At 44.5% G+C, this 70,650-nt stretch overlaps 2 protein-coding genes across 4 annotated transcripts in view; both read left to right on the forward strand.

Moving 5' to 3' along the window:
- The first annotated feature begins 20,872 nt into the window (after nt 1–20,872).
- On the forward strand, nt 20,873–55,091 carry PARP1 (poly(ADP-ribose) polymerase 1). Of its 2 annotated transcripts, none has more exons than XM_017812910.1 (23): nt 20,873–21,043; nt 25,016–25,178; nt 26,069–26,187; nt 27,265–27,479; nt 32,856–32,952; nt 34,374–34,490; nt 36,022–36,198; nt 36,646–36,787; nt 38,447–38,587; nt 39,327–39,569; nt 40,707–40,775; nt 41,517–41,649; nt 42,845–43,040; nt 44,290–44,418; nt 47,628–47,711; nt 48,525–48,647; nt 49,118–49,246; nt 49,978–50,076; nt 50,619–50,771; nt 51,059–51,186; nt 51,568–51,629; nt 52,718–52,832; nt 54,244–55,091. In XM_017812910.1, exons 1-23 carry the CDS (start codon nt 20,924–20,926, stop codon nt 54,323–54,325), a joined length of 3,036 nt encoding a protein of 1,011 aa, XP_017668399.1. In that variant the 5' UTR covers nt 20,873–20,923; the 3' UTR covers nt 54,326–55,091. The 2 variants fall into 2 exon arrangements, with proteins under 2 accessions (XP_017668399.1, XP_017668400.1); XM_017812911.1 differs by lacking the exon at nt 20,873–21,043 and adding an exon at nt 21,385–21,448.
- A 5,831-nt stretch (nt 55,092–60,922) lies between these two features.
- Nucleotides 60,923–70,650, forward strand: part of LIN9 (lin-9 DREAM MuvB core complex component) — a 39,159-nt gene continuing 29,431 nt past the window's right edge. The window contains exons 1-2 of one of the 2 annotated variants that reach the window (XM_017812941.1): nt 60,946–61,001; nt 69,213–69,352. Coding sequence is in view for 1 of the 2 variants with exons in the window: in XM_017812939.1 (XP_017668428.1) it covers nt 60,923–61,001 (79 nt within the window). In the remaining variant the exon portion in view is untranslated. Of the gene's footprint in view, nt 61,002–69,212; nt 69,353–70,650 lie in introns of both variants that reach the window. The other variant, XM_017812939.1, reaches the window with a different exon arrangement.

Here is a 70,650-nt window from a genome sequence, read left to right on the forward strand (position 1 = left end):
GCCATGGGCATCTGAGAGTCCCCATGTTAGGCTTCATGTCAGCTTTTAGCCAGTTCTAATCAGGATGTGATTCAAGGTACAAGGTTTTTTTAGGCTTTTCCTAGTATCTCTCAAGTTTTATTCAACCTTTAAGTGTCCTTTTCCAAGCTACATGTTCTCTTGAACATTTTTCCACCAGCCCAAACCCAAAAGGTCTCACAAGCTGGACAGAAGTGTTAGGATATTTTCTAGATGTCTGACTTGCTGCCTCCTCTGTTTTACAGTAAAGGCAACTTTCCCCCTCCTGCTCCCTACAATAGAGGGATAAATTACACTTGCTTTTGCCCATTTGCTGGCAACTGTACTGCAAGATGTCAAGTAGTTGATGTTAACTGAATTATCAAACCAGCTTTCTGTGAAGCGTAAACCGATATGCTAAGGAAGAGTGTGCCTAATAATCAAGAATTTTCTAGATTACTCTTCCATTTACTAAAAGCAAGCAATTGCTAAAGAAAAAAAAAAGGAAAGAAAAAAAAAGCCAGACTTCATCTTACCGTGCAAGATGTGCATTTCAACAGCTGCAGGTTCCTCAGAAGGCTTTTCAGAGTTAATCAGCAAAAGGGCAGGCAAAATATGGGCCAGGAGATTTCTTGGCAGATTTTCGAAGTCCATTAATAACAGTTTGTTCACTTGCAGGGCGGGGGAGCAGATGAGATGCAGGGGGTAAAACCAGAAGCACTGAGCTGCTGGAAGGACTGCTGAGCTTTGCTGCACTGTGGTGGCTGAGAGGAGACAGGAGTCCAGTTTCCAGGCTGGTAAGACCACAGCATCAATATGTTGCACAAAGCACTGATCAGCCACCAGAGAGGGACAGTGTTCTGTTGTATGTGTTTCTGTGCCAGTGGCTGTCTGTGGGTGCCTCAGCATGAGATCATGGGTGGTTGCCCCTTTTGCCCAGGATTGCTGCCTCCCTGTTGCCCTGGCATCTCACTCCATCTTAGTGTGGGCTGTGAGGCTTGTCTGCATTGCTTTTATATTCACTTTTCTGACTCTGAGAGAAATGGGGCACTTGGACTTTTGCTTCTCTCACCACCTTCCCTCCAGCTGGGGGGGGGTGTCTGTAGGTACCTGTGCCAGGAGCCAGCAGTGTGTAGCTGCTGGGGAGAGTTGCTGAGTGGTCCCTGGGAGAGGTTTCCTACTCATGAACAACAGATATGTCTCGGAATAGCATGGAGAGAAGCTCCTCTGCATCCCTGTGTCCCAGCACAACAGGGATGTGCTGGGCCCAGCCCAGTGGCTTGCAGCACCCACTCCCTTCAGTTGGCTCCTCTGGCTCACCAGCTGCTCTCATGCCAGGAGCCCTGTCACACAGAGTCCTGAAGTCTGTGCTTCACTCTTGCACTGCTGTTTGTCTTGTCGGAGGAATCTGGGAAGACTTTTTGATGACAGAGAGCATGTGTGCAACTCTGGATGACACTCCAGACCCTCCTGAGCTGACTCCTGTTCTCTTCCAATGGATCAGGAAGACTTCCCTCTGCTGTTCCTGTGTTCATTCCCTTGTTATCTCCCCTTTGCTATGTGCTGTTGTCAGGGGCTGGGAGGATGTTTTCCTAATTTTGCAGCAGCAAAGTTCTAGTAGCAGATGGTCTAAGCCTGTTGCCGAGTCTGCTTCCTCCCCTTGCAGCATTTTTGGCACAGGGGATGGAGTATTGGAAGCTTGGTCTCTTGATGGACTTATGTTGGGGCCAGCACCTGGCATAAGGTTGGTGCTTGCTGCAGTTCCACAGCCAAGTTGCAGGGTGGGCTCAGCCCCATGGCTCACACTGAGGGGCAGTGTGAGAGCAGGCAAAGTTACACAAATCAGGTTCTGGCTCCTGGGGACATGTTTGGTAAAGTGAGATCCCTCCTCTCTCACCCACACCACTCTCCACAGAGGATAGAGGCCTAAAGCAGTCATGCTACAGCAGCTCAGGTGAGCAAGCAGAATTTGGAGGCACCCTGAGGTGGTACCACTATGACAAAATTGCTCTCAAGGGTAAGCTGAGCCTTTCAACTGACAAGATGAGGATCCTATTAGTTATATTAGTTATATTAGTCTTCACTATTAATACTTCAGTTGGATGTCTTGGATGGGATGAATCCACACAGAGAACCTCACACCAAGCATGTGTTCTCCAAAGCATCTTTCCCCAGCAGTCTTTTCCTTGCGGGTCCTCGACCACCCTGCAGGCCCTTAGTTTGCCCTGCCCACAGCATCCCTGTTCACAACATTTAGCTGCCCCTTCACTTCAGAGTGTTCACTCTGGCTATCGTTTAGGGAGTGTGTCCTCCAGTTTGTACAAGCCTTCCCTGGGCACCATACCGGCATTCCTGGTGGGCCAGCATGGAGATGGGGTAAAACAAGCACCAAATTGCACAGTACTATAGCTAAGGTGCACTTCGCAAGGCCTGTAGGGGATGCATTTCCTAGATAAATAATGTGTACTATTCTAGTCAGTGAGGAGTGAGCTTCTGCAGATTTACAACCCATAGCATCCCTAAACAACAGCTGTGCATCCTGATGGACTAAGCAGGCAGTAGAGCAGGCTGCAGAAACTGGCCAGGCTGAGGTGATCTGAGACAGGATGGAGGATCTGGATACCCATTAAAGTATTTCTTTTATTCTCATTGTTGCCCAGTGAACAAGAGAAATAAACCACTTTTTTTTTTGTTTCCACAGCTGGTCTAGATGATAATATATTTCATGACTGTTAGATTCAGGCACTTTGTTAAAATTAGAGATGATAGATTTATGGCCCAGAAGGGATTGCTATAGCATGCAGCAAATCAGACTTCCCTCTCTCATTTCAGTGTTTCCTAGTCCTCTTCTACTTGTTGGTATTTTCTCCTCTAGGGACGAGGCTTTCAGGCACAACTCTAACATAAACACAGATGAACAGTAGCCCAAAGGCTACTGTTTTGTTCCAGACTTGGCCATAGTCATTGCGACAACAGTAGTCCCCAGCTGCTGTTCCCTTCTGGCCCAGAGAGCTGCCTCAGCACCTTCCCTTCTCTTCTCTCCATGTCTGTGGCCCACGACAGGAAAACAAATATTTGAAGGTTTGAGAGGAAAATGAAGACGGGGACAGAGATCTTCACTGTTTCTTTCAAGGAAGATAATGGCTCACAACTTTGACCTCTAGGACCAAGGATTTTTCTAGAGTGTCAAACTAGGATCAGAGCATCATTCCTCTAGTCTACTTGTAGCACACTTTCTTCCTTCTTGAGCATAATTTGGCTTTCCTCACTTCCCCTGGCAAAATGTGTGTCTCAATATCTCATCTCCCATTGCCACAGTCCTGTTCCAAGCACTTCGGCTTTACTTTGCATTTAAATTACTGTCTCTTTTTAATTGCAGTCCTAGTACTTGACACAGTTATTGTCTGGTGGCATGAAATGAGGTATCAGACAGTAGCTATGGTGTCTGAAGTGGACATGCTGTCACACACATGTAGCTCCTTTGCAGGTTACACAGCCCCTAATTGCTGTGCATCTACTTTTTTTAAAGCACTGTTTCTACCATAATTCCATGGGCTAAGAAACTGATTAAAATGTACCAAACCGTATCATCTTTAGTTCTTTGAAAAATCCCTGCAGTTGGTGGGTGGCTGTGGGGGAGGGAGTGATTGATGCAAAATGTCCCCTCTCCCCAGGAGATCTTTCTCCCCCACACCCATAATCCTACTACTTCGTACTTATATAACATTGTCATCTCCTATAGCACATATGCAACTGATTTGTCACCAGAAGGAAGCTCAGCCAGAAGGGGAGTGACCAAGGGACAGAGGTTTAGGGGGTCCTGACTTCTGGCCCTGGCATGCAGTGGGCTCTTGGTTTTGGTTTTCCTCTCTGCAAAGGAGATCCTACTGATTTTTGCCTTGCCCACTCAGCTGATGTGAGACGAAGTGTATGCTGACAGAAATGTTTTGAGAATGATGGAACATACTAATTTATTAATGGAATCTTCTGTGATCATCACATTTCTCTCAATTAACCAAAAAAATCCCTCGTGAAGGTGTAGTGTGTTGTTCAGCAAGCAAAACAAACACCCTGACCCTCAGACAGCTCTCCTAGGCATGCAGAGAGAGGCAGTGCTGGAGTCTTAAGGGGTGTCAGGACCAGAGCTCTGCTGGTGCCGCACACTGCCAGGCTGTGCTGGGGCTCAGTAGCCTCCAGCACGTGGGATGGGCTTGTAAAGGACGGGTATTTTTAGGGAGAAGGAATTAGGCAATACGGACAAAATGCGTCCCAGCTGAGGGGAAACACTGGGTGATGCTTAACGTGTATGTGCACGATGCATGCGTGTTATTTTAGGAGAAAGCTGATCCGCCTGTCCCCTAAAACACATGGCAGCACTGGGACACTGCTCTTGATATCTGTCAGCCCCAAACGGAATTGGGGAGAGTTTTATTCAGTCCCAAACAACATAGATGTGCCTGTACTCTTGGCTCAAGGGGGCTAGGAGAGCTGGTCAGCTCAAAAATGTTTATAAAAGGTTTTGCGTCTATGTAGCAGCAATGGGAGTGTTAAATTCCTGGCACCACTGCCATGTGTCTGGGATATGACCAGATAAGGAGAGGCTGCTACCCTGCCAGAGCCTGCAAGAGGCAGTAGGGGAGGGACAGTGTGTGCAGTCACTGTGCAACAAGTTAGGAATGGGGAGGCAGAGCTAATTTTTGTCTGCTGTGCAGTTTCAGTGTAACACCACTGAATTAATCCGCTGAGCTTTAATATCAAGCTCTCGTATTTCTGTCTATTAAATCTGGAAAGCAGTCCTTGAGGCAGGGGTTGTTTCTGCTCCTGCAGTGCCCAGGTTGGGCAGCTGTTGTATTCAGCTAACAGCCACAAGCATAGTTGGGTTTAACTGGTGATCATTATGTCATTTCAACTAATGTGAGAAAGTTTACCAGGTAAGAGTGTATTGGGTTTGCTGGGACCAACACAAGGAATGGAAATATTTTAAGAATCCTTAAAATAAGCAGACGCTGCTGCTAGGCCAGGCTTAACTTCATGGCATGAAAGAGGGTTGTGCCTATGACACAAGAGCTCAGCCTCAGCACAGGGTCAGAGGGAAGCCTTCGGTTCATGACTCCCAAGCCCCTTCTGCTACTGCTCAGCAAAATCACTTCTTAGCTTGCTGACTTCCCTCTTGAATTGTTACGGTTTCTGACTTTTAAATACATGCTGTTTGTCTGCCCTAGTAAGGTTAGCCTACCACTGTTGGAAACACAACATCTCTGCAGCTTTACCCAGCTTTTTAGCAGAAAGTTCTCTCCAGCAAGGCTCCCTGCTTCATTGGAGCCATTCCTCCTCCCAGTCCTGCACACAAGGCATGCAGTGTACATGGGCCTCGTGGTGGGACCTTTGGGAGGGCAGCAGGAGCTGCCAGTTGGCCACAGTCACGGCACTGCAAGCGCATCCTTTTCTCCAAAAGTTCTGACAGGCAATTTCAGTGAGTGGCTGTCTAACAGTGTGTCACATCATCACATCCACTATGAGCTCTAGTGAGTCTGGTTTATTTCTGGCTTTAGGTTCACCAGCAGCAGCCTCTTTTCTTCCTTTCCCTCCATCTCTAACGGAACCTTGGATCTGATATTTTTTTATAAGACAGTATCTTCTCAAATGGCTTTTTTTTGGTCACATAAAACATGTGTGCTCAGCTGGAACTTGCATTGGGTAGAAGATAAGCCATTTCTTTCTTGGTTAATGTAGCATAGATGTTTTGTAAATAGTTTCTTTCTTTTCCCTAAAGCTTTATCTCTAGTTAGATGTTGGATTGCCAGGATACCAAATTTACAGATACACCTGACAGAAACAGTGAAGACAACAAAACATCATATTGGGAGATAAAAATGAAAATGTAGAATGAGGAAAAAAAAGGGATTAAAAAAAGAAAGACATATAGTTTAATTTTGAAGGCCACACTGTTCCTTTGGGCCACTGAATTATATTGGTCTGTCTGGGGCTTTTGCTCTTTGCTAGGTCCCACTAAGCACTTTCCATGTACCTTTGGGAACTAGCACAAGCTGGGGGAAGCAACTCCCAGCCCTTGCTTCACACAGAGAATCCGAAGTTGGTTACACCTTGCTGCTTTTACTATCCTGTACTTCTGAGAGACAGCAAAACAAAATCAGATCATATAAACAGGACAGAGGATAGCCTCTGGGCCTGGTACATTTTGATTAGTGTGTCTCTTTGGCCAGCAAATTGGAGCAGCCAAGGTTAACAGATGTGCTTCCACGTACAGCTCCTTGGGCCAAGGGGTTTGCAGGACTCACTCTCCAGGGACATGCTGGCATCTGGGTCACTTGTGGTGCTGGGCCCAATCTGCTGCTCTTCAGAGCACAGCAAGAGCTCGTATTCCATCCCAGCATTAATTGATTCAAAGAGAAATAAAAGAATATTGAGATATAGTTGTAGGTTTGCAAGAGGGCTGTCAGTATATCTACCCTCTTGTGCAGTGGGTGTATTTTGTGGACACATTCACACCTCTTATATCTCCAGTGCTGTTCCAGCTGAACTATCTTAAATACTCTGTGAGCTATGCTTCCTCCACTTTCCAGATCCATACATTCAAAGTACAGCTGGGCTAACATGAGATGTTTGACTTAGGAGTAACTTCAGAAGCAGGATTCAGTACTGAAACACAGCTACTTAATGGGTTTGGATTTTAAAACACAGCACTTGCGCTTTTTGCATGAGTTCAATCATCCTGAGTAACAGAAACCAGCTTTTTTCAAAGGGTTCCTGCTAATGTTGATTGAAACCTGCATCCTCCTAACACTTCAAACATTTCTACCCAAAAATACACCAATATTTTGATTTTAGTATAGAAATGGGGTTATTGTTTAGAAAATTGCACTTATAACAGCCTGCCCTCTAAAATCCAAAGACCTCCCACATACTCATTAAACTTTATTATAACCAAAACATCCCAAAATGTCATACACAAAAATGTCAGCTACTGGTTTGTCACAGTCATTTTCCCTTACCAGTGGAGAACACCCAGCCCAGAGACATCACTGGCTGGCTGGACTTCTCCAGCATATGTGACTTCCTGCTCTTCTTCACTAGCAGATGTCAACAAGCCATTAGCCTGTTATTTTTGTGGCTTCAGATCACCAGGCTTGCACACCAAAGGAACCAGAAAGTTCACTTCAACCTGGTATTAGAATAATAGAATTGTTTGGGTTGGAAGGGACCTTAAAGACCATCTAGTTACAACACCCCTGCCATGAGCAGGGACACCTTTCAGTACACCAGGTTGCTCAATACCCTGTCCAACGTGGCCTCACAGTCAGAGATATGTCCTGAAATGGGCCTCAAAATATGCAGAGCTGCAAAGAAGAAACAGGGGCGCAGTTGCTACTGCAGTCACGTTTTTAGACCTTGTAGCTTACCTACTTCTGAATTGTGGGACCCACGAGTCGTGTCACATGCTGGAGGAAATCCTGAGCAGGGACGAGGCAGTCCCACTCACTCTCGCAGCACGCACAGGCAGCAGCATCTCTGCTAAAGTCATACTAAAGCAATATTTTTAACATGATTTGAAAGAACTGCCAGCTCCTCTGCTGCTGAAAATGGGGCTATTTTAGGCAAATAGCTGTAGTCAAACGTTCCTTTCACAATTTGCACAGGCAGTAAATGGTTTAGTAGATTACCAGAAGGGATCAGATATTCCCCTAGATAAAAGCAGTGTTTACTGTGTTAAAAACGTTAATGCAGATGGAAATCTTCACACTTCACAGTACCAACTGACCCTGAGGCAGAGTTGGGAAGGATTATAACCTTGGGGTTTCCTGTTAACATTTGTTTGCCCTCATTCTGACAAAAACTTGACTATTCTTCTACCTTGCCTGGTTCCTGATAGTGCTTTGCATTACTATACCTTCTTTCAGCTCTCAGTCTCAGACCTTTCCCTGAAATAACATGAAGGTGGACAAGATAATCAATAGGTGTGTGATCTGTTCCCATCCCAAACTCTTACTGTTACTTGTAATCCTCGATAAAATTCATTTGACCTTCCTGGCATGTGGCAATCTATGCCTTCCTATAAGCTATATTGTGTTGCTAATAATAACCAATTAATATTCCCAGGATTCACAAAAATACACTTCAGGGGAGTTTCCAGGGCTGCAGTGGTAGCTCTAGTACTTTGACTTAAGCTTGGTGCTGCAGAGCAAGGGTTGCAGTGGCAGCCAGAGCCAGCTTACTACTTGCTGTAATCAAAGTTTTCTCTTGTTCCTGTTGGCAAAGGACAGAGAAAGGGGCTGGCATTTTTCAGGACAAGTTATTATTTCGTTGGTTTTTCTAGAAGGCACAAGTGTCTGTCCATCTGCAAGAGCAGCAGCAGAGCTGCCACAGCCTGGGGTTTGGGAGAGCATGACTGCTGTGAGTGTGGTGGCAGAGAGCAGGGCCAGGGTGGCTAGCAGGCAGCTTCTGATCACATGGGCATCCCTCAGTGCTCAGTGCATCATATAATACATGGCACTTCACCAAAATGAACACTGGTTTCTTAAACAGGTCTGGCATCAGCCATCAGGCTGCCATGGGGTGGCAGGAGATGTCTCCGATCTAGAGATTACATAGACTGTCATATAATAAGAACAGTGCCCCAGATGGCCCTGATTCTGCAAGTATTGGAATTGGTATTGCACAAAGCATATGCTTTCACTTTAAGTCTGCAGTGAAGGAGTTTGAGCAGAGACACAAAATTAAACAAGTGTTCAACAGACTTGTTATAATTTTAAGTCCTCTGTTTGCTTCAGAGGGCCTGGCATTCAGTATTGTAAAGCAATTTTAATGCCTCTTGCTTGATCTGTAAAGCTAGGGAATTATTCAGCTGGGGAACAAGGCAAAACATTGACTGCATGCAATTGGCAGATTTCCCTGACTTCTGGACAGGAGTGAGCCACAGGCCTTCCAGATTCAGTGTTTGTGTGGAGCCTGCAGGTGCCGGAGGTCATGGGTTCTGAAGGCAGCTCTCCCATCACTCAGAGCCCCTCAGGAAGGATTGGGTAGAGAAAGCTCCTTTCAGTCATAAAATCACCTTTGCAATTGGAGAGTGGAGCTACACCAAGACAAATCCTTTCTTCTGCATGGCAAGGACGGGAGGCATAGTCTGCCTTTTATTTCTCTTGAGCATCTCTGTGAGTCAGGTTTTCCTTTGCAAGCCAATATGGAAACTTTAATGCCTGACATTAAATATTCTTTTTAAAGCTGTACTGAACTGAAAAAAAAAAAGTCAATTAGAGCTTCTTGCAAAGGAAATAAAAAAGTATATTTCTTAAAGTAGTGACATTTCCTTTTGATAGAGAGCTGGTGTTTCCAAGAGTCTGAGTTAAAGGCTAATAGGCAAGCTAATCAAAGAACACAGGAACAAGTCCTTATGCAATACCTCTGCCGTCTGTTCAGCACAAATTCATTTGATCTTTACCATTAAGTAGTGAAATTTGGCATTATGACACAAAAAAAGTATCTTGGAGTACATGAGAAGAATTGTTTCCAGGCCATAAGCTTTCTGTCTGGGCTCACAGGCACTTTTCTCCACAGTCAAGCTGCGTTCAGACGTGGAACTTGTTTTGACCTACTGCAGAACTGGTCACTAGCCATAAACGTAGATCTCAGATCTTGAGGAGATCTCAGAACTTAAGGAGGTGCTAGAGTCTGCGTCCCAAACTCAAATTTGTTTCTAAGATGTGGGGAAGGTGCTACCCTGCAGCCCAGCTCTGGATCTTACACTGTCCTTCATAGTTCTCCTTCATTTTTTCTGTGTTTTTATTCTGCTCCTTTTTACCCTGCTCCTAGTCATCCTCTTTCTTATCTGCTGATATGCTTTTCTGTAGCATCTTACTCTTTCACTATTTCATATTGCCAACACTAAACCACTTATTTCTAAAAGTCAGAGGTGATGATTTCTTAGTCCAAAAAAGTACTGCATCTAACATGGGGGGACTGCTGTGTTAGAACTCAGTTTTGTAGAAGACATTCACTACTGGGAGAAGTAGAATCTCTTGTTTCGGTACCAGCAGTGGTGCTTTGATTACACCCAGACACGGCATCCATAGGTAGTGCATCACAGGCAGGGATCACACTCAAAAGGGCAGGAAAATACTTTCTCCAAGTGTGGGGATCTTTTTGTAACTTCTTAAAAGCTTAGAGTTCTGCTACTTGTAAAGCAAGCTGAAAAAGCTGACTTCAGTGGTCTTTCCTCCTCACCCATGAATGAGATGTCCAAACAAGCATTTGGAAACCTTGGAGCAGTATCAGGCAGACCAGTTCCTTCAGGTAACACTGCTCTTTTCCTGAGTACAGGCAATTTCTGTTTCAGATACCCAGTGGATTTTTTTCTAATCTTCTTAGAGGAAACACTAATTAGCCTCAACCAGGAGTAAAGAATCTTCGTCCTCTGGTACTGCATGTTCCTTGATTGAAAAGAGACAAGCTGGTGTTTGTGTCTTTCCCCCATGAAGAAGAAAAGCTTGAGCGGGATTTGAAGCCTGGTATGAAAACAGGTTTTGCTGACAAAGTCACTGGAAGTCAGAAAGCCATCCAGAACAGCTGAAGCCACCAGGGAGGGAACTGAAGGGAAATGGTTGTGATTTCAGCTTCCTTTCAGAGAATGGTTGTGATTTCAGCCTCCTTTCAGAGAGGGTCAGACTCCACCACAATGCATATTCTGAGCTTGAAAACCGAGGCATCCATCACTGCTTGCATTCACTGATCTTGCTGGACGTTTTGCCATGTACAGTAGTGTGAAGAGGATCTCATACTGGCTTTCTTTCATAAAAACTGATATTACAAAACAATGAACAGCCTCAAATTCCATTAAGCTCAATGCCTCTGCTCAGCTACTGGCAGGATTTGGTCTCTAGGCTTATATGAAATTTATGGCTCTTCCTCCTTGGTGGCATATCAAATGCCACATTACCCCAGGAAAACAAGAATTGCTCCATTAAAGAAGATGTGGAAATTATTACTTTTTTCCATGTGTTGCTAACAGGCTTCATAACAGAGTCACAGGCTAGGGTGAATGGAAAGGGACCACTGCTGGCCTCTGCTCAAATCTAGTCCAGCAACAGCAGGATGCTGTTGGGCCTCATTCAGCTGAATTTTGAATTATCTCCAACGATGGAGATCCCACAGCCTCCCTGGACACCTGCTCCATTGCTTCATCACACTGATGATAATTCTTTTTTCCTCTACCAAACTCACAACCTCTCTTATGTTTTAAATTGTCTCTATTGCCTTTCATCCTTCTGCTGTACACTCTCCAAAGGGTCTGGCTCCATCTTCTCTAAACACTCCCAATAAACAGGATTTGTGTCATGCAAGAAAAGAAGATGGGCAGAGTTGCAGAATGCACATCCAGTCTGAGAATTCAGATATTACAACTTCAGGGGAGTTAGTTTGAGCTACTGGTTCAGATGATTGGAACTGAGGAACAAAAATGTACAAAAATCATGTTTTATCTGAGAGTCAAACATCACTCAGAGCCTTGTACAAACCAAAGAATTCAGACCAGATTTGTCACCAGGAAGAGTCAAAGAGAAACTCCTCTCCAAACAGGTTTCCAAATCAATTGTCCAATTTTGTTTTGCAAAACGCTTTAAGTGCCCCAATGCTTTGTGGTGATGGCCTTTTGTCCTTCCAGGTGGATTTGATAAGTGATGTTAAGTGCTGATCCCCTCAGGAATGTAGATCCCCTTTAAAACTGGCTGGTGAGATAAATCAAAGCCAAAGACAGAGTAAGAGGCTGCAATTCTGTCACTGTGCTCAGACTTCAAGGGCAGCTCTGAACTGGGCTCACTACACTGGCCACCTGATGGCAATGGCAGCAATGTGGGAACATGAGAGTAACATCTGTGAAACAGGAAACCTTAAAGCACTGTAAGTAAGAGGTCTCTTGGGAACTGTACTCTCAAGTATCTGAAGAGCTGTAGAAAGTCTCCTCTCCTGCTGAAGCTCAGGCTTCTGGGTGCTAGTGTCACCTTGATAGATGGCTGTGTAATATGAAGTTACAAGGAAAATATGTGTTGGCTGTCAGGCTTAAGAATCCAACAGACGTGTTAAGTGTATGTTTAACTCTAGTCGGGCATACAAGACCCATGCACTTGAGTGAGTTCAGAAACACTGCAGCATCATAGCTAAGGAGGGCAGAAAGCTTGATAACTCCTTTTTTTTTTTTTTTTTTTAAATAGATCAGTGGCATTTGAAAACTAGAGAACGCATCAGTCTAAAGGTTTTAATTTTCCTTATAGCAGCTAAAAAAGTGCATGCCACCAACCACACAGTCACTGAAGAAAAAAATCACTGCCTATTTCAACAGCAGGGCTAGGAAGCTCTGACCTCTGAGGTGTCAGGCAGCCAAAACAGAGATGCAGTTTGAAAGCTACGCCATATGAAAGCTGGTGGAAACAAAAGTGCTGCTATACATTTATTTTAATGTTTTGGTTTGGTTTTTTTTTCACTTTGTCCTGAGAAACATACACTGTCATATACTGGCCTATTTTGATTCCTGGAGATGTGAATAGAAATATGACTCATGATAACTACTAATTAAGACCAGTTGCAGAGCGATTAGGCTAAACAGTATTTTCCTTTGGGAGAACCACGAGTGTTTCATGCCCTAGATAACTGATTTTCAATATGCTGTCCCTTGGCTAGGAAGTGCAAGTTCCTTGCTACACATTCCCTGCTGGTTTTGGTCACTGAATTCTTGATGTTGGAGATAATGAAAGTTATCATATCCCATTTATTGCTACAGACTGTTCAGTGGGGGGCCTGAACATTTCTTCTCATCATCAGTAACGATAATGAGTCTCACAGTGAGCAGCCACTGAGATAGGCATGCACAGGACAACAAATTAGCAACTACACATGCAGCCTTGGAAAAAGGAAGACCATAGGACTCCAGGATCTCTCCCAGAGGTCATTGATTTGTTGGTGCTTTAATGAAATCGATGATTACTGGTCCCTGCAACTTGCTGATTCTGTTAAAGTCAGAATGTAAAGGAGGACCACAGTTTCCAAAACCAGTTTGTGAAATGTAACCGTAGACCATGGGATCAGGCTGACCCAGCAGAGGAGACTGAGAATAGCAATGAGGCTTCTGCCAAAGCTGACCCCGGGGCAGGTGGGAATAACTCTCTTATTCAGACAGAGCAAAAGCAGGGATGAGGCAAAATACCTGTAAACAAGACCTGGTGGGGAAACTTGGAGCCTTCTGCTTTAAGAAATGGCAAAGCCCATTTCTCTGCAGCAACAGCAGCTACTGCCAGCATGTCAAGGCAGGCAGCACAGCGCTGGACCGCAGCCAGCAGTGTTGCGGGAAGGCAGGGACACGTCCTCGTAGGTAATTGAAAGTTGATTGTATCTAAAATCAGCTGCCAGCAGCTGAACTGTCTGCAAGTGGGTACCTTTTCTCAACTCACTCCCAGACAGGATGTGTCCGCTTCTCAGCACTGATAGCACAGCCAGCTCTGGCTGCCTGCAGCCTCAGCAAAGAGGTGCATCCCTGCCTACCTCTACCAAGAGGTCAGTGTGCCCAGAAACAAGATGTATTAGTGGCCTTGTACTGCCCTCGTACAGTTTTTCTCTGGGTGAAGAGAGGACTTCAGTTTCCAGCACTGCTAATCCCCTGTAAAGTTCACTTGGTAGCTGGAGAGATTGTTTCAGCTTTATTGAAAACAAACATCTTCCTCTGAAACCTGTTGCCTTTGGCTGGGCTGATGTGTTTGTCAAGCAGTCACTTTTGTCACTGCTTGCCTTATTTTATGCCATATATTATCAGTGACCTGTATGCTTTAGCTCTGTGGTGTGGTTTATGTATAGTTCATCTACAAACACAGTGCAAACAAAGTCAGTAGCTGGTTTGCTCTAATTAGAGCAATGCTGAAGTGTGGGTCCTCAGTGTTGACATTGTTCTTCAGGACCAGGGGAGCAGACATCAGGACTCCTGGGTTCTGCTGTCAGCTTTTCCCCTCTTTGCAATCACTGCAGAGTAAATTGTGTAAATGGGATCTTTAGAATTAGAAACCTGAATAAATGCAAGGCACCTGAATTAGGGACTGAATATTTTGTAGATTTGTGAATATATCAGATGCCTTTTAATTAGGACAAAGAAATCAATTATCCTTTTATTAGGATATCCTCTAACAGCCACTAGTCACAAAGGAAGACTAAGATTCCCTATCAGAAATATACAATTTAAAAGAAGACTATCAAGATAAAATCCATACTTAAGAGATATTTATTGTCATGAACTTGTGTGATTGTTACAGTCAGAACTGAGAAATCCTTCAGAAAGCAAACTTTATTAGATAAATGGTCAATGCTCCTCATTATTGCATTTACAAGCAGTTCAGTTTTCTGAACCAGTAGATTACAAAGGAATTGAACTGACTTTTTAGCAAGTTATGACCCAGGCAGAAATATTTAGCTCTTCCAAAGAGTGTTGAGCTCTTAGTGAAACCCAGGGCCCTATAGACAAGAAGCATCTTTTGGCAATTGAGGGAAAAGGGCATTCAAAGTTTCTGGGACCAGACACATTTGTGTTTGAAGGCAACTGAGAATGAAAGTGAGCCTGTAAGAAGAGCAATAAGGACAGGTCTGTCCAGTGTAACTGGAAATCTCCTCATCAAAGAAGCATAGGAGATTAATTATGGGGTAGTGTAGCCTCCACTGTCACCACTCATTTGTTGCATTTAATGAATAACTGGAATCAGTCACATAATGGATGCTGAAGGACCAGAAGAAACATCCTGCTGCTCACCTGGGCAGAACTGCAGAGCACCTGAACAAATGCCTTGGGCCTTTGTCTGGCAAAAAGAGACAGTGTGGGTACAAGCAAAGCAAAGTCCATCTTCAGCTGGGCTGGGAAAGCAAGGTCTCAACTTTCTGTGTCCATCAAAATCAGATGGGATTTAGATTTTGGATAAATTATAGGGACTAGCTGGGTCACTTATTTGACGTTTCAATTCCCTGTGCAGTTTCACTGCTTTTAAACGGAACACAGCATGCATTCACCATTTCAAAGATGGATTTGTTTCAGAGGCTGGTGGTATCTGTATCTTACAGGAAAGGGCCTATAGAGCTGTGCAGCCAGAATCTACTGCATGGGATAGTGAAAATGTCATTTTCTTCTATGGCCCATCAGCACAATGCTACTGAAAGTGTCATTGGCTACTCTGACCCTTTTAGCCCTCTGGTCTTTCTTTTTTTTTGCCTTTCTTTATTAATTTTCAAGAACTCAAACAGGGAACCATAATGCAGACTCTTTAGTTGGCATCCCATGCCACCCAATATGTATTTTGGCAGCTGTGCTGGGACAGAGGATACCCAGACTGCTGGCACAGGTAGAGCAGGCATCTGCCACCCCAGGGGTGCAGTGATCTGCCCTGGGGCCAGAGTAGTGTGGTGCTCTAGTCAGGAGTCACAGCTGAGTTTCGAGCCTATGTGATGAATTTGAGACTAGAGCTTCAAATGGGGAAACTTCCATCCTTAATTAAACTCCTCCATAACGCTATAGGTTGGGACTGGCACATACAGATCTTGAAGCATGAACTTTCCAGCTCTCTCTCCTGGTTCCTGCTCTTGAATATTTGTTTTTAGGTTTGCAGCTGGTGCTTCATTCCTTTGGCAACAAAGGTTTTTATGAGTGGAATCCAAATAGGTGGGATTCTTAACAGCCCCACTGCACCACAAGGGGTAAAGATGGTGCTTGGGAACTCAGGTAGGGGAAAAAGCTTATGGGCAGCATCCACACAAAAAAAGTAGTGAGGTAGCCCAAGGAGTTTGCCGTAATTTTTCATGCCCAAGGCTGACCAAATGGCTGTGGGCTTAGCTCAGGATTAGGGAGATGTGGAATCTGCTTTTTCCCTGGGTGTGATTTCTTATTCTTGTTGGCAGGTAACAGAAAACCAGAATGGACCACAGCTGCCCATTCAGCAAGTGCTTGTCCATCTCCAACTCAGTGGGCTGAGCATTTCAAAGGAAGGACCCACAGTGAGACTGAGGTTCATCTCTTCCCCATATTATGTCTCCTCATGGCCATCATAAATTAGGTATGGGCTTAATCTCCCAAGCTCAATATTTTATGTCCCTTTTAACATCTGCAGTTAGGAGAACTCTAAACAATTCCTTTCAGCATTACTTTGCCACAACATCTGCCTGTGGCTGTAGGCTCTGCTTTAATTAACCTGCCAGGAGAACAAATTTCCTTCTACCCTTTTTTAATTTCCCACTCTGTAATTTCATCACATAGTCATTTGTGTCTTGATTGCCTCATGGGGACAGTAAAACAGGGATAATGGCACAGTCCTTCCTATACAGGGATAATGTCAAAATGAATAACCTCAGAGCCTGGCAAGCACCCAGATACTAACTATGGCAAGCACTGTGGCTGCACTCAGCTCTCTGCCACTGGCTTCGGATATGATCTTCCCCAGACTCAGGATGTGTAAGTCATACCACTGTTATTTTACTGCTGGATTTACTGAGAGAAGGCTAATCAGTCAAGCCTCTTGGGCAGTCTGAAATGATGCTTCTCCTCTTTCAATCCCTCCTTACTTGCCTCTTCCAACATCTATTATCCTTGGCATCTGGAAACCTGAAAAAACAGGTTTACTTAAGGAAGCTTTCTAAAGAACGGAGGAACTAACAGAGCTGCTTCCCAGATGCTCTGTGCTGGTCTGTAATGCAAAATTGCTCAAGAGACCAGCTCTGGGCACCAAAACTCACCTTTGTGCTCTAGGAACACTCTAAATTAATCTGATGAGGTTGCATGTGTTAATTATTGTCCAGGAGAGAAGGGGCCATGGGAATTTATTAAGATACTAAAAAAAAATTTTAAAACCCCCAGAGAGGAAGATAAGCCCTCTGATTTATTCCGTGGAAAGAAAAGACAATATGATGCTCAGTTACATGCGGGGTGCATGCTCTCCCATCCCTCTCCCACTGGTGTTGTCTCACCGATGTCATTGGGATGGTCACTCGCATAAGTGAGAGGGCACAGCTGAGCCAGAGCAGTTGTTGCCTGTAGCCTATTTCCTGTATGCAAACAGGGTCATACCAACCACGCTGATTATATGCAGTGGCATGAAAAACATGGATCATCAAATAGACAGTATAACCTAGCAATGAATGGGTTTTTCTTACAAAACTCTCAAGCTGTCTGATATCAAAAGCCAAATAATATAAAGTCTCCCCCAGAAACAAATCCAGACTTGAGCAAGAACAGGTCTGGTTCCACTACAAGAGATCATGTTCCCCATATATGTCCAACATGTTCTCATCCTTTGTGAGATGCACAGCAGGGTGGAAATCTTGTAGGAAGACATCTCAAGCATGTGTCAGAAATGGAGCCCAAAGCAACAAAGTCTGGAAAATTTACTGCTCAGGGTACTGTCAGCACAATCTGAGGGGAAGCATTTGATCCTGTGACGCTGAAGAGATATCTTATGTCTTCCTGGTACCAGGATTTTGACCCACTTCCCTCTGCCTTCCAGAGGAATTAACGCAAAATGGCCCTGAAAAGAAAATATAATTCTTTGTGGTGCCCTGCAGTCACAAGCCAGGCACCTGAATGCAAGGCATTGAGTTTCACATCCTGAGACACTCAAAACTGTCAGAGCTGGCATTTCTTGGGTCATTCTTTTCTTCTTTACTGTTTTTCTGGGGTTTGCCTCTGGAGGTCAGAAATTGCTGGGGGCATCCTTAAAGGTAAATGATCTGCAGAAACAGAGGCTTTAAGAAAAATACCAAATATTCTGACATTTATGCTGAAGCCTGCAAATCAGACCCTTTGATTACATCCCCTTCCTCACCTACACTCCTGTCTGCAGTGCAGCGAGCCATGGGACCCCGTGGTGTCACGTGTATGATATGGTTTGGTTTTTCCTGGCAAGCACCACATTGTAAGCACCAGCAGTCAGTTTGGCATCTCAGCATCAGTACATGGAGATAAACAAAACTTATCTCTAAGGATAACCATGAGTTCTGCTCTGGCAACAGAGAGGAAAAACAAACCATTGGTCTCATACGTCAGTGCAGCACTTGTCATCCAACAGTATCCCAAAAGTCACTAGTCTACTGAGACGGGAATAATGTTAGAAAGGGATGTAGACAGCCCGCATGGGATCATAAAAATCTTTCCCTCTTTAACTGCCCTTGCTCCTGCTGTATGCAGGCTCTGGTAAAACCCAGCAGCCAAATACTGGGGCTCTTGAAGAAACACTGGACTTACTTAAAGGGATAGGCCCCCAGGAAATTGGCCTTGCAAATGCCACTTTCTCTTGGCTGCTGCCAAAGCATTCCCTGTTTTGTAACAAAACTTGGTATCCTTGGTGCTGTTTGTGTTATTGAGGGCCCCATGTGAGCACTAACTCACTGGCTCCCCACTGCCCTGGGAGAGGTGAAGGGATGTGCTGTGATCCATATGTCACACAGAGCGAGGCAGGTCTGTTGACTTAAAATAGATTTTGAAAGGGATTAACATGGTTGGCAACTCTTAGCAACACAAATCAGGATGATACTTTGCCTACAGAGGATGTTACACTGCAATAAGAAGAATCATAACAATGTAATTCCTTCTATGTAGACATTCCTGTTTCAAAGCAAGACACCGTTATAGCCATATGAACTCCTGTGGACATTCTCAAAGTAAGGTTGAAAAGGTAAAGTGCCCAGAGCCTTGTGCCTGATCCTTCCAACCAGTCTTTGAACTCATTCAAACAGAAGAACCACCTACTCTTTTTAAAAAAGAAAACCCACTAAACCCCATTTTGAATAGTATTTAATGTAGTATGCACTCACAACTAAAAAAAAAAAATTAAAAGGTTAAACTTTGAACAGCCATTTGTTACTGGCACTTTCTTTGCTTGTTTTCATGCTCACATGCCTGTGAACTTCTGTGTATGGTTCTGTTGACTACCTCATGATATCTTACAGATCCCCTGCCAGTCTCTAGGCTGCAGGTTGTGGAGCAGCACTTTGGTGTTTGGACAAGGCCGTCTTTCCTTAGAAGTGAAAATGGCCCCAGCTGGAGGAAGCACTAACAAGCAGCCATTTCTCTTTTGCTCAAATCCTATAAATAAATAACATATAAACAAAAGAGTATTTTCAGAGAAACTGGACACTTTCTGGGAAGAAAAATTCCCCCCAGGATGATGGCATGCAGGAAATCCCTGAGCTACAAATCTCAAGAGGGTGGGAAATATTTGGGAGATCAAGTAGTGCTTGTTTGGCCTTTCTTATGTCAGTTCCTGGCAAAGGCAGGATCAGGGTTAACCAGGCCATTGACATAACTCAGGATGACTCTTTCGAGTCAACCCTTATTTGTGTGTAATTGGCTTTCCTCTTGGAAGTCCCTGGATGGAACAGGGTGGCAGTAGGTTTGTTAAAATGGGTGAGTGCCACTACACGCTTCTCTTCTGGTCACCTTCAAAGCGGGCAAAGCCTCTGGCAGCCGTGCTGGACAGTGTGGGGTGTAACCACCCCCGGCTGCCCGTCGGATCATCCAAATGAGTTCTCTTGGGTCTGTCACTTTTTCGCAGTGTGGGACTAAATGTGCTGATGTGCCTCTGAACCACTGGTGTTTGGGTAAAGAACTCCTGTAAGAAGTAACTGGCAACAGCAAAGGCTTCGCTGTATTGAGTACCTGTGTATCTGACTGTGTGTTCGCAGCACCATCTAGTGCTGCACAGAGATTTTTTCTTATTCCTTCCCCAAGTCCGCAGTGATGTATCCAGGGTCCATCCTTCCTCCCTGGCACGCCGCTAGCCCGGAGGCTGCTGGGGGGCTCGCTGTGAGGGCAGCGCTGCGTTGGTTCACAGCAGACGTGTGGCAGCCGGGGAGATGGGCAGCACAAGATCAGAGGTCTGTAAGCATGGCAGGTTTAGCTGAGATGCCGGTGTGCAACTCTGAGTGACACCTGCGAGGTGCCTGAAGCTCAGCTGGAGCTGCACATCCAGCCTTAGTTGAACCTTATTTCCAGAATCTCTATAAAATTCAGGACAAATACTTAGAAAGGGTTTGGAGTAACTTTAGTGCTCTCCTCTTCCTTTCTCCAATGAAGTTGCAGAGCCAATGCCCTCTGCTGATATTAGGGGATAATTACCTCCTGTGAGGGAGAAAAAAAATCCAGGTTTAACTTCTCAAATCGCTCTCTTTTGCTTTTGTCAGAAGTCTCATTATTATCCCCAGAGGCTGGAGAAAACAGAATCACAGGATTGTTAGGGTTGGAAAGGGCCTCTGGAGATCATCCAGTCCAACCCATCTGCTAAGGCAGGGTCACCTCCACCGTGTGACACAGAAGTGCATCCAGGTCGGTTTTGAATACCTCCAGAGAGAGAGACTCCACGACCTCCCTAGGCAGCCTGTCCCAGGGCTCTGCCACCCTCAACATAAAGAAGCTCTTCCTCATGTTGAGGCAGAACTTCTTGTGTTTCAGTGTATAGGCATCGCTCCTCATCCTGTCTCTGGGCACCACTGAGAAGCCCGCCTGGGAGCGGCATCACGCGGTCAGTGTTTGGTTGCGGGAGAGCTGCCGAGCACAGGTTCTCCCAAGAGCCGCGGAGCCTGCTCTGTGCGGCTGCAGACAGAGAGGCGGAGGGAGGCGGAAGGATGTAGAGGGTCCCAGCAGGGGACGGGATGTGGATCGGGAGGGTCTCGAACCCCTGTCCTCCGCGGTCCGCGCGGCCCCGCGCCACGTGACGCGCCGCCGCCCCCGCCCCCCATTGATACACCGGAGGAGCCTGCCAGGCATGCTCAAACGATGCCCGAGCGGCCGATCCGCCCGGCGGCCGAGGCGGGGCCGGGCGCTCGGCGCTCGGCTGTTGCTGCCTCGGGCGGGGGGCGCGGCGGGCGCGCGGCGCGGGGCGGCTCCGCGGCGGCGGGAGCGGCGGCGATGGCGGAGCCGGCGGAGAAGCTGTACCGGGCCGAGTACGCCAAGAGCGGCCGCGCCTCCTGCAAGAAGTGCGGCGAGAGCATCGCCAAGGACTCGCTGCGCCTGGCGCTCATGGTGCAGGTACAGCGTGGCGGGGCCCACACGGACTGGGCTGGGCTGGCCGCTCCGCTCGGTGCCGCCAGCGGCGGGGCCAGTCCGGGGCTCCGCATCCTCCGCCCGCCGCGGCGCTCCGGAGCCGCCCGGCCGCGCCGCTCGCTGGCGCGGGGGCGAGCGCAGGCTATTTTTAGCGGAGGCGCCTTCGCTCGGTGCCGTGCCCGCCGCAGGGGCCGTGCCCGGGGCAGCCCTGCCCGGAGCAGCCTGCCCGCAGCTCCCCGGCGCGGGTGGGATCCGCTCCCCCCGCGCTGCAGGGGCGGCTGGAGGCGAAGCGGTGCAAAGTTCACCGCTCGGTGCTGTGGCAGGGCCGGGGGGGCGGCCCGGGGGCCCGCACAGAGGCGCTTTGTTGCCGCCCAGGGGGCGAGGTGGGAGGTGAGTTCGCTCCGTGGGTCGGTTTTTCCGTGCCCCGGGAAGCGTCATCACTCGGGGCACCCGGTGTCGGGGCCGGGGAATCTCCGCCGGGTGGGCGCTTTGCATACGAGACAGAGGAGCTGCGACCCGAAGGGGTGGGAGGTCTGGGGCAGCCCCGTGCGAACCCCCCTGACAGTCCCAGTACCACCGCAGGGTGGGCGGGCAGGCCGGATGGTCCTGTAGAACAGCTGGCACAGGGCAGGCGTGGAGCAGCCGAACCGCAATCAGCGAACTGGCTGCGAAGGCACGTCCTGCTGTCAGCCACCCTCGCGTTGTTATTTGCCTTTTGGGGCAGAAACTGCTCAGCTTCCCTTCGGAATGGTGGGAAGGGCCCTGTCCTGCTTTGGAGAGCTGGGGGCCGTGCACGGAGCCGACATCGCACACTGCTGTGCGAGGATGGGCAGGGAATCGCCTCTCTGCGGGGGAGGCATACGCCTCTTTCCCTGGAGGGGGGTACTTGATCTCCCCTGGCTCCAGCAGGGGAAATGGGAGAGGGCACCTGCAGCATTCTGAGGATGCGGGAGGACAGCGGGCTGAGGTTGGGGGTTGTTGCTGTGAAAGATAAGCAAAGGCATGTATGTGTATCTGTGGAAGGCGAGCAAGGACGTGGAGTGCGAACGCCAGAGGAAAACCTTGCAGATGGATGGCTGCTGTGGTTCCCTGAGGAGCAGGTTCTGGAGGACGTACCTCCTTGTGCCCCGGAGAGAGGCAGCACTTGGAAGCAGGAGGGGAAGGGTCTGGTCCTTCCTCTCCCGGGCTGCCGGGGCCTGGCCCCCCGCGGGAGCTGCTGCATGCGGGGCAGGGCTGGCAGGTCTGCCGGGCTTGGAGGCACAGCTGGCTCCCCGCAGGGGAAATACCTGCCTGTGCCTTTGTTCCCCAGAGCCTCCTTCCTCTGGGAAAAATGTGGGACCGTGCGGTGCCAGGCTGCGGTGTTTGTTCGCACGTGTTCCTGCTGCTGCCTTTTCCTTTTGTCTCTCCGGCTGCCGTAAGCCGCTCGCTGGAGCTGCTCCTCCTCCCCTGCTCCAGCTGCTGCTCCTCGGTTTCCTCGCGTTTGTTATCCTTTCCTACCTTCCCCAGCAGTTTAAGCTGATGCGAGGTGGGCTGCCCTTCCTCAGCACAGGGTCCTGGGGGTCCGCGGTGTGCCTGTGTTCTGGTTCTGTAGGGTTTGGTTTATGGAGCGATCTCCTGAGGGCAGGTGGAAGGAGACAGCAGGGACTGTGGCATTCCTCACAGAGCCACTGCCTTTTATTGCCAGCCATCTCCCCCAAACTGCAAGTCTTGCACCAAACACTTGTAATTTTATTTATTCCCCTACAATCTCTTGAATTTGTTTGATCTTTTCTGCAAAGGGCTCTCTCCCCCCACTGCCAGTTTTTCTGCCAGCAGAGCACTTCTCACACCCTGCTGCTGAGCATCCCCCCTCCCGAATTTCAGCAGAGCACGCAGGCCCCTTGCTTCCTCTTGGGGAAATCCCCTGCAGAGCAGTCTCTGTGCCGCCATCAATGCTCAGAGCTCTTTTGCAAATTGTGCAGAAGAAATCAAAGGGAAGCCCAGACCAAGTCCTTAGCTGGGTTAGCTGTGACCCCCCTTTTGTTTTGGTTCCTCAAGAGCTCTGAATGTCGTCAGTGGGGTGCTCAGTGTTTGGAACAGGGCAGGCACCCAGGCACTGCAGGATCAGCACAGCTTTGCCTTTTGCTTCCAGCTAGAACTGAGTGGTTTCTGTTATCTGCATGTGCAATGTGAAAGTGAATCGGTCTCTTTTTTCCTTAGTTTGTTTAGGAAACTTTGGTCTGAAGATAGGTGAGCTGAAAGAAGTTATGTAAACAAGACCTAGCTTGCCTGAAGGTTTCATTTTTCACACAGAGAACTCAGGAAGTCTACAACTCCATATAGAGGAGGAGATCTACTCACTGCATGCATGGCTATCTTGTACATTGAGCCAGCTCTGCTCCCTTTCATACACCCCAGTGCCTTGTGTCCGCAGCATCTTTCTGTTGGGGGCAGAGCCCTGAGAAGTCCTTCAGGAAAACTAGACACAAGCCCAGATGTGTCCATCTTTCGGTGCCAAAAGTGCTTGTGACTTCCAGAGATGTTGAGAGCAACTGCAGGGTGGCTGCTGTGGTGCTGTGAGTGTAACTGGGTAATCCAAATCCTGGCTTGTGGGAAGAGTCCAGCTGGAAATAAAAACGTCTTCTTACAGTTTTGGTTGATGGTTAGTTGTATTTTGGGCTCCCAGCTCTCCTGATTCCATGCTGTGGTCTTCAGAGCCCTTTCCTTTTTGCTCATGCACGAAACTGTACTGTTGTTTTCAGCTTGGAAATCTCCCTCCTGTTTGTGAGAGATACAGTGAAAGCTTCCCTAGGTTGTTGATTCCATATCATCAGTATGTAATAGTAATTACACAGCACTGAGTTGTTTGTGTGTGTTATTTGGGGCCAAACCACTGTACGGTTATTTTTTCTGATGGGTAACCGAAGTGATTCCAGACTGGTACTTAATGTGTCTGAGTCATAAGCAAGTGGAGCACTTGCATGATAAGGCTGGTGCAGGGCAGGGCACTCTGGAGCTGCACTTCAGGGAGGATTTGGGTGATGCTTCTGTCCTGATTGCAGAGTCATAGAATGGTGTGGTCTGCAAGGGACCCTAAGGACCATCTAGTTCCAACTGACCTGCCATGGGCAGGAATGCCACCCCTTAGACCACCCTCACAGTAAAGAATTTCTTCCTTATATCCAATCTAAATCTACCCTTTTCACTTTAAGACTGTTCCCCCTTGTCCTATCACTACATCCTCTGCAGCTCTCTTATAGGCCTCCCTCAGGTACTGGAAGGTGCTATAAAGTCTCCCTGGAGCCTTCTCTTCTCCAAGTTGAACAAGCCAAACTCGCTCAGCCTGTGTTCACAGGAGAGGTGCTCCAGCCCCCTGATCATCTTCGTGGTCTCCTCTGGACTTCTGATGCAGGACTTAGTTGGGCTTTGGTGTTTCCTTTAAATTTTGCCTCTGCCTCCTGCAGCCCACTTAGGGATTTCTTCAGTCCTTGGAGCTACCCTTCTTGTCTTGTGCCTGATGTGGGTTCTCCAGGACATGGGCAGTTTGCTTGAGAAGTGGCTCTCAAAGGGATCGTGTTGTTGCACTCAGAGTGGAGCGAGATCAGCAGCCTCTCGTGCTGCAGCAGTCTCAGAGGGGCTGGTGCAGCCATGCTGAGGCTGTGACCTTTGTTTTTTTTCCAGTAAAACAGATGGGCTAAGCAGCAGGAAGATGAACTGGTTAAGCTAGCTAAATGCTCCTTCCACGTCTATCCCCTTTGGGACATCTCTCCAGCAGCTTGTCTGTCTTAGTAGATTTTCTTCTTAGACTTTGTCCTAAATAGGATCCATCTCTTAATTTAAAGAAAAATAAAATTAAAAAAAAATCACTTGTGTTTGCTCAGATACTCTTTTTTATCTTGAGTTTTGGTTTGGGTTTTTTTTTCCTCCCTCGATTCTGCCTGAATTGCTTCATCTTGGCCTAATGTGCTTTATTCCTAGTCGCCCATGTTTGATGGCAAAGTCCCTCATTGGCACCACTACAGCTGCTTCTGGAAGCGGGCTCGAATCGTGTCCCACACAGACATTGACGGTTTCCCTGAGCTTCGGTGGGAAGATCAGGAGAAAATCAAGAAAGCCATTGAAACTGGAGGCCCTGGAGGAGGTAAGCAGAGGCCTGGTGGTGTTTGGAGGTTCAGCTGGAACTTTGCTCCTTCTTCTCATGCGGTTATCATGGTGATTTGATTTCCGTGTCCCTTCAGCAAGTGATGTCAGAGGAGCTGTTGAAGTGTCTCCACACTCCAGGGCTAGGACACCAGCAGTATCATACAGCATGTTAAATCAGTGAGGGGGAAAAAGCCAAGTCAGTTGGCAGATATATTGAAAAGTATTTTTTGTAATCATGATTGGTGTATTTTGTTTTCAGTTCTCTAACATTAACTCATGCTGCTGTAGTATGTTGTTTTAATGATATCTTCACTGCAGTGTGGTTGTTATGGTGGCTCTTTGTTACCCCATGAACTAGTGAGTCAGACAAGCAAGTAAGAAGGGTAGAAGTCCAGACTAGGCTAAACTCACTGTGTCTCAGTGTAAACCAAGGATACTGGGCAGCTTTAGGTTGAGCTTTGCTTCTGGAAATGTAGTAATACAAAAAGTGAAAGGCAACTTGTGGTTGGGAAGAGGAATTCTGCTTTGAAGGAGAGCTGTTTGTGACTCCTGTTCCAGTCGGTTTTTCAGTAAGATCTCATTTTACACTGCTTTCAGGAAAGAAACAGAAAAGGTCAGCTGTGTGCACCTTTGCAAGTGGTTTAAAATAATTAAATAAGCAATTCTGTGCAATTGCTACTTGGCTGTTTAAAGAACTTGGTTTTTATTTTCAAAATGCTTTTAGGCACGGACTGCTTATCTTGCTCTGTATTCAGATTTTTGGCAAATGAGTGGCTGGAACACAAGAGATTTATTAATCCAGACTTCTAACAATCTGGGACAGAGAATAAGAAAATAAGGGAATGCGCATTAAAGCCGAACTCTGTATTTATTTGCTTTGTTCTCCAGGAAAAGGAGGGGAACAGGAAGGAGGTGGCAAGGCTGAGAAGAGCCTAAATGACTTTGCTGCAGAATATGCCAAGTCTAACAGAAGTACTTGCAAAGGCTGTGAGCAGAAAATAGAAAAGGTAAAAAGCTTTTCTTGGTTCTCCATCTCTTATCTTTTATCCCACCAGTTTTGATTCAAACAGTGGCTTTTATAATTGCTTCCTGCCTGTCCTGCATATGGAAAGCACTTGCAGAGATACATTTCTGGGTCTGAGGAGCAGCTGTGTCCTGGACAGCTGACAGTAAAGGCATCCCTCAGGCAGTGGTAGCCTGGGCTTCAAACCTGCTGATCTTTCCTTTCACTTAGGTCTTAGAACAGGCTGAAACGCTGCTCACCAGCTTTTCTGTCGCAAGAGAGCCATCACCAACTGCAGCTTTTCCTGCTTGTTGCTGCACTGCAAAGGTGTTGGCCTCTCCTTCCTCCTCAGCCAGACCAGCTCTGTGTGTGTGTGTGTGTGCAGGGTATCCATATTAACTCCATGAGAGCAGACAAAACCAGCAGTGAAGTTAATTAACGATGCAGCCTTGTAGTTGAACATGTCTTGGTGCTCTGCTTCTAAGGGTAGTTGGCAAAACGAAGTTGCAAACCTCTGATGGGTGTGAATAGGCCTGCCAATTGGCTAAAGCTGCCATTGGCCAAACATCAGTGCAGGTATGCTTTTATCTGCAGAAACACTGGTGACTGTTGTGTAGACATTTCCTTGTTGTAGCACAAAGTACTGCAGTCTAAATGCAGCTAAACCAACTACTTGTTAGACATCTAAAAAGTAATTTGCAGTAAGACAGAGTAAGATCGTATTATCATGGATGTTTGAGTGGTAGGGACATAAAATTAATTTTTAGAATTACCTTTATGGGCTTTGTTCATGAGAGTTTTACTTGTTCAAGCTTACTGGAAGTTGGAGAAAATACAACAGGATTACCTGGTTTGAGTGGGTTTTGAACAGAAAACTGCCTGAAAAAGTGACCTTTTCAACCTAGAAGGAGTATTGATGAAAGCAGAGGAACCATAGTGAAAGAGCTTGAACAAAAGTTGCAGACTTTGATAGGAGAACTGTTGCTGTTTTAAAGGTGTTTAGGAAGCGTCATGTTGTTAACATTCTACTCTTCACAGAATGGCCTAACAATTGCTCTTGTGTTACCTTAATCTACCTCAGGGCCAGATCCGGATTTCCAAGAAGATGGTGCATCCTGAAAAGCCGCAGCTGGGAATGATAGATAACTGGTACCACCCGGACTGCTTTGTGAGCCGCCGAGCAGAGCTGGGCTTCCTGCCGTCGTACGGGGCCACTCAGCTCCTGGGCTTCAGCATCCTGAAAGCTGAAGATAAAGAAACTCTGAAGAAGCAGCTCCCAGCTACCAAGAGTGAAGGGTATGTGGGCAATGTAAGAAATTGCGTTGTACAGAGGAGCCATTGTCTTCAAATGCATCCATGATAAATGTTGTGTGACGTTGTTAAAACAACATTGGTCACAGGAGGATTTGGTCCTTCCTGTGACCTGAGGCAGATGACAGCAGACATTCCCTGTCCGTGGGATCATTGCCCCCTATGTCTGCCTTGAGGAAATGCAGAGACCTGCAGCTGTGACTTGGAGGGCTGAAGTAGAGCTTTCAACCATAAAATAATGCAGGCTTAATACAACTGGGTACTGGGCTCCCCATCTCCTTGTGTGATACTGTTATCAGTGATGGTTTCTCCACTCAAACCACTTGTTAGAGAATTGATTTGACATCTCTTATCTATGAGCTGCTGATCTGTGACAGGTACTAAATCTGATAATGGTGTTTATTGGCCATGTAGTGCTTACACTTGGCTGCTTTTATTTGCTGAATCTTTTATGGTATGTCTGAAATTTCGTTGCCTTGCGTTGAAACTTTTAGTGGAGGCTCTTGACAGAACTTGTACTGACAGAGAAGTGTTTCCAGGTGACTTGCTGGTGCTGGTGGATCTTTCTTTGTTAATGAAGGCTTTTGTTACTTGATCTTGAAATGACTTTGCCTTGAGTCATGCTTCATAACACAAGCCAGTGAACACAAGGAACTTAAAGAGGAAGGAACCTGAGGTGTTTCTGAATCCTACAAATAAGAAAGATCATGTAGTTGGAAAACATTGGGCTTCTCTGTGCATTTTAGACTGAATTCAACTTTGCTTTTGCAAGGACTCACCATGAAAATGTCCGGTGAGACTGATTTTGGTTCTGAGAGGCTGTGGCCGTGTCAGATCTGTGGGGTCTTCATCAATACTGGTCCTCCAGACATGCAGCTGATGAGTGTGGTGTAAGTTCAGAGTGTGGTGTGTATGTGAATGCCCCTTGGGCATAGGTGACAGAGGAGCCTGCATCAACAGAGCTGTGTGGTGGTAAGAGGCTGCAACCCCCATGCTTTATTCCTGGTTGGATAGCAGTTGCTCCAGAAGCGCTGGGCAGTGGTGCCAGTGCTGTGGGGAGGGTTCTGCAGTGCTGCTGGAGCCCTGTCAGGTTCTGTGCTGTTCACCTCACTCAGCTAAACTGGTGGAGACCAAGAGGAGCTGTGTGCATGTGTTGGGCAGTCTGCTGCCTTTCCATGCATTCCACGGGATTTTACCTCTGTGTACGTTACAGAGTGTAAGCAGAAGTGCAGTATTTTAATGCATTTGCAGCTTTTCAAGTAGTCCTTTGCTTTTTGTGCCGAGCTGCGTGTCCCACTTTGTCCTAGAACAGTGTGTGAGCTTCATGGTGTTATTTGTAGTTTTCTCCTATGTCCTCAGCAAAGCTCTAGAGATTTGACTGTGTAAGTGCTTCTCTTTTCTGCCCTGACTCTGCTTTTCTGGGCCACTTCTGGGATGCTATGCAAAATATGAAGGCTTTGTAAAGACAGGCCACAGAGTAGTTTGCCAAATCACTGTGTAAATAAAAGCCTAGAATTGCAGTGGAGAAAAGCTCCACTGGTGATGTAGGGTAATGTGAACCAGAAAAGCAGCAGGACGTCTCATCTTTCCTGTTTTCTAATCACTGCCTGAACCAGCCCCCCAACCCTGAAGGTGCTAGCTGGCTCTTATGCTCCACTACCTTCTGCTCTTTGGGCTGTGTGCTTGAGCCAAGGATAGCAGGGGTCAATTGGAAAAACAGTTGTCAAACAAACTGAATGAGTGAGAGTGTAGATAAACAGAATGAGGTGGAGAGGTGTGGTGTGTGAACTACCTGTGATTTTTCTGCCAAGAAGGCACTGCAGTTATGGAGAAGACAAAAGAAAATCAGAGGCTTGAATGAGGTGCACTTACCTCCAATCATTCACCCTATGTGTTCAATCAAATAACAGGAATTAACAACAGAAACTACAGCATCTTGCTGAAATGATGTTACAGCATCTATTGCAAGTGAGATTCTCAAAATGATCTTCAAAGGTATTCCTAATTGTGCTGTGTCCAAATTATATCTTGACTCAGAAGTCTCTACAATTCAGATGTGACCCATCCAAGTTTAAATGCTGCTTCTGCATGTCCAGCCCATACTCTGAGGAGAATCTTTGGGACTGCCCTGTCAGCCCTTTCTGTAAGGTTGGCATTATGGTGTGTCTATTGCAGATGAGAGAGGTGAGGTGCCAAGCAGGGCTACCAAGAACAGGTTGGAAAATCCTTTTCTTCTGAAGGGCAGAAATGGGAAGGTTTCCTGCCAGGATTCTGTCTCTTTTTTCCTCAGCCACCTCTGGGTGAGGCATGCTGACCCTCCCCTGGGCTAGGAGCTGTCCTGCCTACGCACCAGCATTTTGCAGGCCTGGAGGAGGATGATCTTGTGTCCTTGCTTGCAGCTTCTCTGTGGAAGGAGTGCTCACATGCTGATGTAGCAAACACAATAGCAGCTTGCGAGCACCCTTGGACAGTATTCTTTTGGTAGCATGTGTTTCACCCTCCTGCTTTGAGCTGTAAGACTTCCCTGTATTTTCTGCCTCTCTTGTTTGGGTAAAATTTCTGTCCAGGACAGGAGCAATGTGTCCTTCTGGAGATGTCATGCAGTACTGGATTAACTGCAGAGGTTGCCTGAGGCAAATGGTAAGTGCTCAGGTCACTGACAGTCTGACAGTGCTTTACTGTGAGGAGGTGAAAAGTGGAGTTCTTATTCCTCCCTGCGTGGGCTGCTTGCCTTACCCAGCTGTTGCTGTGACTGTCCTTTCGACCCCTTCATTCTCACTGTAAGGTGGGGAACATGAAAAATAGAGAGTAGATGGTAAAGAGGGGCCAGGCTAGAATGGGACAGGACAGTTCACCTCCGTCTTCATCTTATTCCAAAGCTGGAATAAGTCTTGTAGCTGTGTATCCTCCATGAAGGTGAGAAGTGGGGTTTGTGTTGCCTGAGAAGTACCAGTCCTCCTAAGCTGTTGGGCTGTACCTGTTGGATGTTGGAAGAGTGTCTTTTTCTCAGCAGGAAAAAGGGTGTACACAGTACCACCCAGCTGCTGTGAGCAGCACACAGTGTTTGGTCCCAAGGATGGAAGATAAAATTAATGTGTGTGTCATTGAAAATGTATTTTGTCGATTGTTCTAAAATCTGCTGTTTTGGGAAGGTGCAAGATGAGTTCAGCTTTGCCATTCCCTTCTCTAGGCTGTATAAAATGATTAGTGTTTGCTTTAGCCTTGGCCATAGCCAGGCACAAAGGAGAAGGTGACCAAAAGCTTTATGCCTCTCTGCAGTTGGGATGATCCTTCTCGCTCCATTTGTTTCCAGTGGCTGGAAACAGGTACAGTAATCGCACTGTCTGGGAGAGCAACTGCTGTCCCCTTAACTCTGAGGAGAAGCTGCCAAAACTGAGTCACTGCTGGAATTTGGATGCTCTCCCTGGGTCACAGGGCCTCTCAGCAGAGTGATCACCTTCCAGTGGTTAGTGTGCTGGATTTGCTTCTCTTGGAGACTAGGAGACAACTTACATTATGGGAGTGAGTGCTGGCTTGCTGGAGGCAGCCTGACCATCAGCAGACACTGCAGATACACAGGGTTGGGCACCCATCCTAAGCACTTACACCTTCCCAAACCAGGGGGCTTAATACTATAGCAGAGTGTGTTGTACTCAAGCTGGTATGTTTTTCCCAGATTGTGTTGTGTACCCCTGACTCTGTTCAAACTCAGGGAGGTCACTACCCTCACAGTGGGGCTCAGTGAACACTCTGGTCTTGCCCCTGGCAGAGGCTGCAGCTGGGGAGGAGGGAGGACTTGCTTGGCCTGGGCACTGCTCTGTGTGTGCTGGAGCCAGTCCTGCCATGTTGGTTGCTGCTTGCCTGATTTAGAACACAATAAGGAGTTTTTCTCAAGCAATTGCTGGTAGCACAGCTGTTTTCCCACCCCGAGGCAGTGCACAGCCCCAGCTCACTGATGGGACCTGGCAGGGGCACAGCTGGAAGATGAGCTCTTCTGCAAAACCAGCCCTCAAAGACTTGCAGAGTGCTCTGAACCACAGTTTGGTGAGAGGTGCTAATGATGGGGCTAGTGGTGACCCCTGCAACTAAAATGAGCACTTGGCCCAGTTATAGGGCCAGGATGGTCATTAGAATGTACAGGTCTCACGTGTGAGTCTCTGGGAGAAGAGTACCTTCTGACATCCTCCTGCAGCTTTATAGCTAAATAAGCTGTCATACAGAGTTAGTCTTAACGGTAGCAAAATACTAAAAAGTGAACTGTTTAAAATTGTAGGTAGGAGAGCAGTTAAGAATGTCAACTTTATGGCTTAACCATCAGCCACGGCTTGTAAAGTTAAAACAGATGCTTTCTTAAAAAGAAACCTGGCTGATGTTTCAATACGATAGCAGCTCTCTCAAAATTAATTTCAAGATTGAAGCTGTGTTCATTCTCTGCCTTGAACTGCATGCCCATCCTGTCTCAACTGGGGCAAAATTTCCCTTTGTATTCTCATGGGGAGAGTACACACTGATTTATTAATATTGATGTATTTTGAAACCATGCAGATGAAGGGGATGACAACTCTGGAAACACAAAAGATCTTCCTTTGAGGTCTCTTGTCATTCTGAAGTCTGCCAAAAACCCCCCAGTTTTCATTTGGCTTCCTCTTTCTAGTCTTTCTCAAGCAGTGTTTTTTGTAACTTCTCTCTGTGAAGCTCCAGGACCCCAGCTAATAGCAATAAATTTCCACACACACAACTCACAATAGTACATCACAAAACCACTATCGGCCTGGGAACCCTTTTCAAGCAGAAACTTCCACCTGTTTGATTTCAGAGGCAGGCCAATATTCCAGTCTGAAGAGAAACTAGATGGGAAATATCTAGTTTCCCAGTGTGTTAGCTTACTAAAGTTACTTAGTTTGCTGTCCTTCATTTCAGTATGGGCTGTCTAAGCTGAAATAGCAAGCTGTTGATTCGGCTGAAGGACACTGTGGTCTTCTAACCTTGCTACACCACCTTAGATTTGGAGAGCTATTCAGTGATTCTTAGCTGTGTCTTTAGGGTAACTAATATAGGTGTATATGAAGATGCCTGGAAATGTTGCAGTATTTGACATGCTTTTCTGCCAGACCATATGATTACCCCGTAGAAAAGCTCTAAATGTATCTGACCTGATTGAGGCAACTCATGTTGTGGAGCCAAATACATGCATACAATCTAGCACTGAGGAATTTGAAAAATGGGTTTGCCTGCCAAGACTGAGGATATTCAAGCCTCTGCAGATATCGGCAGTCAGTAATCTGAGCTCTGGTAACTGCTGGACAGGCATTTAAATAACTTCCTTTCATGTGTATGTGTTTGTTTTTTTTTCTCTATTAGAAAGAGGAAAGGAGAAGAGGTAGATGGAAATGTGACTGCAAAAAAGAAACAGAAAAAAGAAAAAGAGAAAGAGTCGAAGCAGGAAAAACAGCTGAAGGTGAGTTTTAGCTGATCACATCCTAAAAACTTCTTTGTTAGAACGGTGCAGTGTCAGGCACTAACTGAAGAGCTGTAGAACCTGGAGAAGACAGTACCTTGTGCCCAGATGGAGCAGTTGCACCACAGCTGGTCCTTGTGTCCTGGCACAGGTGGTGCCCTGTCACTAAGGCTTTGCTGAAGGCAATTCACTCTGCCCCTTTCTTTCGAGACAGGAAGGATGTTTCTAGTCTAGGACTTGTGCTTATTGGATTTAAATAGATGAGGTTAAATGCCTTTTCTCTCAGAGAGGCTGTTTCTGTTGTCCTTCCTGTATCATCTGGCTGTGGTGGCTCGTGCTCAGAGCCCAAGCACTGTTGCAGAAGACCTTGGGAAACAATAAATAGCTCATTGCAAAAATTAAACAGAGGTAAAGTGTGCAACTCTACATTAATGAGAAATCATACATTTTTCACCCTCTGGGGAGATGTGTTCAGTTCTTGGGTGCAAATTGTGATAGATCACAGCTTTCTGCCTTTTACTTTCTAGAATATCGTGGGAAGAATTCCCAGTAGAGCTTCAGGAATTTTGTATTTGTTGAAAGTTCCCAAGAAAAAAAATTAACAAGCTGCTTTTGCTGCAATTGAAGTCTTAATGGAGCTGTAGAGAAACGATGTCTCCACCTTTGAACAAAAGTTTTCTTTTTTGTCGTGTGGCAGCACCTTAATTAAAAAAAAAAAACTAGCTGAGAGATTTTGAAGGTTTTGCTGCTGCAATGCAGATGTTCAGGACAGATCAAGGTACTTTGTGAATCCGCTTCATGGATGAGCACTTCTTAGGGTTAACTTTGGGTTTACTTTTTTAACAGTATTTCATCGAGCATGATCATTAACACTGAAAATGAAACCATTTAACCCAGTTAACCAGTTCTTCTAGGGTAGCCTGCACCTCTTGACTGTAGCCAGTGAATAACATTCAAAAACTGAGATATTTTAGAATGCTGCTTTCAACCCTTTCAACTTTTGTAGAAGATCCCAAAAGGATGTACATGCTCCTCTGCACTGCTGCGGTGACTGAGCTGGTAGAAATTCCTCTTATGTTTAGTTACCTTAAAATAAAAACAGTGACAATCAGCATTTCTGATTTTTTTATTTTGATAAAAGGCTCAAATGCAGCCACATCCCTGCTATTATCAGTGTCAACTAGTTAGGTGGTATTTGCAAAGGCTGTTGAGAGCTTGCTTAGTAAGAACGCTGCAATTTGAAGTATGTGACTCCCTTTTGGTAAAGCTACTGGTTCTTGAAGCTCTTCACCTCACAATCTGTGTGAGATGGTTTTAGCAAGCATGGACTTGCTAAAACCTTGTCCACATACTGCAGTTTTAGGAGTGTTCTCAGGTACTTGCAGTCGATTGCTTTCTAAGCTGCTGGGTTTTGTCAACAGGAGCAGACAGAGCTGATCTGGGGCATCAAGGATGAGCTGAGGAAGGTCTGCTCCACTAATGACCTGAAAGAGCTGCTGATCGCCAACAAACAGGAGGTTCCTTCAGGGGAGAATGCCGTGAGTTGATCTGTAGTTGCTCTGCATGTGCACCGGCTCTTTGAATCAGTGAAGCTGACCCGACCCAATATTGCTGCAAGGTCCATGAATCTGAAGCACGTTCCTTTCACACATAAGAAAGAAATTTGGTGCAAAGCCCAGTCCTTTTGTCCCAGGACCCTGGTGATATTGCTGTTAGGCTTCTTTTGAAGGGTAGTGTGGTGGTGTGTGATGCTGAGTTCAGCGCCTTGGTTGCAGTGATGTGCCTTTATTCTATGCTCAGTGGTCCATGGTTTTTTGTGGTGGTGGGTTTTTTTTGTTGTTGTTGCTGTCTCTTTAAGAGCAGGTTAGTTAAGGCACTTCAGGTTGCCTTCCTCAATTATGGAAAATGAAGCAAAAACAGTAAAACTTCTTTCCCGGTTTCTTTTCTAAAAACTGTCAGTTTCAGTCTATGTAAGGTGTGAAAGTCTGCACTCTTTCAGAGCCACATACTGCTTTAAGTATTTGTATTTATCAAGACTCTTTGAAAGGAGTGTGGGCTGGCATGTGGGAAGTGTCTAGACTCAAAATGGTCATGAAATACTCTCTAGGCAGGAAAACCTGGACTTGTCTGAGCCTACGTTCCCACCTACCTACTCATGTGCTCAGAGGCAGTAGCTCATCTCCTCCTTGGCTGTTCTGGCATGGCAGCCTGATCAGGTGCTGTGTGGTAGGTATGTTCTCCTGAACCACAGAATTATAGAATGGTTTGGGTTGGAAAGGACTCTAAAGATCCTTTAGTTCCAACCTCCCTGCCATGGGCAGGGAATGTCACTCCCTAGATCAGGTTGCTCAAAGCCCCATCCGGCCTGGCCTTGAGCACTTCCACAGATGGAGCATCCACAACTTCTCTGGGCAACTAGTGCCTCACCACCATTGATGAGTGAAGGATTTCTTCCTAATATAGAATCTAAACCTACCCTCTTTCAGTTTAAAGCCATTCCCCCTTGTCCTACCACTACAGGCCCTTGTAAAAAGTGTCTGACTAGCTCTCTTGTAGACCCCATTTAGGTTCTGGAAGGTCCTATAAGGTCTCCCTGGAGCCTTGTCTTCTCCAAGCTGCACAATCCCAGCTCCTTCAGCCTGTCTTTACAGGAAAGGTGCTCCAACCCTCTTCTCATTTTTGTGGCCCTCCTCTGGACTCATTTCCACAGGTCCATGTCCTTCTTATGTTGGGAGCCCCAGATCTGGAGGCAGCACTCCAGGTAGGGTCTCAAGAGAGTGGAGTGGAGGGGGAGAATCACCTCGCTCTTCCTGGATAGGAGAGACTGTGAGCCAGAAGTGTGAGCAGATAGAGTGTGACTGGAGAAACTTTGTGTCATGCCTCTAAGGCATCATATATCAATCAGTGTGGGTAAGAGTTGTGGTTTATGTTTAGTTTATGCGTGACATGTGCTGGAAACGTCTGCGTGCCAACAGCCCGACAATTATTTTCGTGTGCAGTGCAGTGCAGTGTGTGGGCTTCCAGCCTCCTCCTGCCGTGACCTGTTTTGTTGTTTCTCTGTTGGTTTAGATTTTGGACCGAGTAGCAGATGGGATGGCATTTGGAGCTCTGCTTCCCTGTGAGCAGTGTAAGGGGCAGTTTGTGTTCAAGAGCGATGCATATTACTGCTCAGGGGATATCACTGCCTGGACCAAGTGCGTTGCTAAAACGCAGACTCCCAACAGGAAAGACTGGGTAATCCCAAAGGTGGGTGTTTACTGCATATTTCATGTTCTGAAGCACATTTCTTAACTGATGTTACCTCTTGTGAGGAGATTGAATAAGCAGCAGTGAGTGTTGGATGCCTGAGAGCAGTGTGCTGTGGTGCTGAGCAGCTGTGACAGCAGGGAAGTCCTGTCACAGCCACATCCCTCCAGGAGCAGGCAGCTAATGCATAAATTAATCATATAATTTCCAGTAACACTAAATTGAAAGAGATGTTGCTGGTTTGATTTAAAACTCATCATCTACCCTCTTCCAGCTTTGTTTTCACAGTCAGTAAAGTGGGGGTTTGCCTGCCTTAGTGTGAATCTGTCGGAAATCCTTTCCAAGACTTGCAGTAAATGCCAACATTTGGCCAGTGCTCAATTTAGCCTTGAAATCTAACAGTAGTTTTTGTTGGTTTTAAATTCTGCTTATGCTTCCATCCCACAGGAATTTCGGGAAATTCCTTACCTGAAGAAATTTAAATGTAAGAAGCAGGACAGGGTGTTCCCTCCAGATGCTGCAGCTGTGAACTCTGCGCCTCCTCCCTCTGCCTCTGCTCCTTTGTCAGAGGCCGTGTCTGCACCCAGAGGTAAGTGTGTAGCTGGGCATGGGCTGGTGGAGTTTGGAATGATGCTCAGGCTGCCACTCCCAGCCAGACAAATGTGCCACCCTGAACAGGCACGCCCTTCTCCTCCTGTCCTCAAGCAGGCAGAGCTCTCCTGCTGAAAAACAGTCTCATGTGCTTCATCTTGCTAGCACAGGTGGGCCCTGGTACAGTGGGTTGCCTGGGGACATGGACTTGGGGTCCTGGTTGTTTACTCACAAATCATTTTGGGTGTTTGTTGATGGTAAGGAAATGATGTGTTTGCAATGAATCAGAAACTTAAAATGCCGATGTTGCAAAATGTGTCCCAGTGGAGACCTGCTGCAAAGTGCCTTGTCGCTTGGTTTCTTGGTGAACATCCAGGAACATGCATAATGCCAAATATTCCACATCATTTTAGATTTTAAGGGCAAGAGGGGTTTCTGTGATATCTTTTTTTTTTTTGTGTGTGGTTTTTGTTTTGGTTTGGTTGATTTTTGGGTTATTTGTTTGTTTGTTTTTAAATCATCCACTGAGATTTGGCTTTACCAATCACTGACTCCCCTTATGCAAAATAGTTGTGCTGTCTCCAGCCCACAAGCTGGCAAAAGATTGGGCTCCAGAAACTCCCTGTAGGCTGTTGGAAGAGTTGTATGCTTTGGTGATATAGCCTGTCCATTAAGATCCATGCTGAATTCTTTCTTATTCGGCCTTTCTAGCTCTGACCATAGTTTTGGGAGCAAGGCATTATTGTTACTTGGTGAAAAGGGTGAAAGTAATTCTGCACGGATAACTTCAGCCAGATCATGTTATTTTAGCAATGAAGACAAAATAACCCAGGTCTTGATTCTGATTAGCAAATTGATTCCAGCCCCAGTGCCCCCTAACAGTAAACTCAAAAAGTTTGACCAGATTTTAAAGCCAGGTTGCTTTGTTTGCTGGCAACCAAACAAATTGAGTTGAGAGGAGCAGAGGAAACACAACCCTCGGTTGGTCAATCAGAGTTGATAGCATTTATCTTCAGCAGTGCAAATATGCTCTTAGATACTTACCGTGTCCTGAATGGACCCACCTGCAGAGTGTTAACACGATGTGAGGGTGCCTCAGATGGTTACCAGTCTACTCCTGACTTGTTATGGGGTTTGCATGGTACAGCCTTGTACTGTCTATAAGATCAAGACTCAAATATACTGTAATGTAGGAACACTGTTGCTTGACAGATAATCCTCTCTGCAGCCCCTCAAAAACAGATTTCCTTTTGAAGAGGCAGGAGCTTTTGTGTGACAGTGAGTTTCTCCCATCCTGTTCAGGCATCAAAAAAGAGGGAAGCAGAGCACAGTCTCTAGTAGCACAGTACTGAAGCAGAGTGATTTTTTTTTTTTTTCATTTAACAAAACAAAAAAAGGGCAACTAATATGCCTACATATCCATTTCCCTGTGTTCCGTCCCTTCTCTTTGTTGGCAGCTGCTGGGCTTTGTTGCTTTTTCTATGTGAAGGGGAACTTCCTCCCACTTGCTTAGCGCAGTTGGGACCTGCTTGGCCCCTTGTCCCCCTGCCAGCTGGACTGATTGTACGGAGTGGGGGGGATGCTGTCCCTCTGTGCTTGTTGTGTGGGGAACTCTGTGCCTGTTGCTACCATGTTGTGTTATTTCCAAACCCCTTAGACAAACCACTGACCAACATGAAGATCCTGGTTGTTGGAAAGCTGTCAAAGAACAAGGAGGAGGTGAAGAGCATTGTGGAGGACCTGGGAGGAAAGATGACCACAACAGCTAACAAGGCCACCCTGTGCATCAGCACACAGAGTGAGCAGCCCTGCCTCGGTTACTGGTAGCACTGGTAACAGAGCTGAGCAGATTACGAGGGCATGTGTCCTCAGAACCGTCTGGGGATCAGTGTTTGGATTAGGGGGAGTGTTTTGTGTGCACACATGGCCTTAGTGTGCTTGGAAAACTAAAGACAGCTGTGTGCTGTTTGACTTCACTTGCTTAGCGGGTTAACCCTGTGGGTTGTGCCTTAAGGCTCTGTTGGGTCTGGCAGCCAGAGCTGGGATCTGTGTGCAGACTGTGGTGCTGTGCAAGCCACCCTTGTTGGGATGAGAGGTGCTGGGGGCTGTGTCTGTGCTTGCCTTGGAGAAGCTACAGAGCTGACTGTGGGTGCCTGAGGGCAGTTGTTTTCTCTACTGGCAAGTTAGGGTCTGCTCTTGCTCCCTGTTGGAGTTGGGGTGCAAACTGACTGCTGAGATAGATCTTCTCCCACCTGCCAGGAGGTCCCCAAGGAACTGTACAGCCCCAACCCAGCTCTGGGAAGGTGAGAGCTGGACCAGTCCGGTAAAGCAGGAGTGTTCCTGCTCTAGTCCAAGCTGCAGATTTGAGCCGAAGGCGATTTTCCTCCCTAAAGAACATGTTGAATCCAAAAATGTAGTGGAACTGTGTTTCCACAAAGTGTTACAGAGCCCTGAATCGTGGCCAAAGGGAGAGGCTGAGTTGTAAATCCTCACTGTTGTTTTTTTTTTTCTCCCTTTTCCTACCTTTGCCTCTGCAGAGGATGTAGAGAAAATGAGCAAGAAGATGGAAGAAGTGAAGGAGGCCAAAGTCCGTGTGGTCTCAGAGGCGTTTCTTCAGGATGTGAAATCCTCCAGCAAGGACTTCCAGGAGCTTGTGTCTCTCCATGCGCTTTCCCCTTGGGGTGCAGAGGTGAAAATGGAGCATGAGGAAATGGCTGTGGATGGAAAGAGCAGCAAGCCCCCAAGTATGAAGAGTGCTGGCAAGGTCAAAGAAGAACAAGGTGATGAACAAAGCGGTTGTTTATTCACAGGCCTGTTCAATTCTGTGCATGCACAAAGCAAACGTGGGTGTGGTCTGTCCTTGGCCTTTTCTTGAGTTCTCTGCCCCTTTTCTTGTAATAAATTTAAATAATGAGACCTTAGGGCAAAACTGGCTTTAAGTAAATGTGAAGCTGTCTCCTGAGCTGGCTTTTGTTTTCCCTAGGTCAGTCTTGCTTCAGAGATCTGTGCTGTATGTGCCCAGGTTTCCCTGACATCAGTCTAGTCTCTTCCTCATAAGAAATCAGCTTCTTTGCCAGTTTTGGTCAATATTGCAGCTCCAGGGAGGTCCTGGGGCATCAAGATGGCAGAGACTACCATGAGCCCCGAGGGGTGTTAGCAAGTGAGAAAATATTGGAATCCAGAGCACTGGGACTCTGCTACTTGATTAACAACATAACGTTGTTTTAACAGAGGAGGAAAAATATCCACCACTAGTGGCATTGCTCACCAATGCCAGAGAGAGCTTGCATTATTCACTTTGGATCATGAACAAAAACATCAGATCTGCTCCCTTATCTTTGGAACCTGTTCTCCGTATCCTCCAAAGCAGAGGTTTCTGTCATACAGCTGGGTGTGTGATTGCCAGGCTATCTCACAGCAGTAGCATCTCCAGGGAATTTGAACACCCCCCATGCCCTGTGAGTTTTTTAAATCCCATTTTGGGATTTGTGGTTACAGAATATGCCAAGTTGGAAGGGACCCACAAGGATCATTGAGTCCAGCTCCTGACCCTGCACAGGACAATCCCCAAGAATCACACCATATGCCCTAGAGTATTGTCCAAACACTTCTTGAACTATGTCAGGCTTGGTTGTGCTTATCTGCTGTGCAGGTGAAAAAATGGTATGGTCCACCCCTTGGAGCCAGAAGGAGAGAGAGAGAATCTGGGAAATCTTATTTTTCATTTACTTGGTGGGATGGAGGCTGTAATTTGACTGCTAAAGCTAGGTAAAAAAAAGCCATTGAAGTCATTGTGCTCATATATTGGTAATCTGATTCACTTTAGGGTGATAATTATGCAAATTGAGAAATTTAAGTGTTGATTCAAGTCAGACTCTTGCTCACTTAGGAAAGAAATTAACTGTCTTTCACTGCAGGACCTAGCAAGTCTGAAAAGAAAATGAAGCTAACAGTGAAGGGTGGAGCAGCAGTAGATCCTGATTCTGGTGAGTGATAACTGCACTACCTACAGTCTTCAGGATGCGTGACTGTTTGCAAAGTGTTGTTTTGGTGAAAGGATAGGGGTTCCATAAAAGGAACACGAATTTTTAAACCTTTTTCGTTGCTATCAAAGGAAGGATGTTGACTGACATCTGAAGCTGGATATTGTAGGATTTTTTTAGTGCAGCTTTCAGAAGGACCTTTTAAACGAAAGCATGTACCTTGTTCAGCTTCAGGAGCATCTCTCAGTGTGGTGAATAAAAGCCCAGTCAGCAGAGGCCACAGGTCTGGCATGAACATCTGCCCCCAGAATTTTTGGGGAGCAGCTGATGCCACTCTCCAAACCTATGGTGCATGGATGTTGTTCTGAGAATTCCTACTGTATCCAAGGCCAAGCTTTGCTTTTCAGTCCATTTGCTAATGTGACACCTGCAGAGCTGCACCTCTTGAGAATTCCTTCAGCCAGTCATGCAGTGTTAGATAAGAGATTTTAGATCATCCTCTGTCAAAGGTTACAATTTTTTCCCCTCTTGTTAGGATTGATGTTCACTCCAGTTATCTAAAGATGCGTTACAATTCATTAGAAGGAAAACGTGCTTCAGGTAGTTTTGAATGAGCATATGGTCACTGTTTTTGCAGTATTTTTGTTAAATCACACTACATGAAACATTTGGGTGAGCACGAATGCAGGAAGGAGAGCTAAAACAGTAACCTCCTCTGTGTTCTAATTTGTTTCTTCTCTGCAGGTTTGGAGGATTCTGCTCATGTCTTTGAAAAAGGTGGAAAAATTTTCAGTGCAACCCTGGGACTAGTAGATATTGTGAAAGGAACCAATTCCTATTATAAATTGCAACTGCTAGAAGATGACAGAGAGAACAGGTGAGTTTAGTTTTCCCTTGAAATACTTTCGTTCACATTTTCCCTAATACATACTGGATTTTTGACATCTCTGAAAGCCACTTGTGAGTTAAATGTCTTTGAGGAGATACTTTTAAAAAACTCCACTGCAACCCAAACAAAAAAAACAAAACCCAAACTAGAAGAACTCCTCCAAACCTGCCAAACAACAAGCCACCCATGGAGAAATCTCTGCTCTGCATGGAGACATTTCTTTGTGATGTTGACAAAACCTAAGGGGGAGGTGGTTTCTCCATATTCTCCAACTTAATATTGTCTTCTAATTGCAGAGTTGTAACCTGGGGAAACAAAACAAGATTCTGGCTGTTCTACCACGGTGTAGTCCTGAATTAAGCCCTGAGGCTTAACAAAATGCACTGAAATAGTCAGGGCTGATCATGTGTTTAGCTTTTCAGTCCCATTGGGTGCATGGCGGAGCTGTCCAGTGGTTGCATTGCTGATGAGATAAAGAAATTGTAAGAGTGCTTTAATATGAAACTGCCCCTGCCAAACAAAGTGGCACAGAAATCCAGAGTAGCTGATGTCTGTCATCAGTAACCATGGTTCAGCTCCAGATTTATTGCACTTCACCATGTTCATAATAAGCTTGTGTGTGAGGTTGTATCAGATCTGTGGTTCAGTACATGGAGGGATCTCTGTGCCTGCATTTCATACCTGACGCACTGGAAAGGTTGACTGTATCCCCATAAATACCATGGGAGCTCACCCAAGGTGGTGGAGATAGTACAAACAAATACTTGATTTGCTTGTGGTTTCTCTAAAATACTGAACTCTGGGGCTTGAGGCTTAAAGGTGCATTGTCTTAGTTTTTCAAATATATGATCTCAATAGCCTGAAGATTTTTATTTACAAACCATTAAGACTGAAGAGGTGCTAGGCTCTCTTTTCCTGCTGTGCACCCGTTTATTCTCAGGGCTGTAGTTCTGGTGTGTTAACACTGGGCATTTTTCTTGCCAGTTCTTGGACATACACTCTGTGGTGACTCCTCTGTTGATTTCCAACAATTACTGATAGACAGTGTCTTCCATAAAATTAATGGTATGCAAAGGGCTGATTGCATCGTTTGTGTGGGTGTTGCAGGGTCAGTCTCATTTGGACTGAGATCCAGCACTGGAGTGTCTTATGTCTGTTCTCTTCTCACATTTCATTTCTATAGATACTGGGTGTTCAGATCTTGGGGCCGCGTGGGCACTGTAATTGGGAGTAACAAGCTGGAGCAGATGCCGTCAAAAGAAGATGCTGTTGAGCACTTCCTGAATTTGTATGAAGAGAAAACTGGCAATTCTTGGCATTCAAAGAACTTCACTAAATATCCAAAAAAATTCTACCCCCTGGAAATAGATTATGGACAGGTAACTGTGAAATTCCCAAGTACCAGGTGGAGCATTGCTTAGCTGCCTTGCTACAGCTGTTCTGTTCTGTGCTCGCTGTTGGATCGCTTACACTTAACAAACCAGAGGAATGAAGTGCAGCTATTGCATCTCTGTGCTACAGGAGAGAACTCTGGATCAAGGAGTGCCATCCATTAAAACAGACTGTTGGGAAACTATGGAGTTTTCTGTTATCAAGTCTGAAGTCCCTTTAGTGCTCGTTCTTGTTTACTCTGTAGTTTCAAGGGTGTTAATTTGAACCTAATTCAGCAGTCAGTTCACATACATATTGTCCAAAAACCAGATTTTCTTTTATTTAAAATAGATACTTCTCATCTGTCTTCTGCCTCCAAAATCCTCCCAAATGCAGAAGCAACTCCTATGCAGCATTCTGCTTAGTGCACATTTTGAGCAGTCTGAGAAAGAGAAATTATTGCTGCCAGTAAGGTTTGGCTATTTAGACAGCTAAGCCAAATAAGAATTCTCTTCTTTCTGCCCAGTGAGGGTTTAAGTGTTTATTTAAAGACATACCTGTAACTTAAACTATTTTTGGATGAAATAGTTGAATGCTGTTAGTAAGCTATAAAGTTACCAGAAAACATGTTTTCAAGCTGTTGAGTTTTTGTGTGGCCAAATTAATGGATGTCATCTTTCGGTGCTTGAATTCTGGAATTTTGAATATTTCAGTGGCAAAGTGTCTGTTTCACTGCAATGTACAGTGTTACTCAAAGCACCTGGCAGATGCTTTATTTGTACAATGCTCTCTCCAAGAAGGCATCGAGATGGTATTTTGGGTAATTGATGATTCTTGTTACAAAAACTTGGTGAAACTAGTTATTACGTCTGTTTTGTCATAAAAGCAGTAAAGTAAACAGTTATTTTTCATATCAAAGTCTCTGTGCAGCAGAAGGCTTGCAGAAAAAGTAATTAATACTGTTGCTTGAGGTGAAGCAGAGATGCAAAGAGAGTTTCTATTCCCTTAGTTCTACTTTTCTGCTTACTTTTTATTGTGCTAGCTCTTGAAATAACATCTGCCAAATTACTGAATAGGTGGTTTTTTTAAGCCCACTTTGTTCCAAAATGTCAGAGCAATGTCCCACGCTCCCCATGAACTTCAGGCTAGTCATAGGATGCATACACTAAATTGGTTTTGAGTTGTTGCCATGGCAGCCAGCCTGTTACTTTTATCCTTTGTGATTTTGCTAATTCTGATACTATTTTTACCTCCTAGGATGAAGAAGCTGTCAGGAAACTGACAGTAGGTGCTGGGACAAAATCAAAACTTGCTAAGCCAATCCAAGATCTTATTAAGATGATCTTTGATGTGGAGAGCATGAAGAAAGCGATGGTGGAATTTGAGGTGACTTCTCCCTTCTAACCATCATACTTGCACAGACAGAATTTGCAAGTTCTTTGCAATCTGGGGTGCATCATACTTCCCAAAAGTCAGTGTAAGTTTTAGATCAGCCTTAAAATAAAGGCAAGAGTCCTGCTGGAATTTGCCAAGCACTGGAAGTAGTGACTTAGTTATGATACATGCAGTTCTTAAAACACAGATACATTCTTTGCCTATCAATGTCTTCAATTTAACAAGCCTGTGAGAAAGTCGTCTGCCGGTCCTGGGATCAGTAATCATTCTGTCTTTTTGTTTGTTTGTGGTTTTTTTCCAGTGACACATGCACAGTGACCACTGTTTGCTGAATGCTCTTAAAATAGTAACACAGATTAGCAATTTGCTGGTGATGTGAGGCTGGAGACACGTCTTTTTTTGCTAAGTGGTGAACCACATTTGGGGCTCGGGGGGTGCAGAACTACCGCTGGTTTAGGTAGCAATTGAGATGCAGCTCAGACTTGAGAAATGCTGCCAGTTAATACAAACTTATTAAGTGCCTTGACAAAGTCCACATCCTCTTCTGAACAGGGCAAAACTTGAGATTGTTTTTGTTGTATTTCTCATTTGTTCTAATAATACTCTATTTTCATCCATACTTCTTGATCCATCTTTCTAACAAGCTCTCAGAGAGTTGCTCTCTCTCTTCATCTGTCTTTCCTTGCACAGTTTTACTGGTGTTCAGAGATCCTGCTGTTTGTTTTAATGCAGCCATTCAAACTGAATTGATTCTAAATAACAAATTCTGATTTTCTTCAGCCAGCTTAGTTATCCTGCCCTAAGACTTCTTATTTAAGCAGTTGCTGGTTTTTTTCTCTGTAGCGGTATTTTGTGTATCTGCCTTTCAGAAAAGCTTTGCACTGTTTTCTACAGAAAGGTTTGCACAACATTTTGTAGCACCTTCAGTTAATTGTGTTCTCCTGTATCTTCAGAGGTGCTTTACATCCAAATCTTGTTTAATATTAATAATTCTTTGTAACTGTAACTGGCTAAAGACTCTGAACTGATCATCATCTCATGTCATTTGGTTTTGTAGAACTCTGTTGAAACGATGTTAATTCACACCATCTGCAGATCTATAGTAGAACTGGGACTCCAGATGGGCCTGTCTTCCTATTAGATTTATCTTCCTGTACTGATACTGCCGAACAGCTGTGTTCCATTAGAGGAAATAATATTTTTCCTAGTGAGAGGTTTCTGTGCATCGTCCAGAAATGGCTGCTTGGTTCCTTTAATCATCCTGATCTTGAGTATTTCATTCCATCCAGGCGTTCTCGCTCTGCCAAAACTGCAGCAAATTCTTAGTTGTTCTGTTACATGACAATGGATTTATCTGATGCATTTATGTTCCTGCTTCTAATTTAGCCTTCAAGAATTTTACCTGACCAAGCATACAGGAGTTTATTACAATTATCTGTGTCATTGCCTTACATGAAAGGGCTTGTTAGAGGACTGAGTCTACTCTAATGCTGTGTCTTCCTTTGCCTGAGTGGAAGGCAAAACATCTTCCTTGCCTCTCATGGCAGTCTTGGTGCACACATCTGTGATGTGGAGCTAATTCTTCTTGTTAACCTCAGTACTTCTGGTGGTAATTGCAGTGCTGCTGTTGTTTTAGACCAAGCCCCTTGCCTTGGCTGCTGTATTCTTTTGACACATCGAACAATGAAGCTTTGGATGCAGTTGAGCTTTATATCAGACCTTAGCTCTGCAGGCTCTGACTACTTCCCATGAGTTGCAGGAGGCACAAACTCCAGCCCTTTGGCAGTTTGTGGTCTCTGTCAGAGTTTTACTCCTAAATCACATGATTGGGGGATGTTTTATAGGTGTTAGTGTTTTAGTGCTTATATATGTTATTTTATGCATTTATTTAACTTATGGTTGGTATAGGTTTCTGCAGCTATTCTGCACATCCCAGTTAAATAGCCCATTTTACTTTTACATGTTCTGCATGATTTTTCAACTGATAATTAGATAATACAAGTTGGTACAGATGGTACTCAACAAGAGAGTATTGGCCCCAAGAGTTTGGGAGCTAAAAATCTATTGCAGATTGTTTTTTGTTAGATTATTAATCTTGGCTTTGTGCCTCTCACATTCCCAAGACATGATTGGTTTTGAAGCCTGTCTTCCCTCCTGCAGCCCATCTTGGCTTTTCTTGGTATCTGGCTTCATGTATGCTTAGCTGTCACTAAAAGTAAAGTTCTCCTAAACCCAGTATAGGCTGGGAATCTCCATGCAAAATCACTTCTTTCACACCAATCTCTTGGAAGAGCCTTCCAAGTTGAGCTTGCAGAGAAGATGTGCATAAAACTGGATATCCTAGCTCCATGGGGAATAAATAATGTGGAATTTAGCCAGATGGTACGTGATAGTCATGATTTCATAGTATCTTCTGTCCATGAACTAAATCTTAAACCCATTGAGTTAAGTAAAAGCTAGTTTGACCTGCAGAGTGTATCTTGAGTATTGTGAAGAGTCCAGAAGGTGTATGTATGATCTTTCTAAAAGACTCCATTGGGCTTGATTTTTGTTGAATGTTTTTGCATTCAGATGGTTCTTAACAATGAAGGATTTCCAAAACTCTCCCAAAATCCATAAATACACAAAGAAAACCAACATCTGAGTTGAATCAGTGGATAAATGCAGGCAACCAAGACATCATTTTTAACTTTGTTGGAGTTTTTTGGTTCATTTTTCATGAATTAATAGGAAGCACCTTATAACCTCTTTGCATTTGACCCTTGATAATTGTAAAGTTGGAAGAGGTTGTCTGGGTTGTACCTAGAGTCACAGATTTCTTATGAACAAGAATTCCTTCATTCAGTTTGCTTCTTTGCCAGGCTGAAGTGTGTGGTTACTGAAGTGATTGAGGAATGCATCTGACACCAGGTTAATATTAAACTTCATGCCAGACACTTAGTACCCTAATTTGGCATTGGCCTAGCACGTGTGCTTAGCTTCCTATTGCTAAGTATTCCTTTGGTTGTAGGATGTCTTCCCAGTGGTGTGTCCTTCTGACATAATTCCTCAGTCCACAGAGTACTCAGTCCAATGTCTCCATTCTTAAGGGGTCAGTCCTACTCACATGGAGGGATTAGTTTCCCTAGAAACCAGAGAGGGAATGCTGCAGTGGTTTAAATGTAGTGAGGTTTGGTTTTAATCACTTATATTTTCATCAGATTGACCTGCAGAAGATGCCATTGGGAAAACTGAGCAAACGACAGATCCAGAGTGCGTACTCCATCCTGAATGAGGTTCAGCAGGTGAGCATGGAAGATGTTAGAAAAAAAGGGGAATTCAGAATTTGTTCTGGGCTTGGAGTGGATGTTGACTTGTGCATATAAAAATCTGTGCTTTCTTTCACTCTCTCTGGAGAAGAGGATGTGGCTTCCATGGGTAGTCTCTTCACTCTTGTACCAGTTTGGGCAGTACTTCTGTCTTTCACCCTTTGGTAGCACAAACTTTAGGCTGAGCCAGACATGAATGGCAGTTGAGCAAATGAAGCCAGTGTCTTGTTCTAATAGTGAGCTGGTGTTCCTACCCCAGAGAATTCTATTAGAGGATGAGCATAAAGGTTAAGTTGACACAGGAAAGGGTCTGATTTGATAACGTTATTGTATTTACACATCGTGATCTGAACCATTCCAGAGTCACTACATAGTATTGCCTGAACAACTTGCAAAAGTGTACCAGCATATAACCCATTTTTTTGTCGTAGGCTCCCTGGCAAAGCATAGGTACAGGAATGGAACTTCAGTTGCGAGAACAGACCAGAGCCTTGACAAGGCTATGCACCCTTTCCATATCCAGAAGACTTTATTTTGCCCTCCAGAACCATAATCCCTATTAGATTTTTCTCACATGAGAAATTCTGTGTATCTCTGTGCAAACACTGTGACTTACTACATGCAAGACAATTAAGTAGAATTGCACTTTTTAGTCCTGTGAGAGTTTCAGCATAAGCACTATTTGTATTGCTGCTTCTGTGTTAGTCCTATAGTACCTTTTGTGTGTTTATTGCTGTGGAGACTTAGTCTTACTCAGTAATTTTTTTTGGTGCTTGTTGTCTTGTCTAGGCAGTTTCTGACAGTGGTTCAGAATCTCAGATCTTGGACCTCTCCAACCGCTTCTATACTCTGATTCCTCATGACTTCGGGATGAAGAAACCACCTCTCCTAAATAACTTGGAATACATTCAGGTATTGACTGGAAACAGTATGTTTTTTGCAGGCAGTAGGTCTGATATCAGACATATTACACAGAGAATATGTGAGGTTGTAACACTTACTGTAACCTCATAAAAGCACGAGGTTAAAGTAAATGTTCAAACCTCACAAACAGAAAGATATTCTGAAGAAGAACAAGTTTAACTTACTTTAACCTCATGAAAGCATGAGGTTAAATTTGTTTTTTTTAAGAATACAATTTTGTTTATGTGCATGTGTCTGTGTAAATAGTATGTATGATATATTAGAAGATAGAGATGTTATGTATACAGGTTTGGGTATATTTTAATATATTTAAGTATATGTATTTAAAAGACAGTGTTGTTAGATGTCACCATGTGGCCAGTGACTGTCATATACTTCTATAATTTGGGGTGTTCCAGATTTATTCTGAACATGTCAAAGGCCCAACTAACATAACAAAACGTATTTGAATTCTTCAGGCTAAAGTGCAGATGTTGGACAACTTGCTTGACATTGAGGTTGCTTACAGCCTTCTCAGAGGTGGAAATGAAGATGGAGATAAAGACCCAATTGACATCAACTATGAAAAACTTCGAACTGATATTAAGGTAAAGGAAATAAAAGGAAACGAGTGACTGTGAATATTTTGGAGTACAACAGATCAACTAAACTGTAACTGGACAGATGTATTGCTACTGAGATGGTTAGGGGACTGGGCCATGGGTTGTGTTAGGACATGCTGAGAGAGCTGGGCCTTTTTGACATGGAAGAAAGAAGGCTCAAGGGATATTTTATCAATGCTTATGAATACCTGATGGGGGAAGGGAGGAAAGAAGGCAGAGTCAGACTTTTCTCAGTGGCTCCCAGTGACAAGAGGCAATGGGCACAAATTGAAATACAATTCGTAATTCATATGTAAACAAAAGAAAAAGATTTTGTTGTTGATGGTGTTAGGTTTTGGGTTTTTTCTTTGTTTGCTCTGACAGTGGTCAAACGCTGGAAAAAGTTGCCCAGAGAGGCTGTGGAGGCTCCATTCTTGGAGGTGTTCAAAGCTTGACTGGACTCAGCCCTTGGCTACCTCCTCCAGCTTACCCTGCTCTGAGTAGTGGAGTTAAAAATCATCTCAATTTCGAGCAGTGCCTTCCTGTCTCAGACATTCTGTGACTGAGTGCTATCTATATATCTGTATATGGACATTTCTCTAGCTGGGAATATATTTCCACCTAAGTGGTAAAGGAGGCTTAAACTGAGCGGCTGCAAGCATAGGGCGGGTGTTGTTGTGTTATAAGAAGCCTTTTAGTTTGGATGCTAAAGAAACTTCTCGTTTGCCTCTCTGCAGGTTGTTGACAAAGACTCAGAAGAAGCCAAGATTATTAAACAATATGTGAAGAATACTCATGCTGCTACGCACAATGCATATGACCTCAAAGTCGTGGATGTAAGCGGGGCTATACTGGGGTTTAACTTTGTGAAGATGGACTCTTCTTAGTTGACTTGTTCGCAGTTTCCTTTTACTTTTGAGTAGCTTGCCCAGTTTCTTTTGTTGAAGGGATGGTTTGGTAGAAAAGTTCCTATTTAATAGAACAGCAGAAGTGTAGGCAGAGATGAATCTAAGCTTAAAGAGGTGTCTTTGTGTTTGTGTTTTTATTTTAATTTAATTGGACTCAAAGGGGAGGTGGAGGAGCAATCATCTGAAATTGAGCCGTAGTTCACTGAATGATTTTTCAGGAAAATAGGGCCTCATGAAAATGCAGAAGAAAAGGTGGAGAAGTAATCAATAAGAACCATGTGATTGACGCTACCTCTTTTTTGCTAGCATGACACAGCAAATTACAAATACTGAAAACCATCCAGATCAATTTTCATAGCAGATTAATGTGTATTTCAGATGGGATGATCCACCCCCCCCGATTAGTTGCACGAAGGTAACGATTGGCTTGCTTTGTTGTTCTTTTTCTCCTATCCCTTTGTGAACGGAAGATCTTCAGGATTGAGCGTGAAGGGGAGAGTCAGCGTTACAAGCCATTTAAGCAGCTTCACAATCGCCAGCTGCTGTGGCACGGCTCCCGCACCACCAACTTCGCCGGGATCCTCTCGCAGGGTCTCCGGATAGCTCCGCCTGAAGCTCCTGTGGTATGTGAAACAGCTTCTTTGGCTGCCTACGTCCCTGCGCCCAGGGATGACCACAGTCAGACAACCTAAATCAGAGAATTTCTGTGTGGGGAGGGCCTTGTGTTATCTGTCAACATTCACACACCAATGTGTGTCCCAAGTGAGTTGCTGACTGGTGTCCACAAGAGCTGGAGTTGCAGCTTTGCTCTCCTGGGAGCCCAGCCAGGTGGATTCAATGCTGCCTTTGTGTTATTGTCCCAGTTTTATTTATTTATTTATTTATTTATTTATTTATTTTCTGCTTGCAGACTGGCTACATGTTTGGGAAGGGCATCTATTTTGCAGACATGGTATCCAAGAGTGCCAACTACTGTCACACATCTCAAGCTGATCCCATAGGTTTAGTACTACTGGGAGAAGTTGCCCTTGGGAATATGTAAGTAACTTATGAAGAGTATTTGCCAAATGTGCTTAATATATCCTTGTAGAAGGTGATGCTAAAATTGCAAGCCTTCTCTTCAGTGTGAGGATAGAGTACATGGTATTTCTTTAGGAACAAGACTTGTTTTTTCTTAAAATGAGAGCTGTTTGATGAGGGGGGGAATCATTGTTGCTGTTTTAGCTAGAATCTTGTACAAAATGCCAACATCATCCAAATTAGTAACTGAGACAAGGAAGGCTGTTGAGTTCCAGAAGACTAGATTAACTTTATATTAACTCACCATAAACTGAAGCCTGAAAAATTTATGATTTTTTTTTCACCAGTATAGTTTAAGATGAATGTAAAATGCTATCGTGTGTTCTTTGTGCTGTCCAGGTATGAGCTAAAGAACGCTTCTCACATCACAAAATTGCCCAAGGGAAAACACAGTGTGAAAGGTAAGCATTAGCAGAGCATTAGCAGTTGTCATTGGCAATGTGTAATTGGTGGCAAACTTGGGTTGTGGCGCTCTGCTTAGTGAAGGGCACTGTAGTCATTTCAGAGCTGGACTTCTTTAAGAAGTTGCATAATGTTCCCCTATAGTTGCATCAGTATATATGTATGTGTTGTTTCAAGATGGAAGCTAGTGCACTTGGAGTGTTAAGATTGAAGGTGCCTGAAGTTTAGGAGGAAACTTTTATTTGATATTACCCAGGAAAAAAATATAGGGTGCATTCTCAAACTTCTTACTCGCTTTCATTGTAACAATACTTTGTATTTTAGAAGAAAGATGCAAGGTTTGATAGATCACAAGAATAATTGTTTAGCTTTCAAAATGCCTTAGAAGCTTGGAGAGAAGGGAAAAGCTAAGAATAAAAGTTCAGATGGAACAGCTGTTCTCATTACACTTCTATCTGCAAAAAGTATATTGCACTGAAAAAGAAGATGAGAGAAAAGACTTAGCTCTTTAATTCAAGGGAAAGAAATGGTAATCATGACTGCCTTCTGTACCGAGATGGGAGACTGAAGAACAGTAACATTCAGTAATGAGTGGCTTTTCTTAAACTATTCATTTTGAGAGGCTTAAAACATCAGTTGCCTAAAATAGAATAAAATGTGATTTAGCATCTTTTTCAATACATGCTACACACGTTATTATGATGTCAAATCAGATTTGTATTGAAAAGTTTAAAGAGAATAAGAATTGGTTTGTTATACTTGTCTAAAAACGCTGCAATGTGCATGTTTTCATTAATGGAGCTGGGATATGAGAGCTATAAATCTTTGTTTTAGCTTTGATCATACAGATTAGACAATTAAGTCAAAAGTCTAAAATTGTCACTTCTAATGTAGCAGAGCACAACTGCCATAAGTATGGTGATGCTAAATTGAATGAACAGACTGTATTCCTTGTGTTCTTTTTAAGGTACTTCTACACTTGATTTGAAAGTACATATGAAGTAGTATTTGGCTGGCTAAGTCATTTTATGTGCAAAGTCTGTATTTGCCTTCTAGATTTGTAACTGATGTTTTTTTCCCTTTCTAGGCTTGGGCAAAACTGCACCTGATCCCACAGCCACTACCACCCTTGGTGGTGTAGAGGTTCCCCTAGGGAATGGGATCTCAACGGGAATTAATGATACATGTCTCCTGTATAATGAGTATCCTTTGCTGTTATGTTGGCTGCACACAGTGTCTGAGTGTTGCTGAGTTTAGCAGGACCTTGCTGAGGCAGGCCAGGAGTTTTGGCACTGTGTTTGCTTTCTTTCACATTTGCTTTGGAGAGCATTTGCAGACAATCCCTTCTGCAAGGGGAGTGATTTTACGGTTCTTGCATTTGACTTGTCATTCTGTAAAAATAGAAAACTGTACATGTAGCAATAGCTGTTGCTCCAACAGGACTCAATACCTGAAGGCGTTGGAGTGGCCAGGCAACGCTGCCAAGTAGCGTCTTGCCCAGAGATGTGCCAGGACAAGGAGAAGGGAATGCAGCCTTTGGTTTCACATCGATCCAGTCTGGTTTCTTCCTCATGGTGCTGTGGCTGGCCAGCATGGCCAGGAGGGTAGGGGGAGCCAGCTCTGTGCTTTAGGGAGTTTGTCATCACATCGCATGTGTTCCACAGACCCTTTGCAGGTTTTGAGTGGGTATTCATTCCAAATGTGTGCTTAACGTTCACAAGAGGTAATAAGAATATGTATAAGTGGTGTCTGAGGTCCTGAGTCAATCTCTTCACTGCCAGTGAAGCAGGAAAACCATTAATGCAACCTCAGGGTTTGTAGAAACTGTCTCCTCTCTTGGTGAGCTGTTTTCCTCTGACAAGCAGTCTTGGCAACACAACTCAGGGCAATACTGTTTTTATCTTGAGTTTTCTTAAATATAGTATCTATCTTGGTCAGACAATAAACTATAATACAATTAATATTTGCTAATTGAGGTAAAATAATGTGCATTCATTTTGTTTTACACTTTGGGATCAGAGGTAAGTTTGAGGCCTAAAGCTCTGAGAAAAAAATAGGTGAGCTGAGACTTTCTGTGAAAAAATAAGAATGGGCAAGCACTGCCAACAATTGTAGAGCTCTTCTCTGTGATTCCAGTTTGGGGTTTTTAGTGGGAAATTAAGAGGGCATTAATGACTTGGTGCTGGAAAATAGCAACAGAGCTGCAATTATAATTGTAAATGCCGGGTCTGTAACTGAAGATCTCATCGAGGCTACGTCACTCTGCTGTTTAGATAGCGAGAGAGATGTGTGTTACTGTCTGACAAAAAATAATCTGCAAGAACTACAGCCCCATGTCTAAGTGGATTCACCTGCCTGTCACTCAGGATTCTGCTGCACCATCGTCAGTTCTCCTTGCGACTGTTAATTGCTTGTTTATAACTATAGTGTAAAACACTTCAGATTAAAAGAGTAGTCAGATTTAAAATGTTGTGATTTGAGCTGTTAGAGCTGGTTAATCACACAGGCATCTGTGTAGTAACGTAAATTGAAAGGTGAAGTTCGACTGTGTTTTGATTTTTTTCTGTGTTATTAATATCAATTACTGTAATTATTCCTTAACACTCTTCCCAGATATATTGTGTATGATGTTGCTCAGGTAAATCTGAAGTACCTGCTGAAACTGAAATTCAACTATAAGACATCACTCTGGTGAACAGTATTTAGAAGCCCTGTTAGAGTTATACTGTAGTTACACTATAGCGTTGACTTCTGACATGCTTATGCATTGACTTCTCTTACCAAGATATCAAGAGCTAAACTGCAGAAGAGGTTACTAAATCCCATTTAGTACAACACTTAGGTGAAAGTTTTATATAAAAGTGTGGCAATACATGGACGTGAATTCTGATGGGAACAGAGTATCTGGTTTTGTTCTATACCACTTCTAATTTCGGTGCTTTCAAGTGTTTCTTTTAATTGATCATACTGAGAAAGAAAAAAGAAAAATAAATTAAGCTGATGTTTTTAGCCAAACAGAGCTGGGCAACGGCAGGAGAAGGCATTTGATGGTGTTTATGATATTTGCTCTGTTAGGGTTCCCCCTTGTTTAAGATACACTTTTTCAGTTTTCATTTGAATAAACGATAAATGTGCATTTATTTTGAGGTAAAAAAAAAAAATAAAAGCTAATTTCATACTAACAGCTTTACGTTTCAAAACTTCCAAATTGTTTTGGTTTTGAGTCATGATTTAAATGTATTTCGTAGAATGTTCCTAAAAGTGATATCTCTCTCAAAGATCAAATGCCAAATATTGAAATCTGTAGTCACATTTCAGGAAGTCATGGTGAAATGAAAATTTGAACTTTCTGCTGAGACTTCATCTGTCAACAGTTGGTGTGGTAAACATGGAAAATGAGCTTGTGGCTGTTTGAATTTAGTATTAGCCCCAATAAACCTCCTTTAAATACCTACCTTTAACATGATGTAAGTTGGTTGTTGTAGACGTCCTAACAAAGCTGTAAGTCTAGTTTGGGCTCCAGCTTCATTCATCGAGACCTGGAGTGAGGTCTGTTGCTACGCTGTGGGTAGTCTTGAAACAGCAATATAAACTGATAATTTCTGTGTTTAACGTTTTTTTACTTCTCACTTTCAGTAAGTCATTGAGCAATATGGGAGCATTTAACTATAGAGCAACATCAGATCTTTCTCTTCAAAAATTACTGATTTCCCTGAGGGGAGAGTTGGCTAATTCCTAAGAAGGGGACACTTCAAACTCATTCTGATGGTTGTGGCTTCAGTCTTTAGGAACCTGCGTGGAAACAGCAGATCTATTTCCTAAAATATTGTCAGGTCCCAGTGCCTTTTGCAGAAGGAGTTCAAATCCAAAGTGGTTGCTGATGGCACAGATATTTCCAGGACCCCCTGAAGGAGAGGAGGATGAGGAGTGATAGATAGAAAACAAAGGTGCTGCCAGAGAAAGAAGAAAATGTGGAAGGACTGGGTAAGTCTTATGGCTTGAGGATAGCTCGATAGAAAAGAATTGATTGAGGTTGCTGCTAATGGATTTTGAGAGGAAGTGAAGAGAGTGGCCCATGTCTTCTGGCTCTGAAGTAGCTTAACCAGTGGCTAATCATTGGTTTGCTTCCAAAAAAAAAAACTTCTGGCCAGGCACTTAAAGTATGATTTTGTCAGTCTCTGAAGGAGAACATGAGAACTGGTTGAGTTTAGTTGTGAGGTAGATAATTATTCCCCCTCCCCCCCAAAAAAAAACCAGCTTGCAGTTCAGTTTGGGACCAGGAGTTAAAGATAGCTGCTTTTGTTGCTCCCTCTGTTACCTGTACTGGAGGTGGCTCAAAGTTGCCTTTTGATCCAACCCAAGCATCATGAGGAGTGCTTTACACTGTGTATGTAGTGCTCAGTTATGCAGCACAAGCAAGTACATCCCAAGCTGCCTCTAACCTCGCAGATATGGCAGGGGAAGATACAGAGGGACAGGACTTTCTGAAGAGGCAGCAGGTGCCCTTTGGGGTATGTAGGAGAGCCCTGGTGTGGCTGTCCTGCAGTGAAATCTAATGTGAATTCAGGCACTGCTTCTCCTGCCAGTTTGTCCAACCACAGAGTAGGATCTGCTCTCCTGAAAGGCACTGGTGCTGCTGGAACCAGCATATAGGGAGCCTGTCCCCAGGGCCAGGCTGAGAAGAGCAGCATAATGACAACCACTGAAGGCGTTGCTTTTGGAGTACATGCACTGAGTGGAGCTGGATGAATAGGTAGTCCCATTTCTGTCAAAAGCACTTGAAAGGAAGGAGTTGTCAAGACATGAGGTCCCATGACATCCTCTTCTTTTTTCAGGGAAGGCATGTTAAGGAATGGCTTCTGATCTAAATATTAAACTACCAAAAGCAGCAATCTATAAATATTTAACCTTTTTATCATTATTCAGCATGGCTGGAGGATCTGTTGTACAGTGGCTCACAAACATTTAGATAGTCCATGCAGTTTATATGAATGCAGTTAATTGAAGGAAGCCAACCTAGGCTTACTGATTGGCAGTCAGTGTAAATTCTTTGTGACTTGCCTGAGCTCATGCAGGAAAGAAGTGGCTGAGTCAAAAAAAAGAGCTTAAGTCACCCAACCTAGTATTTTAACTGTAAAACAATGACATTCTGCCCTCACCCCCCTTTGGTTTCTAATTAGAGAGAAGTGGGGGGAAAAAAACCCAAACAAATAATTTTGATACAAAAAAGACCTCTGGACACATCAAACTTTCTCAATACCATAAAGAGTTGTACTTATGTTCTTAAATGAGGCATGCAGTGTTTGTAACTACTGAGGTCTCTGCTTCAGCTTTCTTTCTGGAAGACTTACAGACCTCCCTCTATGAATTCTGGGGACATAATGACATCATTGTCTACTGAAGTGTTATTGTAATCAATTTAAATCCCACTCAGCGTTTTGCTTAATTTGCTTTTATATATGTGGTGAGGCCCCTAACTTAGTACATTATACTCATACTCCTTCTGTTATGCCCACAGAAAAATAGTTTCCAGTGTTGTGGAGTACATGCATCTGAACAAGAGCTTGTGTGTGGTTTTGCTTTCAAATTAACGCCAGGCTGCTTCTCCAGAAATGGTCATTTTGGAGATGCAGCAGCACCAATGAGAAGCAATGCAGATGTAGGTCCCAGCCAAGGTGAGTTGCTGTGATGAGTTTCATTTGTTCCAGTGTGAAGGTACCTTGCAGACCTGTAGGCATTGCAGGTTCCTTCCACAGAAAGTGAGATACACAGGTACAATCTGAAGGCAAGAAGGAATGGCTTCCCAACGACTGAATGGGGGAACTACTGCTCTTCCCCCACCCCCTCATTACAAAGTCTAATTTCATAACATGATTAATGCAGCAGGATTCAGACTTCACAAGAAGAAGGTGCCTCAGTGACTGAAGAGCACACTCTTCTGCCAGCTGTCTGTGCTTTTCTTCCTACTGCCAGGGCCTGCCTAGGGCAAATGAGAAAATGACACCCTAGCATCTGTCTCCTGTCCCCAGGATGCAGCACTGCCTGCTCTGTGCTGACAAGACTCTGAATGCATTGGTTAGTAGGTGGTGTAACCCGTGTCTTAATATCATCTGCAGCAATTAAGGGTCAATGGGAGCGTGGAAGTGCTTTCTGCAGCATTTCGGCGCACACCATTAGGAGCAGTTGCCCAACATGACCCTCGGTGAAAGCAAATGGCATCAGTGAAGCCAGTTTAAAGATCTCCCTCCAGCTGTGCTAAGCAGGTGAGTCAGCAGCACCTAATGGCAGGTTGTTGGCAATGAGCTCAGGTGTTTTTGGTCACCCTGCCTGTTTGTCAGAAGAGTTGTGCCATTTCCACGTCACCCGAGTGCAAACCACAAATTTGCCAGAATGGTGGAAGGCTGCACTGAAAACATGGTGTATTTGTGTGCACACTGTCAAATGGCTCTGGCCAGGGCTTTGTCAAACAGGGTCGTGTTTGTGTGACTTAGAAATAGCCTGCACATGAAAAATTAAAAACCAGAACATAGAGATACCGCAGCATTTATAAAAGGCCAAGATGTAAAAGGTCCTTTATAACAGGAGTCATAATGCAGTGTTGATTGTTGCCCTTTCAGCACAGTGAATGGCAATAGCTTCTGTTAAATATTTTCCAAATGCAGCTGTTGGAATGAAATGAAATGGAGGAATACCCAGCATCATGCTGTTGAAAGCTGAATTCTACCATCTCACCTGGTAATTTTAAGATGATCAGCAGGAGGTATTTGGGGCAAGGTGAAATGTCTCTTAGCTTTTTAATCTGTTTTCTGGTTTTATCACCATCTACAAAGATGCCTGAAGGCATTGGATTTTTTGGTTTCCTTTTTCCTTTCCCTTTCAGAAATTCAGGCTCTTGAGGACTTTTTTGCAAAATGCGATTGTGTTGTAGAAAACTTTTCATCCCTCCCCTGAAAATCCCTTGCCTCAGTGAAAGCTCTAGCATCGGGGTGGCACTGGGCAACGCTGCTTTCAGCCCAGCCAGACCTGATGACAAGGTTTACAAAGCACAGCAGTAAAAACCTCGCTGGTGATCAGTGTCTTCTGTCAACTGTGGAAGACACAGTGTCGCCACTCCTGGCTGAGCATTAACATACAACTCTTGGAACAAGGCAAGCATAGCTGAAATACAGAAAAATATTAGTGTTGTTAACACATTATTGTTTAGCTGAGCCTGGAAGGTCTGGTCCATGTCAGGCCTTTTGGGTGGTGGAGGTGTTTTATTAAAGGGGAAAATTGTGCAGGGTTTAATGTTTTGTAATTTTTTGTGTTTGAAGTAGCACAGATTACTTTTGTTGCTTTTTGTTATTAGTTTAATTAGTTTTATGCTTACGCTGCTTTGCATTTGTCTGGTGTAGCAGCTTTCTTTTGAGCTGTGCAGTATGTAAAGCTCTCACTGAAATGTCTTAAGCCCTTTGGGGGCTAAGGGGAGGGAAGGCTGTTTTAACAGCCTTTCAGAATGACCTGAAAAAGGGGCTGAAATGCAAGCTAGGCTTTGTCTTTTCTTTTTACTCTTTTTTTTTTTTTTAACTCTGCTACAACGTACATGGAAAGCCCTGGGGGGAATTTCTAAAGGATTTTACTCAATTTGTTTCTTCGCTTAGAAACTCGCTTTTTCCCTCTTGAGCACAATGGATTTTATTTATTTATGTACTTAAAATTGTTTAGTAACATGACCTATATCCTGCCCCTCTCAACCTGCCAGAGTGAGTTCGTTAGCAAATTAAAAACACAAATTAAACTCTACTCCTTGTCCCAAGATACATATTTTTTATGTTTTGTAGAATATTTGGTTTCATTTAGGTGCTTCTAAAGAGGTGCGAACAGGCATAGCGTCCATTTTGCATTACACCATTGTGCTGTTGGCAATATGTTTAAGAGGTGACAGAGGCTTAGCCTTGACACTAAGATGTACTGTTGATTTATTTTGAAGCTCAATTTGCATTTTCATATATTTTAAAAAAAAGGAAATTTGGTTGGTATAAGTAATAGTAGGTAGTGTTGTCAAAGCCCAACACATATGGAGAATCTGGTCCATTTAAAGCACTTGTGGTTCATGATAGTTATCTCCATGTTTATATTTCTTGATGGATAAGCTTTAAAATTCGCTGTGGTGCAGAGATCTAAGGAGGCTGCACAAAAAAAAAATCAGTACTGCTCAAAGGAAACTTTCAGGGGTGTGAGATAAGAGGGCAGGCCAAGACAAGGAGCTTGTTGGGCAACAGCCACCCACAGTCAGGGGTTTGTTGGCTCTCCCTGGCACTGGGTGAGAACAAGTGAGACCTTGACCTTCAGGCCTTGGGCTCAGTGAGCGTTTCAGCTGCCTCCCAGGAGGAAGAGTGACACAGACTGTGACAGCAGGGCCAGGGCTGGCTGTGCTGAGTTTGTTATCCCTTACTTCTCCCAGAACCTCAACTTTGCAGTCACTTGTGAAAAGCATAGACAAGGAAAAGAGGCAGAGTTTAGCAAAAAGTTATTAATGAAGGAGGATGGATATAACACAGGGATTGCTTAAAGACATGTAGCTAACATGGCTACTTTGGGGTGACCCTTTGTGACAGCCTAGCTCCCCACCCTCCCTGAACTCCCAGTCACCTATTGCCCTTCATCTTTCATCATAACACGGACATGGAATTGTTGGCACAAGTCCAGAGGAAGGCCATGAGAAAGCTGGGGTTGTTCAGCCTGGAGAAGAGAAGGCTGTGTGAAGACCTCGTAGCAGCCTTCCAGTATCTGAAGGGGGCCTGCAGGGAAGCTGGAGAGGGACTCGTCATCAGGAACTCTAGTGACAGGACAAGGAGTAATGGGTACCAAACTGAAAGGGGAAATTTAGGTTAGATATGAGGAAGAAATTCTTTACTGTGAGGGTGGTGAGACACACTGGCACACGTTGCCCAGAGAGGTTGTGGATGCCTAATTCCTGGAAGGGTTCAAGCCAGGTTCGATGGCCTCTGAGCAACCCGGTCTAGTGGCTGGTGTCCCTGCCCATGGCAGGAGGGGCTGGGGTCAGGTGATCTCTAAGGGCCATTCCAACTCCTTAACTACGATGGTCCCGCCAGGCTCCAGGCGGCCCGCGGGGGGACCGCACGGTTCCTGTGACAAGCGCGGTGCCCCTTTCCTGCCCGCCAAGCACCCCCCGGGACGGGGGCGCGGGACGAGCGGGACCCGCCGCCCCTTCCCCTCAGAGCGCGCGGCTCCGCCCGCCCCGCCCCGCGCGCGCGCCCGCCGCGCGCCCGGCCCCGTCTCCTCCCCCAGAATGCCCCGCGCCAGGCAGCCTTTGAAAAAGCGGCGCGGCTCGTTCAAGATGGCGGAGCTGGATCAGCTGCCTGACGAGAGTGAGTAGGACCGGTGCCCCCGCTCCCGCCGCCTCCTCGCCCCGCCGGGACACCCGCGCTGCGCCCCCGCCGCCCGCCCGCCCTCCTCCTTCCCTCCCTCCCGCCGCGGGCGCCGTGCGGGGCCGGAGCCCGAGCCTCCTCCCTAGAAATCGGGCCGGCCCGGCCCCCCCGCCGCCGCCACCGCCGCCCCTCCCGGGCGAGGCCCCGGCCCGGGCGGCGGGCGGGGAGCTCCGTCCTGAGGGTGCGACCCCCGCTGCCCCCGGGGGTGCCGGGGCTGGGCCTCCCGCCCCGCCCGGGCGGCACCTGCCGGGCGTGCGGGGCGGGCAGCGGGAGCCGGGCGGGGCGCGGTGACAGCCCGCCCTGCCCGCGGGGGTCGGGGCACTGCGGGGGAAGGGGCGTCCTGCCCCGGGGAAGGGGTGAGCGGCCCCCCGCTCCTGCCCCTGCTGTCGCCCTCGGCGGCAAGGAGGGCTCGTGTGTTCATAGCCCGTGCTGTGCACGGTGCGAGCAGCTCCGCGGGGCGGGGGGTCAGGGCGTGCGTCTGGGGGTCACCGATAAATGCGCAGGGAAGAGCTCGGAGACCCTGTGTTGTGTGTCAGCACATGAAAGCTGGCTGTATAGGAAGACAGTATGTAGACATTTGTTTTCATACATGCAGATCTGTACATCTGCACCTCGAGTGCCGTGTCCAGTTCTGGGCCCCTAAATTCAGGAAGGACGTGGAGGTGCTGGAGCAGGTCCAGAGAAGGGTAGCGAAGCTGGCAAAGGGTCTGGAGCAAAAGTCCTGTGAGGAGCAGCTGAGGGAGCTGGAGGTTTTTAGCCTGGAGCAGAGGAGGCTTAGGGGAGTCCTTATTGTTCTCCACAGCTACCTGAAAGGAGGTTGTAGCAAGGTGGGGGTCAGTCTCTTCTCCCAGGCAACCAGCGACTGGATGGAGAGGACACAGTCTCAAGCTGCACCAGGGGAGGTTTAGGTTCAACACTATGAGGAATTTCTTTACTGAAGGGGTGATTGGACATTGGAATGTACTGCCCAGGGAGGTGATGGAGTCACCATCTCTGGAGGTGTATAAGGAAAGACTGGACTTGGTACTTGGTGCTATGGTCTAGTTGACATGGTGGTGTTCAGTCATAGGTTGGACTCAATGATCTCAGAGGTGTTTTCCGACCTAATTGATTCTATCATCTCCATAGGGTTTGTGTGGATGTTGTTTTCAATGAGCATGAGGATTAGATAAAAACTTAGTGTAGGTGAAAACCACATGTGTTGCTGTGTATATGGATTCATGCACATAACACTTAAGTGTTACAGAAGAGGAAATTATTCAATGTAAAATGTGCGTGCATGCTACCTTGACATGTGCTCTTACAAACTGTCAACTCGTGCCAAGCTAAAACTAGGGCATTTGTAGCTTCAATAACTGCACACAGTGGGGTAGACATATTTTTGGTGATGCTGCTCTGTGGATCACCATGCGAGTTCATGAACATACCAACTCTTTCCATATCCAAAGATTCTCAGAGGGAGGTGACTCCGAGTGGAAATCTTGCTTCTGGCTACTCTGTGCGGTCTTTGTTACAACTCCAACAACTGTCAGGAGAAAAATGGGTTAGTGTGCCCACGTGGCTGGTGCAATTGTGTTAACAGAACAGATTTATGAAGGATCATAATAAATTAAGGATAGAACTGACACTCTCAACTTAGTGTAGCTCAGTCACATATCAATCAGACTTTAAATGTGGTACAGGACACGAGTCAAGGACCAGTTGACAAGATCATAGTTAGTAATTAGCAGCAGTTTGTTGCTTATTGAAGTTTCCTTCTTCACTAGAATGAGCAGTGTTTAAGTTACTGTTCCACCTGCTTTCCAGGGAAGGCACTGTCCGCTTCGAGAAGTTAACATGAAGTAGGAAAAATAACTTTTTTGTCTCTGCCACCTTTATATTGCCTACAGTGGCACCAGGAAGATTTGACAGGTCTGTTGCTTCACCTATAGTAGATCCTGTAATAGTGTGACTCAGCTTCCCTTAGGATTGGGCTATCCTGGAGCCTCTTGCCAGCAGTATCACTGGTACAGTCTCTGCTCGGCAGGTGAAGCAGACAGTGTGTGTATTTGTGAAGGTAATAAGCTTCCGCTGTGTTGACTTGGCCCTAAAGTTTGTATTTACCTAAGTTTGGTGCAAGTAAGGGATGTTTTCTGTCAGATAGGGAGCTTCATGTTTTCTATAGTGTAGTGAACTGCTAGAAATGTGAAAGTTTTGAAATGTGTTTGCCTTGTGAATTTCAATCCTATTCTATCCAGTTTTGGTGATCTGGATGTTTTCAAATTACACTGTTGCCACGCATAGTTCTTTCATTTCCAGTCCTATACTTAAAGTGAGGATGTAAACTTAGTCCTCACTGATTTAACACTGACTTCTATCTGCAGCTTAATTTATACAGGATAGTAACAGTAAGCATTGCAAAATTGATTTTGGAATCTTCTATAGTGGTGTAAAAATAAGTTCCTGAAAAAGTTAGAATAGTTCATGGCTAACAGACTTTCAGATTTACGTATCATACCTGTGAATTTTCTCCAGCATAGTTTATAGTAGACCATAACTGAGTTTTCATGTAAAAAGAATTATAAGTAAACGCAGCATACTCAGCAATAAGAAAACTGAAATTTTGCTGTTATGGTAAGAACCATGCAGTTTTCACTTTCAGATTGGATATCTGATGAAGTGGAATTTGTCCCAGAGTATTTTAATAGCACCTACTTGCCCTCTTGTCAGGTTCTGTAATGAGCTGGGCAGTGACTATTCCTTAACTGAGGAAGGAGATGAATGTAATGCACATAGTTGTCTCTGCCAGACTGCAGAGGTGATGGGTGTCAACGTGTTCAACTTTACTGTTGTCTCATCCTTCTCTAAAGCTGATATTCTGACCTTTTGAAACGATAAGAGGGTTCACACTGACAGCCTAAAAAAATGAAGATGGCAGTGCATATTTTTACATGCATTTCTTGTAGTTGAGGCCTTTTCTTAGTAGGGCTGCCAAGGAAGAGGGATGTAGTAACTCAGGATGCAACGAAGTGCTGTGAAGAAAGAACAATGCTGTGGCAAATCGTCTGTATTAAAGGTCTCAATTGCAGAAGTACTTCCAATACTAATAATTGGATTCATATTTTGAAGACAAAATTTGATTCTGCAGACTGTTGGGTTGGTGCCCAACGAGTGACTAATTTTAGTCAATGCATTTTTTTCCCCTCTTCTTATCTCCTGGTAACTTTTCAGCGGAGGTAAATGGTGGGCAGCCTTACTGCTGCAGACCAGATGGCTTTTTCTCTCTGTGTCAGAAGAGGGAAACAGTTGATTGTATTGGAGTGTACATAATATTGCCCTGTCTCTTGATCCTCGTAATAGCAGTCTTATTTGTGGATTACTTGGTTATAAAGTTCACACAGGGGAGCTGAGGTGGGGCTCTGATAAAGCAGATGTGGCTGGAAGATTGTCCTGGTGCCGGTGGAGGCAGAGCTCTGCAGACACAGCACAGGCAAAGCTGCGTCTTGGTGCGTCCTTTGGCACCACGAGCTGGTCTCAGGGAGGAGGATGCCTGGAATTGGCTCTGTAAAAGTGAGGCTGAGCTCCCATGTTTGACAGAAATGAAAGGATGCTTAGCCAGCTCAGGGATCAGGAGCACGGGGCCAGCAGTGAACCACTGGGTACAATGTGTCTGTGTTGTGTGTGGGCAAACACCAACGATCGGCAGGTGAATTGGAGAAAGGAGCCAGACTGCAGAGGTGATTGGTGTCAAAGTGTTCAACTTTTACAGTACAAATACTGCAAACAGTAGGATATTGCTAAATACCATGTATTGCTAAGACATCACTGGTTCTAGGGATCTGTGTTTTAGGACAGAAGGGAAGGGGGCCTTTTATCCCATGGGCAGGGGCTGCAGCATAAGAGCGGCACTTCGTGCAGAAGTTGTTCTCTTTAGCCCCCGTACAACCTTATGCTGTGGTTCACAGGCACCCTGCCCCTACATAACCAGGTGCTCTGGCTGTGTTCTGATGCATTCCTGGATAGCTGCAGGAAGGATATGGCACACCTCTTGCCACTTTGGTTTTCCAGTCCCAAGGCGCCATGAGCCTAACACTGGTGTGCTCTGGATGTTTGAGGTAAAAAGTCAGCAGAACCGTGTGAGATCACAGCATTTGGGAGAAGGCTCCAGATTAGTTTTGAGGCTCCTATATAGTACCCAAAATGAATACTTTACAGTGCTGCATACCTTTAAAATTGTATGTTACCATGGTATCAGCACATTGTCCCTTATGAGAACAGTGTTTCAAAAAGAGGGCTTTGTTATTGTGGTTATTGTCTCCACAAGTCCTGTAGAAGGGTTTGCGTGGCTGAAAAATTTACTTCCATCCAGTCGTTAAATCAGGGTTTGGAAATACACATATGTCAGTTTATTAGTGGGCTCATAATGTGAGGGAAATACTGACTCATGCTTGAAGCAAAAAGTTATATTCATTTAAATTATTCATTTATTTACCTCTTCAACAAACACAAAGTTTCAGGGAAGCTTTAAAAGCTCCCCTAAGCCCCTTTTCCCTCTGATGTGTGCTTTTTATTTTCTAAGTTTTCCTGAATAAGCTATCCTAATAGTGCCCAATCATTTGAGATGCTTCCTCTTTTGAAACAGCTTATGCTGTGCTTGTGTAGATGAATGATCTCTTGGAGGGTTAATGACTCAGTCTATAGTAAAGACTTATGTTTTTCCCTTCTTCTCCATGAGTTTCCTCTGTCACACCATTTTTCGTGCTGTCAATGTAGTTTAATTACATAGGGTTTTGAGGTAGTCATGCAACCAGGGCTAAAATAACTGCTCACCTGTGCAAATTTAGACAAAGGAGCGTAATGGTCTGGAGAGGAAAGGCTTTACATTATGTAATTGCTTATCTGGATCCTAGAATTTTCTGTATTGATTTAGATACAGATTTGTCCCCACACATTAGTAAAATCAGTAGCTATGGAATATCCCTGTGGTTACTTGTAACATTTATTATCAAAATTATAATAATTGTTACAAGTTCCTTATTAAAAAATATGAAAACATTTTCAAAAATGTAATATATTTGTCTGTGTTCCTGTTTAGATTTTAAGATCAGCAGTTGAGAAGCCGTATTTAAACTCCTTTGCTTCACGTTAGTATTGAAAATATACATCAGGGCATCTGCAACTGCCCATATCGAATTGTGGTTGAACTCCTCCTCTGTGGTTCAGTTATGGTGTTTTCAAATGAATAGCAATAGGTACTTGTTTTTAAACTTAAACCTGACTTTAATCTTTTAAGGTAACAGCTTTTGTGCTTTTCTCCCATGCCTCAAAGCCTATGTCCACATCAGAAATACTTTTGGAGGGCAAAATATCAGAGATCCTTTTAAAGTCTGTTCATAAGGCTTCTAGAGCAGTTAGGTTTTTTTAACTTCTGTTCATTGCAATGCTCTGAACGTCCTCCCCTGTGCTGGGAGAAGGAGGCTGGGGCTGGAGGAAGGATTCCTGGTGACTGTGTGTGCTCGGAGGGAGCGGCGGTTCAGGACTGGAGGAGCTGTCCACCCGCAGGAACCCACGCTGGCTGCTGCTGAAGCCCATTGGTTTCTAACTAGCCAAGTGTGAAAACATCAGGGCCCTTTTTACACTAAGCTTGGCAAAGCTGGGGTTATTTTAATGTAGATTTTTTTTTTTCACCCCCAATTTGGTTTTATGTGGACTTCATGAAAATCACTTCTTGCAAGTGTTATAAAACACATAAATACACTTGTTCCTGACTCTTACTTACTGATGAGCTTCCTGTTATCATACTATTTAATATCTCATAATCTAGCACAGTTATTTTTATTGCACCACATCTGTGGTGCACATATTTTACAGAATCATTGGGGGGTTTATAATGGCCAGGAAAGGCCATTATAATCATCTTAGATTCTTCATTAAGCATGCTACGATACTTGTTTGGAATTTCTGTGCACCAGTTACACGCTTCCTTTTTAGCTATAGTTTTCTCTTTAAAAATATATGTGAAATTGGTGTTTAGGATTTTGAATTATAGGGAGCTCAACGTGCCCTTTCTTGGTATAGTTACGTAAAATCTGTTAAACTTTGCATTCATTGCTAACCTGAACTTATCCAGTGTGATTTTTTAAAAAAATAGGTCTAGTTGTGCCTTTCCTGTAGGGTGTAGAGCTGTTTACCCGTCTGAATTATCTTCTTTGTGGATGCTTCTGATCAGTGACAATATTGACCTTCTTTGGGAAGAACAAGATTGGAGCATCTTAACTTTCTTGCAATAGGGCAAGTTTTTAGATCTTGAAATTTTTTTCTTATATCTCTTCTGAATCCTTTCCTAATTTTTCAGACTTAGTCAAGTGTGAATACTGTATTCAGGTAATTAATTTTCTAACAACATATGCCAAGCAATACTCAGTAGGGTACTGAGATGAGACTAAGTCAATTGTACAGTTCACACTGGAATAGTGTGCTGGTGTAGCCTTCTAATTCCTGAGCCACTGCTGTGCTGAGCTGGCTGTGCTTCCTCCCTAGGTTGAGGGGTTTTTTTTACTCTCAGTGTTAATAAAGTCACCTCTGACATCCTTTGAACCAGGAGGAGCTGGAAGTAGATTTTGGTTGTAATACCCTAAATGATTTATAGGCCTGATTTCTTCCTTTCCACCCATTTGTTTTTTGAAGTGTTTCTGGAAATGAAATCTGTGTCATTGTCATAATAGATATTTACATTCAAGTGTGTGTGTGTGTGTATTCTAATTGAATCTCTGTTTATAATTAAAATGCAGGTTAAAAAGACTGCCTGTGATTATATATTTGTTATTCAGAACAGGAGTATACATGACTATTGGCATTTAATGTGAGACTGAGATATTATAAATGTAATCCTTATTTAAACTAAAATATGGAATAGTTTTAATAAACAGTAAAACTTAATAAATCTATCCTGCATCACATCACAACTTTTATACTTCCTGAAATGCTTCTATCTGTGTTAAACATTGGTTGTTTTTTATTGTAACACAGTATTGCTTAGATCATCATCCTACTTGCTGGTTTTGTGGCCCTGGTAGTATGTACAGTACTGCCAAACTAAATGGCAGAGGTACTGTATTCCTAGAAGTTTGGTGTTGTTGCAGATACCCTCTAAGATCAGTGTAGAAGAACTTGACAAGAAAAGCCATGTTGTATCATATTATTGCCTTTCTGGTAAAATTAAGCTTCTGGACATTTCCATTGTCATTTTGATGTCCTAAAGCTTTAAGCTACAAAAGCGTTGGTGTTAATTTTCTGCACCTTCTTACATTAAAATAGCTTAGTTTAACTTCTGAACTTCCATAGGTCAAGAATTTCTTTTTTGGACACTTGTATTCCTAAATAGATATAGATATGGTTACATTACTTTAATTGCAGGTTAAGTGAAAAGAGATGAGCAGCCCTGTTCTAGCATGTCTGTTGAAGATTAACGGTCGTGTATGGAAAACTCCTTGGCAACTAAAGCTGTTTTGGAGTGGTAATCTTGTAAAGCTCTAAGGTGGCACATAACCTTCTGTGTTCATCACCTCTTTACATGTTGTTTCTGATGCCAGTGGTTTCATGCCCTGCTCTGCTGGCCCATCATCAGCCTCACAGGTGAAGCATCAGGGTTAGCAGAGCTGTGAGATTGACACCACCCCCAAATAAAGCTTTGCTGCCTGTTGCTGAGGTTTTTCTTTTGCATTGTTGACATACTCACCCTGGACTGAATTTGTTGAACTTGATTCACATGAGGAAGATAGTGAGAAAAAGAGGAAAATGACTGTATGTTTGGTCTTACAAATGAAGTGCCTGAGATCTTTCAGAGTGGTGATTTGTTCTGGAAGGGCAGCATCTCCTCCATTTGACAGTCCTGATGACCCTGCTCCTGCCTCTCCATCCTCAATGGCATGTACTTTTCCCGTGTTCTTAAACTGCATATACTGCATGTACTTACTTATCTCTGCACACATTTCCCACCATCCCCTATATAAATTTGGGGGACACAGTAGTTCTTTATTGTTCTTACTGTTACAGTTCAGGGCTCTTTATTCTTGGTTGATAGCAGAGTATCCATGTGCAAGCATGGTGTACAGTATTGGATTTCTAGCATGAAATTTAAAAAAAAAATCTTGTGATACCTTTAACATACAGCTTAGTTTCAAGAGCTGAATTCACTGTGAATCAGATCATCATAGAAGCATGTTCCTGTACCTGTGGCTGATAGGTCCCCAGCCCAATAAAGGTGATACATCAGAAAAGAAATGTGCAAGAAGAGCAACAGTTTAGCCCAGGTGTGTCATCTTGGTTTTGACGTGTAACCTATATGTGTTAGCTGTAGATTTGAACAGCTTGGGAGATACTGGGGTGGAAGCCCTCTAAACCACCAGGGAGTCAAAACTAGTTCCCTTTCATATCTTAAACTTTTTTTTTCCCAAAAAGATTAAAAAAATAGAAACTTTCTTTTTTCAACTGAAGTTTGGTTTGGGATTTTTTGGTAACACATGGCATAATAAAATAGCAGCAAACAAAATACTATGATGACGAAATAAGGAATGTAGGGGAGTTTTTTGCTGTTGCTGCTGTTGTATTCTCTTCAACAGTCCAGCCCAACCCCAAATGCTTGGTTCCCTGGAAAGGGACAATATTTCTTCTTTTGGCTCTGTGATATTCCCTGGAAGGGATCCTCTAAGGGGCAAATATCTCTGGCACTAGTGGGGTTAGGAGCTAGATAAAGGGCAGCCACAAGAAAAGGAATTTCTGGACCTTTGAAGTCAGAAAGTTGGAACAGCAAACAGGAGCTGAAAGAGGGAGTGGAGAAAGTGAGAGGAAAAAACGTTTGCCATACTGGAACATAACTGGAAAGGTAAAGTTGACTTGAGGGAAAAGCATGAATCTGCATTGTCATGCAGAAATATCTTTTCCCCTCTGCTAAAGCAGCTGCTTCAAACATCTCATTCTTAGAGAGAGATTTGAAAATTCCAGGGCATGAATGACCAGTGTTGTCAGGCCCAGTTTTGTTTCTTCCTGGCCCAGGAGCATTGCAGAGGTCCTAGAGATGCAGTGGAAGGGGAACAGTGAAATTCTGATGTGTTTATTGCACCATTTGAACAGTTTGAGCAAACTAACTGTCCTGTCTGCATTCGAGATCTGAATCTGTTGCTTTTCTTAATGAAGTGGTACCACCAGGGGGCAACTAACTATCCATCTTCCTCCTTCTGAGCATAAGCTACTCCTTTTGGGGAAATTTTGGGCATTGAAGAATTTTGAATTGGTAGAAATCATTAAAAAAGTGTTCAGTAGTTTCCTTGTCAGCTGTAAAATATATTTTCAGCTGCAGCAGACAAACAGCCAAATGGAGGTATGTAGTGTGGACATAAAGCTTTTTCAGAATTTGCTGTGTTAAATATAAGTGCTTAACATCTAAAGTTTTTTTCTTGATGTAAAACTAAAGGAAAAAACAAAACATGAATATGCTTTCAAAATTTAGTGATAATAAACATATAATGCTGTACTTAGCACCATGGAAGGCGCACTGGGTTCACTTATTCAGCTGCAAAAGATTTAATAAATTCCACTTTCTGCCTAAGAA

This window comes from Lepidothrix coronata, unplaced genomic scaffold (genome assembly GCF_001604755.1).
Source record: "Lepidothrix coronata isolate B3197 unplaced genomic scaffold, Lepidothrix_coronata-1.0 Scaffold38, whole genome shotgun sequence".
NCBI lineage: Eukaryota > Metazoa > Chordata > Aves > Passeriformes > Pipridae > Lepidothrix > Lepidothrix coronata.

Coding starts and splice junctions, on each gene's coding strand:
- PARP1 (XM_017812910.1), top strand. CDS start 20,924: ATGGCGGAGCCGGCGGAGAAGCTGTACCGGGCCGAGTACGCCAAGAGC. Junction 32,953..34,373: donor AGCAGGAAAAACAGCTGAAG/GTGAGTTTTAGC, acceptor TTTTGTCAACAG/GAGCAGACAGAGCTGATCTG. Junction 50,772..51,058: donor CTCCGCCTGAAGCTCCTGTG/GTATGTGAAACA, acceptor TTCTGCTTGCAG/ACTGGCTACATGTTTGGGAA.